Source organism: Primulina tabacum, chromosome 7 (assembly GCF_025594145.1).
Source record: "Primulina tabacum isolate GXHZ01 chromosome 7, ASM2559414v2, whole genome shotgun sequence".
In the NCBI taxonomy this organism is placed as follows: domain Eukaryota; kingdom Viridiplantae; phylum Streptophyta; class Magnoliopsida; order Lamiales; family Gesneriaceae; genus Primulina; species Primulina tabacum.
In genome coordinates, this window is record NC_134556.1 from 25,789,454 (window position 1) to 25,861,542 (window position 72,089).

The following is a 72,089-nucleotide window of genomic DNA, read 5'->3' on the forward strand; positions in this document are numbered from 1 at the left end:
ATTGATATTGTAATTCTTGATATTGTCATTGCCAGATTGAGTATTGATAGACTTCGAATTCCAGACTTGAACGTTGTCAAAACTGCTATTAAAGAAAGGTATAAGTCAATGTCGAACTGGGAGAATGACTCGAGTGTGAAATACTTGAGTTTCCCAAACCACATACTTATTGTTATTGTGTTCATTGATTGGATTGATTTGCTTGTTCTATTGATTTATAGAAAGCATGTATTAGACGATTGGTCTTGTGACAGACGGGCCTGATGGTGATGGAATCGTCACTGACCCATTGCACAGTCACCGAATAGTGATTGGTGGAGGATGCCAAAGTCTGTGACGGATAGGTCAAGACACTGGATGTTTGGTTTATATCGATGTTTGATTAGAGGTGGATTTACTTCTATTACTGAGATTCGATGTAGTATGTCAACGTCTGGAAATCGGGATCCCTAGACTAGGAATGAGTCTAGTATGAGATATAGAGTCAGGAGTTTATTAACAGATTTATATTGAATTATGTTTTGAGATTTTTATACATATTACTGATATCTGCTTCATGTTTTATATTGATGATATGATTGCATGTATCGTTGATTTATACTGGGATGTATTTCTCACCGGAGTTATCCGGCTGTTGTCGTGTTTGTATGTGTGCAGGACAACAGGTGGGGCAGGATCAGGGTCGAGGAGATGAAGAGAGATCGTGAGTAGAGTGGAGACTACGGACTTGGATTCTAGATAGGGTTTGAACACTTGATATGTAGTTGTTAAACCTTAGTTTTAAATGACTGTTTACGGTACAAGACTTGTACTTTGTTTCGATGTATATATTCGAATGAATTCCATTACGTTCCGCACTTGACACTTGTATAAAAAAAAATTAGGCCCTGTTTATTATAATTGATTTAATTATTCCCACATACGATTAAGAAATGAATTAGCGTCCGGGTCCCCACAGGTGGCAGTCGGGCTGACGATGTTAAACCAAGCGCTTTTTGGGAGGCAACCCAAATTTTTGTTTCTTTATTGCATTTCGTTTTCGGTTTTACTTTTATTCTTGTATTTTTATTGTTTGATTGTGTAATTTTTTTGGTTTAGTGTGTTCTTGTATTCCCCCAAATCTTATGAATACCTATTGTGTTTTTCAGGACTAACAATTAGAGGAGAAAACAATTTCAAAGAGTGCACCCGCGGTTCGTTATTGAGCGCGTAGGTGTTGGTTTGACAGAGATCAAACCGCACCCGCGGTAGTTTCACAGCCCCCCTGCGGTGTTTGCTTTATGAAGAATGAAAATTTCCAGTAGGCGAAGCGCACCCGCGGCCTATTTTGTAGTGCACCCGCGATAGGTTTCCAGAACCAACCCCGCACCTGCGGTAAGATAAGCACCGCACCCGCGGTCGCTGAAGGCCGAAAATAAAAAAAAATTCCAGTAGCTACACCACACCCGCGGTATGTTCTGGACAGCACCTACGGTCGATGGTTTTAAATTCTGAAACAGGAGAACATTGGACATAACCGAGTACATTTCTCCTTCACTTCACAATATTCTCTCAATAACACATTCCACACTCGATTTTTTTTCTTCCAAGAACACATTTTCCACTCCACACATACATACCTTCAATTTATTTCATCCAATATCCATCTTCATTCCACAAATTCAACACCAAACCTAGGGTGTGAAAAGGGGGCTCGAAATTTGTACACCAAGGATTGATTGGAGCTTTGATTTTGTTCTTCCAAGACAAATTTCAACACTCAAGGTGAGCAAATCCATACTACATTGGCTTTGAAATTCAAAATTATTGATGCTATTGGCTATGAAAGAAATATTAAATTTTAAGGGAGTACATTCTTGACATTGTTGATTGGAGTTGATTGGATTGGTGTGTATATTGTTGAGTGTTAGTTATTGTGATTAATAAGTTTGGGGGAGTGAAAAATCATAAAGTTTAGTGAATTGGATTGAACGGGAAATTGGTGCTTTGAAAGTGTTTGACAAAATTCCTTTAAGAGAAAAACAATCAAAGGGTGCATCTTCGTCTGCGAATTATGATGCACACAAGTTCTGGGACGAGAAGGAGGAGGAAAATTATGCTATAATTCTGAACAAGAGCATTGTGAAAGAAATGGGATTTTACCTGAGCTTCCCACGAACCGAGATCGAATTAATGTTTACTGCTAGGCATTGGGAGGAGTTTGGCAAGCCACCACAGGATGCGGTTATTTCGTTGGTACGAGAATTTTATGCTAACCTTAAGGTTAAGCATGATCACTTGAAAGTTTTGGTGCGAGGAAAGATGGTAGCTTTTGATGCTCATACCATCAACACGATGTATGATATCCCTCCAGTCATGCATGATGAATATGAAGAATATCGGACCGAGGAAGTTGATTATAATAACATTCTTCAGACTATTTGCATTGTGGGAGCGGAGTGGCGAATGAGAGACGATGTACATTTAAACCTAGCTAAATCTGATCTGAAAAATGTTGCCAAAGATTGGTATTCCTTCATTTCGGCTAGGATTAAGCCTACTGACCATACTACTATCGTCATCAAGGAAAGGGCAATCCTGACTTTTTGCATCTTAACGGGAAAGACGATTGATTTAGGTAAATTGCTTCAGAACACAATGCTAGATTATGCAAAAGGTAGCTCTCCTAGTGGACTCCTCCACCCTTCTCTTATCACAGACCTATGCCATTATGCGGGAGTGACTTGGGCAGCAAATGAAGAATTGTTGAAACCAAAAAATGTCATTGTGGTAATTCAACCACATAGGTCACTGACATCTGATCAACAAGATACACGTCAAGCTCAGAGAGAATTCAACATAATAGCTGCTGAAAGATGCGCCCATGCTCAGGCCCAACAACAACAAACACAACCGCAACCAAGAAATGTGCGAGATCGATTAACTCATTTGGAAGAAGAGATGTACCAACAACGCCAAGATATGGATGCGTTTCGGTTCATGACCGATGCATTCATGGATTATATGATGGATTTCACGTCCGTCTTGGCTCGACAATTTCCATTAGCTTCCACATTTGGTAATCCATTTCCACAACCTCCGCAATGGCCGCCTGCATATGATCCGCCAGAGTACCACCCACCACAAAAAGGAGCAGATGATGAGGATGGCAATGACCACTGACGGTCATTGCCCGAGGTATGTGTATTTCCCTAACTTTCACGATCATTTTCATCAAAGGCGATGCACATATTTAAGTTTGGGGGAGATGTTATTTATTTTAGCTTGTGTGTTTGTAGTGTCATAGTCATGAAAATTTTAGAAATGGCCAATGATGAACAAAATTTGTGTATTGAGAAGAAAGGTCATGTATTTCATTCATGTTCATCAATCAATTGGAAAAATTTAGAGAATAATCATGATATTTGGTAAGTTTGAGACTTATAATTTTTAAACAACTCTGTGATTTTCATTTGAGCCTATTTATATTGTTCATAAATATTCATTTGAAGCCTTATTGAGCCTATATGAGAAAAGAATTGTGTTCTTGAAATTTCTTGGAAGCCAAGCACTATTCTTTTGAATATATATGTATTTGGTTGATGCATTGAGACACTATTTTTCACGATGATTAGATTCTACTCTGTGTTGGTGAATTGAGATTTTGTCTAGAACTATCCAAACAACACTCGAGGCGAAATACGGACAACTTATGATTTAGGAATGATTTAGGTGATTTTTTGGATCGATTGAGCCTTTCAAGCCACCAAATAAAAATAATTTATCATTTGTCACCTCTTTGAGCTTATATGAATCCGAATGGTACATGTAAATATGTGTAAAAGACCCCCATTCGATATCTTTTCAAATATCCCACATTTACCACCCTGTTGAATATCTTAAACATTAATTTCCTACCTTATCAAGGGAGTAAGAATTCAAAGGATTTAAAAAAAAAATATAATATTGAAATTCCCTTACAAAAAAAAAGTTCATCGAAGAAGTTGGAAAAAAAAGAAAAAAAAAAGAAAAATAGAGAAATGAAATGAATAAAAAATGGAGATAAAAGAAAAAAGTGGAGTTTGCAAAAGAGATAAAAATTCAACTTACTCCCTTATTTGAATTCCAAATCTTCATTTGTAGCCATGAGTCAAGGCCTAACATTACAAGCATTGCAAATCCTATTGACCAAGTCATAGTTGTCCAATATACTAGTGGAGAGGGATTGAGAGGATCAAGCCTATAGACAACCGATAAACACTTACATTGAGTACGAATCTTGATCAACTTTACACACAGCTCATTGCATCAAATATTTATTGGGTACTCCTTTCTTGAATGAATATTGCTTTGAACCCAATTTTTACCAAAAAAGACCTCTTGATTGTGTTTGTAAAAACTGAAATCAATTGAGAATGTTTTGAAACATGAATTGAAGAGATTACAAGTTTAGAAAATTAACCGATTTCATGATTATATCCGAATGAAAAATTGATTGGATTGTTTTGACTTGTCATATAATGAATAATGAATGCATGAAGAGTTAATTAAATTATCTTGAGGCCAAGTACTTTAAAGTATTTCATGACTTGTTTGTTTGTGCTTGTTTTGTTTTGCTTGGGATTAGCAAAATCCTAAGTTTGGGGGAGTTTGATAAGTGCAATTTATTGCACTTTTATTACTTGTTTTTAACTTGGAATTTTATGATTCTTGAGTAGGTTTTATGTGATTTGTTGTTGTTTTTGTTATTGTAGTTTGGAAGCTTAGAATGAGAGTTTGGAGTATTAAAGTGTTGAATTGGAAAGTGCAAAAGATAAAAAAAATAGAGAGGCTATATCGCACCCGCGTTCATCTTTACACCGCACCCGCGGTGTCACACCGCACCAGCACTAAAATCCATACCGCACCTGCGCGTGCACACCAGAACCAACACCGCACCCGCGGTGTCCTCTTGACCGCACCCGCGCTCCTTGCAAGAAAGAATCCGGAAAATCTGTATTTTGGTGTGCTGCGCATGGAAGTCCAAGATTTTGGTATGCTGCGAATTGAAGCTTGTCGGGACTATAAAAAGACATCATTTACTTACCACCTAGGGTATTGGGAGCCAAGGAAGGAGTAGAGGCTGCTGCTAGAGGATTGAAGATCCAAGTTCATCAAGTTCTTGGGAAACCTTTTGCACAACTCCGGGGACAGAATCAGCACTTCAAACTTTTGTTCTATGTTCTTCTTTCTTTTATTTTTCAGTTGATATGTCTTGTTTTAAAACCATGTTTTGTTGGTTTGCTTGTGTTATTATGAACTAATTTTTATTTTTAGAGGAAAGATGGAACAAAACTAAAAACCATGTGTTAGATTCTATGAACTAAGCTATTTAAGTTCTTCATATTGTTCATTTGTATTGTTCTAATCTTAATGCTTTCAATTTATTGGCCATAATTTGAATGATTTATATGTTTACAATTTAACACTCGGAAGAGGAAATTATAAACAAGAAATGGAAAAATACATCAATGGTATTTATAGAGTTCGGGAGGGCCTATAATGCTATCGAAGCTCATAGAGAATCTAGTGCTTGATGTGTTATTTTTTTGTAGATTGTTGATGGGAACGTTGCAATCAATTTTTAGATAATTACAGTCTACTTAACACTCGGGAGAGGGAGTAGATAATTATAGGATTCTTGGCTAATGAATAAGAAAGATTTTTATAACATAGCTACAAGAAATTACACATGGTGGACAGTTGCGTGAAATTTGGAGCTCTAGATCTTTTATTCCATTGTTAATTGTTATAAATTGGTGTTACATTTAAATCCATTTTCAATTTAGTTATTCTTGCAAACAAATCTTTTAATTGATTATTCTAAATAAAGTCGAGACTATTTTAATCACAAGTACTAATATACATTTATATACACATATCTCGTGGGATCGACACTTGTACTCAAAAATATATTTTACTTTAACTTGACGTCGTGCGCTTGCGAGCAATCAAGAAAACACGCAATAGAAGCTTTAACTACTATCTAAACTTCTCAGTTTACTTGACCAAATATTACTTTTGGAGATGCATCTCAAGATAGAACTATGGGTAAGGGTAAGCTTATTCATGGTAACATTATCATTAAAGATATACTAATTTTTGAAAATCTCATATATAATTTGATTAGCATAATTCGATTGTGTTATCATGGCTGTACAATTGAGTTTAGTAACCATATCTTTGTTAGAGTAGGTTCCTAGCAAGTCAACTTGTGACATAAGCTTTTATTGACTCTAATATAAAAAGAACTTTATTTTAATAATATTTTTCGATTTTGTTCAAATATGGCATTATGATTTATATGTATACACATACAAGCTGCATACATAAAGTCCTTGAATATATATTAAGTACCATGAGGTCAATCTTGCAACGTAAGATCATGAAACTCAGTAATAAGAGTAACATACATTTTAAATGGGTTCCTAGTCGAATCAGCAGCCTAAAAATAGGATAAAGGTCATTTGAACTTGAAACTAGCCTTTGTGACGTAAACGTCATGTTTCATTGGCAAGAGCATGGAGATGTCTATTCTTACAAATGGGTGATCATATGATGATGCACTCAACAACCCCCCCTCAGACTATCCATGTGGTTATCATTTATTGAGTGGTAGTCTGCAGTTATGGTTGTATACTACTAGTCCTTCGACCCGGGACAATGTAAGGGCTATACATACTAGTACGCACTTTGATCTGTTTACCGACTCCATGGAGGGTCATCAGATCGTGAGGTTGAGTGTACTTACAAAATACGTAGGAGCAAATGCATTTTGATCGGGGATTCACCGTTTGCTTTTGTGTGAAGATATCCTATGTGATCTGATGAGTTAATAGTGCAACAAGTCTCTGGCTAGAGAAAGAATGTGCTTTAGGGAAAGGATTTTTCCTACTTTCCCATATCATGCCACTATTAGTACTCAAAGATAAATCACTCATTATCGAATTTATATGCAACTCTCGATGTACCAATGATTGAAGATTCGATCTGGATATATGTCATGAAGGGGCCGTAATGTACGCTAACCATGACTTAAGGTTCTTGCTAACACTATTAGCGATACCTAGGGGATCATGGGGTGATGCTACTAGACGCTCTTACCATGATCTGATGGGTGAAATCAGAAATGAGTTATGACACTCTTGATCAAGGAGTTGATAGAAGAATGAGGCTAATTAGGGTAATATTGAATAAGAATAAATGTTATTTTGAATAACATGGAGATGTGAACCCACGAGTAGATGTATCCCTGAACCATTGAGAGTTACACAAATATCGGATTATTTTTACCGCTAAGAAAGTCAAAATTCATGGAGTTGAATTTGGCGATTGTAGTTTGATGGAGATCAAACAGAATGTTTATAAAAGAGTTTATAAGTTGATATCATAAGATTAAATAAATGGAAGTTAGCTTAACTGCTAGTTGAGCAAGGAGAGTGGAATTGCCTGTTTTGGTGAAGAAGTTCACAAAACAAATAGCTACCAAATATGATAAGTGAAATTTTGATCTTCGAAATTTTTAATTATCATTATATGAACAAGAGTTGTACCCTCGGTACATCGGCGCTGTCTGATCGTCAATCGAGGTTATAATGAGTTCACAATTATTTATATATTGAATTTATAATTTTTCTAATTAAATATAGTATTAGTAGTAATGATTACTAACATGTACACAATTATCATTAATTATTCTAGAAGGGTCTAGAATGAATTAACTAATAAGTTATTTAAGGAAATTAAATTAAAGTTATTTAATATTAATTAATATGTCCATGCATAATGATATGATCAAGAATAAACTTTTAAAAATAATCCTAATTTAAGAAGAAGATCAAGAATCAACTTTTAAAAATATGATATGGGGGTCATATGGAAAGATGAGAAACAATTTTGCAAACTAGGGTTTTGCAAAAATCCTCCCTCCCCTTCTAGCAATGTTTCGGCAATCTTCAAAAAATTGGAAGAAACGGCCAATCAGAGTCTTCCGTCGCCGCTCCCCTGCCGATGCTCCGACTCTAAATTTTTGAAATTCATATGATATATTCTCAACAAAGAAATTTTTTGCGATTAGTGGTGCAATCCAAACAAGGTGCACAATTTTTTATCGTGAACCTAATTAAATGATCATAAGGAAGAAGATCGGTTCGAATGGATTTACAAGAAGAACTATCTCTACTTGAAATCTGGAATAGTTTTGAGGCAGTGTTTTATATGTAAAGGTAACAATCTAAACACCCTATGGATATTTATTGCATACGAGGCCCAAGGCGTGCTTTGAATGTCGAAACAAAATTTTTTAAAACTTCTGCTGCGTCTTGGGTCTGAGAAAACGGTGATCCAATAGCGGTATCAGAGCCAAGGTTTCTCAATCGTATGGTTTATTTAATGTTTAGTATTTTATTTCTAACATCACACGAAAAGTTTTTCAGAAAGTTGATGCACCATTAAAATTTTTATTTTGATTAGAAAAAAAAAAGAAATCGAAATGCTCGGAACTGTTACGGGCATACCGCGTGCGCAGGGTCGCGCACGGTTGTGCGAGTAGCGCGCGGCATGCGCGCAGTGTACCTGCAAGTGCCGATCTAATCGGACAACGGGCAGGCAGCGAAGGCTAGAGCCCAGGAACGTCTCGCGCACTATGCTGTGTCATGGACTTGGATTATTCACGTCTAGGGTGCAATTTTCTGATTTTGAAAATTTTGGATAAAATTGATATTTTATGAAAAAAATTTCAATTTTTCATTAAGATCTAATTTTAATTAATTAATAATTTTCTTGTAAAATAAATAATTAGAATAAGATTTTAGTTATTTATGGTAAAAATGAATTTTACTAGAACTCAATTATTATTGAATAAATTGTAAATTAAATAAATTATCTATATTTAAATTATTAACTTCTTTGAATATTGTGGTGGTTTGTAATGATGTAATGCCTGGTTACTCGTACAAATTATTAATGTGTTTATATTGTTTGTTATGCACTTACCTGATTCATTATGATTTACATGAATGATGCCGCTAGTGCTCCTTGTATTGTGCATATGGACCTATTGACACCGATTGAGATATTGATATTGAGATTGAATATGGATTTTATATTATACATGGTGTATTAAAAATGAATATCTGTCAGGTGTAAAATTATTGTTTTGTCCCTAGACTTAAAATTCTCGATTTCGACCTTTTCTCACTCTTATTGACTTGAGACTATCCCAAATAATTTTTTAAACTTAAATTTGACTTCTAATATTTTTATTTAACGTCAACTCGAGGATTTCGATTTAATTCCTTAATTTCTAAATGGTGAAGCGTATAATTCCCGAATTAATTTAAAATTAAATATTTTTGTTCCAAAATATAAACATAAACTTTTATACCTAAACAACCCACGTGAACCATGGTCGACCCCATGGACCACGATTCGAACCACTTTCCATTCTAAAACAATTTTGAAACCTAGCCTCTACTTCAAGCCACGGCTCCCCCAAACACCGAGCCACCCCCAAGCCACATAGGACTAGACCTAACCCTGACACTCCTGGACCCCACCTGAACCCTCCTGGACCAATGCCCCAGCCCCCAGCCCATGCGAACCATCCACGCGCAAGCTTTCTTTCGTCTTTGCCCTCCTTCATCGAGCCACCATGGACCATGCTGCACCAGCCCAAGCCATGACCCTGAACCAACCTCCCTAGACCCTCTTGGACCAGCCTAGACTGACCTAACCAAGCCATGCACCACTCCTTCAAAAATCGTCCAATGCGTGCATGGGAAGAGTCCTTGCACGCTTTGACTCTTCCCTACCCACTATCCATGAGTCCTAGCCATGCTAGGACTCTTCCTAACACCGAACCACGTCCAGCACGACACATTCCCAAGCCCTGGCCGAGCCCCACGGGAGCCCCTCACCTAGCCGACCCCCAACTCAAGGAAATCCTTCAAGAAAACCCCATGTTCATCCATCCTTGGCCAAGATTGTTCTGATCTACGTTCCACCTATAAACGAATCAATTTCCATCACTTAAACACATCCTATTGGCAGCATGTCCTTATATATCATAACCTTTTTCAAACAAGCGTAAAATCATCAAAAATGTTGAAAATATTTATCCTATCGTTAAACGTTTCAGGTTTAAATATTTTTCATGCAAAAATAAATAAAACAAGCATTATATGATTTAAATGATGCGTCAAAGGAATTTAGAAACGTGCCTTTGCATTTTAGAACGCTCGATTATACGATAGTTGGCCTGGGGCGCGGAGAAGGATGAACAGGCGACGACGAATTCTTGCTTTCTCCTCAAGTTTTTTGAATATTGTGTGTGTTGTGTGTATGTGATTTCGAATGAATGACCTCTCAATAAACCTAGGATTTTTTTATAGATTTTAATTTTCATGCTAATGGGCTTATGTTTTGACCTTTGAGTTTAGGAGCAATTGAGCCTACTAATCTTAGGTAAGTTAGGCCCAATAACACTTATTTAATTGAAAAATAAAAATTTATGAATATTACTTTTCAAAAATAATACTTTTGATCTTTTAAAAGTCTCTTGTTTGCCAACCATTTTTTAAAAAAATTAATCATATTAAATCATATTAATAAGCTTTGAAAATATTTATTTTATCTTGTTCTTCCTCGGTCTCTATTCTCCATCTTATTATTGAATATTCGGGCAAAAATCTACGGTTTTTATAAAATCATGCAATTAGATCCCTAACCATATAATATGCATCATGTAAGCATTTAAATTCAATTAAATAAAACAATTAAGCAATTTATTCCATTTTCATGCATATGGTTTATGTGGGTTGACTTTTGGACGTTACAACAGACAAATGAACAGAGTCACCGTCAAGAATAAGTATCTCCTACCTAGAATCGAGGACTTATTTGATCAGCTGCAAGGGGCATCGGTATTCTCGAAAATAGATCTTTGTTCAGGATATCACAGCTGAAGGTGAGGGAGGCAGATGTTCATAAGACGACTTTCAGGACGTGTTATGTGCAATACAAGTTTATGGTGATGCCCTTCAGATTGACTAACGCGCCAGCGATCTTCATGGATCTCATTAATCGCATATTTCAGTCGTATTTGGATCATTTGGTCATAGTTTTTGTAGATGATATACTGATTTACTCGAAGATCAGAGAGGAGCACAATCAGCACTTGAGAAAGGCACTGAAAACATTGAAAGACAGACTGTTATATGCCAATTTCAACAACTACGAATTCTGGCTTTACAGAGTGGCAGTCTTAGGCCATGTTATTTTCACGAATGGAGTCGAGGTTAATCCCAGCAAGGTTGAGGCAGTCAGAGATTGGCCAGTGCCTAAGAGTGTGACAGAGATCCGCAGTTTCTTGGGTCTAGCTAGGTATTACAGGAAGTTTATTTAAGGCTTTTCTTGTATGGCTGTACCGATGACTGCCTTGACAAAAAAATTTCCAAATTCATTTGTTGACCAGAGTGCCAGAGAGCTTTGATAAGCTGAAGCAAGCTTTGACTTCAGCGCAAGTTCTAGCGATGCCATCAGGACAAGGAGAATATGTGCTATGCACAGATGCTTCGAATCAGGGTTTGGGTGAAGTTTTTATGCAGCTTGACATAGCGATAACTTATGCTTTCCGACAGCTAAAGGTTCACGAGAAGAATTATCCGACTCATGACCTCGAGCTAGCCGCAGTAGTATTCGCTCTGAAGAATTGGAGACACTATCTGTATGGGGAGAAGTGTAAGATTTTCACATATCACAAGAGTTTAAAGTACTTCTTCACATAGAAAGAGCTCAATATGAGATAGAGGAGATGGTTAGAGCTGGTGAAAGACTATGAATTCAACATTAACTACCACCCAAGGAAGGCTAATGTGGTAGCAGATGCTTTGAGCAGGAAGAATACAGTGATTGCACAGTTTTCTGTATAGAGGCCATTGCAAGCAGAGATTCAGAGGTTCAAGCTTGCATTGTATGCTAGGGACGATGCTCTTAATCTTTCTACCCTTATAGTACAGTCGACGCTGAGAGACAGCATTCGAGCAGGACAATCATCTGATGAGCAGTTGCAGAAGTGGAGACTGAGGGATGAGTCCAAGGGTCTGAGATTGTATTCTGTCAAGGATGGCACAGTCCGTTATCGCGACCGACTGTGGGTTCCTAGTGTTAATTCACTGAGAGAAGACATTATGAAAGAAGCCCACAGTACCCCGTATTCCATTCATCAAGGGATAACAAAAATGTATAACTATATTCGAAATTTTCTAAACCGATGTAGGAAAAGTTCGAAAAGAGCATGATAGGTGAAGAATTTATTTTTAGGACTGCAAGTTAGATGTTCGGTACTGGAATCTTTGTCAATCAGAGAAACTATGTTTGGATCGATTGGGAGTGAAGAAGTGTTTAGAAAGGGGGTTGAATAAACAATTAATAGTTTTCACAACTTCTTCGAATAATGAATCAGTTTAGTGATAAATTGAATTCAGAAATCTTGTTTGTCAATATCAATTAGTTAACTAATGAAAGTGCGGAAATAAACTTAATGATAGATAGAATACAAACTGAAATTAGGGGACACAAGATTTGTGGATGTTCGGAGATTTCAAACCTTCCTACGTCACCCTTTCTATCTCGGAGATATGATATTTACTAAAAAACCTTAATCTATACAACGATTTGTACAAAACCACTTCAATTTTGGACTTAATAATGCCAAAACTGAAACTCTTAGTTCCAATACCGTTTATCAGTACTCAACTGATACGTAACTACTTAGCACAACTGATCTCTACAAGATCGAACTAGTGAATGTTTGTGCTTTTAAGCTTGACGTATAGCCTTGAATGCTACGAATATATATATATATATATATATATTTTAAGCATGAGCTTTTGAGAGATTTAGAACTGAAAGAGTGTGCACAGAGTTTTGCTTGATAACTTGATTGCTCGATTTCAGGATTACTCATGTCCAGCTGATCTTCTCGGCTTTTTATAGGCTTTTCTTTCAACGGTAACAATAAATCCATTTGAATATTTATATCTGTTGTATAGCCACGTCAACATTCTTCTGACAATCGTACACTGTAGCTTTCCTGAAAATGATGAGTTCCCACTATGCGTTGAAGTTTGCTCTTGTACAATTGTCGGTTGATAGCTACGTTCCTTAATTGATGATGTGTGAAGCTGATTTATCAGTTGACGAAGCCGATATGATTAATTGATTACTCTCAATTGATTGTAGTTTAACTGATCGGTTCCAACTGATCATCCAGTTGACTACAAAGTTCAGTTAGCTTAATTATGTTGCCTTAAATATGCACTAATCTTCAGTTCGAGCAACTATCAGTTTACGAATATTTAGTTCAGTTACTCTCGGTCTTCTTGATCAGTTGTTCATCCTTTTCACACTCAATTTGTCAAACTCCGAAATTAAGTTTCCAACATATTACACCAAAGAACTACTTAAAAATTTGTTATGGAATCATTTTCAACAGCTGCAACCCCCATGAGCTCATCAGCTAAGCTTTAAAAAGATGATGGAGGAACATCAATCGAGTTAATATTGTATCGAGGTTTGATAGGCTCATTATTATACTTAACTTCTAGTCAACCGGATGTCATGTTTGCAGTTTGTATGTGTGCACATTTTTAGTCTGATCCAAAACGATCATATTATTCAGCGTCTAAAAGAATCTCTAAATATCTTAAATAAACTCAAGATGTTTGTTTATGGTATGCTAAAGATATAAATTTATTTATATATTCTGAATTATGTAGGGTGTAAGCTTGACAGGAAAAGTACAAGTGGATCATGTCAGCTTCTGGGAGACCTATTGATTTCTTGGTTCCGTAAGAAGCAAACACCAATTTTCACCTCTGCTGCAGAAGCTGAATACCTACCAGCAGGGATGTGTATTGTACAACTGCTATGGATTCAACAACAACTAAAAAACTATGGAATTGTTGCCAAAGAATCACTTAACTTCTGTGATAATGCAAGTCCAATAGCCATTACTTACAATCCAGTCTTACACTCCCGGACTAAGCACATTGACAATCGTCATCATTTTATTCGAGATCATGTATTGAAAAACGATATTAGATTGGAATAATCTCAACTGAACAAGAAGCAGCAGACAACTTCACCAAACCACTACCCGAGAATAATTTTTTTATTTAAGAAATGTTTTAGGAATTATAGATTTATCCTAATTCATTAATTTAGGGGGAATACTGAATCATAGAGCCCTACTGATACACTATCTATCAGTTAGACGTTGGATATTTAGTCAGCAGTTAGGCTCGCAATCGACAGACTAATTTTTTTCAGCCTAACTGGCTCAATCATTTAATAGTGTCGTAATGCATTATTAATGTTGTTTATCATGTTATTAAGCATCTTAATGATTTTGTCTCTCACTTGATCATGACTCAAAATTTTCATTAATATCGTGAAACGTATCCAGTCTGTTACATATTCAGAATTGCACATGATACATATTTCAAATCCCTAAAACAATCAGTTTATCTCTATCCTCTTAGTATTCTTTGAGCTTATTTGTTTTCTTTCACTTTGAAAATCACCTAAATCTATTTCTAAGAACATATTTTAGATATGGCCTCTCCAGCAACTCCTTCCTATATCATGAATATGAATGCACTTGTAGTTGATTTCGAATCAATTTACTCTATGAAAGATGTTTCTCTGTCTCAAGTCTTCAAAGTTGTTGAGTCATCTGATTAAACGTCTACTACTCATTTTTCTTTAAAACCTACAATAATTTTTTTAAAAAATTCTTTCGGCTAAACATACTTACATATATAAATATATTAACTTAGCACCATTTAACATAACTCAACCAACTACTTTACTCAAAATCCAAAAAACAGTGCAAAACGTAAAATCGTCAACCAAAACCTAAAGCTATCATTTTTCAAAAAATAACATAAACATCCTAAATCCTCTCAAAATCAAATCATAAGCATAAATGTCATTAAATCTTTAAAGTACTATAAAATCATGATAATAGTGCGGAAAACAAGCATCGATCCTCGGGTTATGTGCACCATCAGTCCAGCCAGTTCAACCATCAAGTCCTCCAATATCATCAATCATTCACACCTAGTGTGTCTAATGACTCAGCAAACCTTAACCATGATAACAAGTAATACGTATACATCCACATGCAACAGTGAAAATTATTTTTAATAAAATAGCTTTTCATAAATATGCATAAACTTTAAATCATTTCCTTTCATCATATACATGTCCTTTCATCTTATACATATACGTTTCTCTTTATTGAATTCAGATCATTAATTGTGACTTTCGTAACAGCTGTCGGTCGATTGATAAATATTACGTATTACCATTATACCAGCGGCGGGGACATCAGCGACACTCTCACCCGTCAACTGAGCCTTGGCCTTACATTTCATCATATCATTTCGTGTTCTTAATTGAATTAGTCACATTCAAAACACCTTCAAAGCCTTTCATCAAATTCATCACTTATAAAAATTCATATATAGATATCATTTTTCTTTTAAACCAAGCATGCAACACTTCTTTTAACTTCATCATTTTTCATCATGAAATCCCATAACCTTTCAAAATAAACATTTTAGCATTCATTACAACATTCCTTTAAACCCTCCCAAGTAATGTTCTGCAACCACAGTCTGTCGCCCCCTCTCAACAGAAAGGTGGCACATCTGACTTTTTCTGCATCCTGCAACTCCATAAATTTGAATATCACCTCGATGGACATAATCCATCGCTTAGCTATCATTGGGTCAGTAGTCCCCGAGAACTCCTTTGGATCCATCCCCCTGAATCTCTCATACACCGCATCTGGCCTGGGCGGCCTCGCTCCAGTATCTACTTCAGCATTGTTCCCCGCAAACTGTGCGAAGAACTGAGTCATTTCTGCAAGCATCTGCTCCTGCATATCTGGTGGTGGACGAGGAGGAGTGGCCTTCTCCTCATCCCAAGACTCTCTATCCTTTTCATTTGCTCCTCATGCAATCATATGTCTAGGAGGCATACTGTTCCACAATTTACCCAACACGTTAACCAACATGTATGAACATAATATCCAAATCATCATAAGATGAACGTAAATCGAACTTAAACATGTACATGCTGAAATCAGGACTTTGATGCTTACTACATGAAAGATTTTTTTTAAAACTTTAAAACCTATAGACTTGAGGCGCTTCTCGCAGCTGACAGTAGGCATAACCCTTTACAAGAAAACCGCACTGATACCAATTGTAATGTATCGTACTTTAAAATTCTTAAAATTTGTGGAAAATGAATTTTTTTCTTAAATAAGTAATAAACTCTCGAATATGAAATTCAAATAAAATGATTTTCTAAATAATTGAAATATAAAAGAGTCCAAACTATTTTTGTGACATCAAGTCACAACCAACTAGCTTGCAAAAGTACTTTTTTAAGCGACGACATAAAGTAGTTTCATAAAAATCAGAGTAAATGAGTTCAACATGCATAGGAAAAATTCTTGAAACTTAAGCGATCCTTGGGTTAGTCATCCGCACAATTTGAGCCAACTCACTGGTCCCCGCCTATCCCCTCTTTATACTCGTCCTCCGGCCCATCCCCAACAGAGGTGGAGGGCCCATGACCGGCCCAAATATTCTCCTATAAATATCAGGTTTGAGCGTACGATTCATTCATTGACTATATTATTTTTCAGCAGCACCCTTAGCTTCTCTCTACATATTTCCTTAGTCTTCAACTTGAGCATCGGAGGGGCTACGCTGGGACACCCTCTCGGCCCCTTATAACGGTCTTCTTCGTGATTTCAGCCTCAATGCAAATTCGAAGCCTGCGTCTGGACTAGACCAACTATAACGTATCGAACTTTAAAATGCTTAAAATTTGCGAAAAATAAATTTTTTTCTTAAATAATTAGTAAACTCTCAAAAATGAAATACAAATAAAATGCTTGTCTAAATATTTGAAATATAAAAGAGTTCAAACTATTTTCGCGACATCAAATCACAACCAACTAGCTTGCAAAAGTACTTGTTTACATGACGACATAAATTAGTTTCACAAAAATAAGAATACATGATTTCAACATGCATAGAAAAAATTATTGAAACTTAAGCGGTCCTCGGGTTAGTCCTCCACAGAGTCCTAGCCAACTCACTGGTCCCCACCTCTTGCCTCCTCATACTCGTCCTCCGGCCCATCCCTAACACAGGTGGAGGGCCCATGAGCGGCCCATGTATTCTCCTATAAATATCAGGTTTAAGCGTACCATTCATTGATTGACTATATTACTTTTCAGCAGCACCCTTAGCTGCTCTCCACTTATATCCTCAATCTCCAACTTGAGCGCGGAGGGGCTACGCTGGATACTCTCCTGGCCCCCTTCTAATGGTACTCTTCGTGATTTCAGGCTCAGGACAAATTCGAAGTCTGCGTCTGGACTAGACCAACTGTAACGTACCGTACTTTAAAATGCTTAAAATTTGCGGAAAATAATTTTTTTTTCTTAAATAATTAATAAACTCTCGAAAATGAAATACACATAAAATGCTTATCTAAATATTTTAAATAAAAAGAGTCCAAACTATTTTCGTGACATCAAGTCACAACCAACTAGCTTGCAAAAGTAATTGTTTAAACGACGATATAAAGTAGTTTCATAAAAATCAGAGTAAATGAGTTCAACATGCATCGGAAAAATTCTTGAAACTTAAGCGGTCCTCGTGTTATTCCTCCGCACAGTCCGAGCCAACTCACTGGTCCCCGCCTCTCGCCTTCTCATACTCGTCCTCACCTGCATCGATCAAGTCTAGTGAGTCTAAAGACTCAACATGTATAAACTGAAAATTTCAAGTAGTAAATGATAAAGCCATATGCGTTTAAAAGTAGAACATACATATCTAAACTTTGAACATACTTACATAAAATAGCCGTGCCATCAATTCATAAACATTTTCATAAACGTGCTTGCATCATACATAGTTAAACATGCATAATCATCATCATTTTGCGTAGAGATATGTTTCCAAGCAAGTGAACCATACATATTGCGCCTCATCAGACTAATCCACAGTACTGGGCTGGCAGGGATGTCCACTGCAACATACATAAGATCCCTGGTCATGATTTATCGGGTGCATTGATCAGTGGTCATGCTTTACCGCTTCCCAATCCTGATCATAACCCGGTCATGCTTTACCGGGGTGGAGAGGTCCCCAAACACGTTCTTCGACTTCAAAACCCGTTCATAATAGTTCACAAGACAATTCGCGTATCTCAAAAACATAAAAAAAATTTCTTTGCACGTCAAACATAATAATACATAATGAATGCCTTCTTAAGACAAATATTAAATTTTTTTATTTTTTTTCAAGAAAGCTTGGCGCTCGAGAGGTAAGATCTTACCACCCACGCGCCGCCCAATTCCAAAGAATCCAGAAACTCGAAAATCCTCAAGAAGAACACATTTTTGACACTGTTTGAGGAATCACACAAGAAAAATTATAACTCAATTGTTTCTTGTCCGAAAACTACGAATTTACTGTCAAATCGAAGGTATCGAAAAGTAATACTTTTATAAGTTGAATGTTTTTTCTAGAAAACTAACCTAAAATTCGCAGGATTCGAAATGAGAGCAGATTCGGTTTTTGAGATCCAAAAACAGATTCAAAATCGTTTCAAACATTTTTCGCTCAAACTTTGCATAACATAGTGAATTTTTACGCACCATATGCATTAAAATACTTACTACGACAAGATCGATGGAGAAATAAAAGAATATACATGCCTTTGCGTTAAAACGCACGAAGATAACAAATACCGACGTGGTGGATTACGAGAGCTGACCAGGGGACGCTTGCTACACGATTTCTTGCTAGAAAAAGGACGTAAATCTCCAGCAATTTGCAGGGGAAAGGGGTTGAGATAGTGGCTGCTGAAAGATAACTCAAGAAACCTAGCCTTGTGCCTTCAATTTCAACGTGTATGTGTGTGTGTGCAAATTTGTGTGTGTAAAGCATGTAATTGTGTGTGTGAGTAATGGTTAGGGAGATATTTAGGGGATTAAAAAATGCTTAGTTAAATAATTAGTGACACAATTTTACTAATCTAATGATTTAACCCCACTCTTAGGTTTAATAAAAAATTTACAAGGTTTAAAAATCCCCACTACTCAACTTAATATTTTTGAAATGTTCTAAATCTCAAAATCACTCAATAAATTAAATTAGTCTTTAAAATGCTTAAAATTCCATAAATGATTTCAAATATCAATCTCCTTGACTTGAAATAAAATACTGCATTTTCATAAATCGCCTAAATCATCACCGGTCTCTTTTCCAGATCCCGCATCGAATATTCTCCTGAAACATAAACTCAAGAAAACATTTTTACGTGCATCAAACTAACATACAATAAATTAAAATAATGGAAATCATAAATCATGCATCGTTAAAAATCATTTTAAAATTAAATAATTAATTTAATAAATGCATGGGTTTTATGTGTACTATTTTGGGCTCTACACTGCATATAAAAACACCTCAGAAGACCTTATTTTCGAAAATAATATATAAAAACGACATAAATTAACAATTAAAAATAATCATTTAATAAAAATATTTTCCATTTACGGTCCTCGGTCTCCATTCCTCGATTGCATCTCGAATAACCCTTAAACATACAGTTTTATGCATTATAAAATAAAATCATATTTTAAACATGTAAACATGCCTACCCCATTTAATTAATGCAATTAGAATAATTTAATTAGGCATTTTCTACTTTTCCTAGATTTGCATGTAGTTGGATTACGTTACCGTATTTTTGGACCTTACATCTGGACTCCGAACTTTTCTCAGTTCCTCTTTGGACATCTACATGGAAGAACTGAATAATTTCTATGCTAGAGGAGTAGTAACTGAAGACTAGAAGATTATGATGCCTCTATGAGATGATAGTCTGTTGATCGAGCATGATTATTTTTCTGCACTATTCCAGTTGCCTACTAAAGGGCTAACTGACTTCTCTCTAGTTCCTCAGCAAGCAGTTGAGGAAATGAAGCTGAAGTTCTTTGCATCTGGCAAGAGCACCAAGACATCAGGAAAAAAAAGGAAGAGATGAAATTGGATATCAAATTTTGGCTGATGTTGTGGCTAAACCAATTCTAGCAAAGACATGTTCTTTTGATGCCTAAATCACCGAGAAGTTCTTAGTAATGACTGTTATTGCCACATGGCCCAAATTCAATTGGTCAGTTATCATTTTCCAAATTTTTAAGGCAGTGGTCATTAATGAGAATCAATCACTCGAATTTTCCATCCCTTTGAGAAGAATATTTGAAGAATCAGGATCCGTACTGAGTAACTCAGTAACTCTGCACAAGTTCAAAGCTCTCATTACACCAAACATTCTCTCTCAGACCTAAATAAAAACATCTAAATATAAATGATGTTGGGATGATAGTCATCAAGAACTAGATTTGAAAGGCTCTGGTCACTAAAAAGAAACTAGCTGATAAAAAGGGAAGCAAGGTAACAAGACCAAAACCAAAGGGGAAATTGTTGGAATATTATAAGTTTCAGAGTTTGACAATTAAACCCGCAAGAGAACTGAAGAACCAAGCTGAGAGGTTGTAACAAAAAGAAGATTTAAAACCGATGACATATAGTTCATTAAAGGAATTGGTAATTAGAACTGAAGACTTCGCTTCAACTGAACTGGAAGAATCTTTATGAACTGAAGTATCCCAAAATAAAAGACATCAGTTTGAACTGAAAATGTCAAGGTGAACTGATCTGTCGATCAGCTGAATCCTAATCAGTTAGCCACGACATCATTTGTAATGTCAGCCAACAGACTGACAGTTCGTACAAAAGCAGAACAGGTGTAACAGAGCTAAACATTCTAATACTTCGTACCTCTATCAAATAAAGTAATCAACTTGAAATAAATGACTATTCAACGGATATTTGTCATTAAAAGAATTTAATGTGACCGTTGGAATTGAAGAATTTATATAGCTGATCGATTTAGTTGAAGAGGGTTGGTGAAAACGTACTGCACAAACTATCGATGATTATCAATCAGCGGTGATACATTATTCAAGCACTTTCTCAGTCTACAATTCGCACACTTGCTCTCTTATTTTCATTGTATTAATTTGGAGCATACAGTGATATGAATCTGATCGGGCATGGAGTTCAAAGGAAGGGAAGGAGGTTCAAGGAAGCATTGCATGGACTCATGAGCAATAGAGAAGAGCTTGCAATCAAGGTTCCAAGCTTCAAAGGGTTTGTGATGCATGGAAATGAGCTTGGGGGCCATAGGATCATTGTGCAAGTGTTAAATGATGTAGAAAAGGCAGAAGCCTCCGCGCTCTAGCGGTCAAATCCTACCGCCCAAGCACCAAACTTACTGTACAAGAAGCGAATTCCAGAACACTCGATACCCGAGCGATGACATCTTACTGCCCAAGCGCGACATGTCCAGAAAACCATGCGCCCGAGCGGTAGAATCTCGCGCCCGAGCAGGCCACCTTGCGGATTTTAGATATGGAAACCCTAGATTGCGATTTTGTTGTATTTTATTATATAATCCATTGTAAACACGAATTATAGATTTAGATTATTGAGTTTATATCATATTTTATGAGTTTTCTCTCAATTTCAAAGCTTGGTTTTGTATACACCTTTGTGTGTTTATCAAATTAAACTTATCAAAGTTTAATACTTAGTGGAGTTTGTCGATTGTTCTTCACTCGGATTGTCAAATACGAGTTTTTTAAAGGTTCGTTAGAATTTTGATTGTTTATTTTCGTTATTATTTGTTGCTAAATTCTTCGTAATTTAAAGGTGAATATTACAACCTTACTTGCGTCAAAAAGTTCGGGACAACACAACCGTTTCTTTTTTAGTCGAATCGAGGGCGTGACTCCGTTTTTGAGCACGTTTGCTTTTCGTGGTCGAAGAATCGCATCATACAGTCTAATTGTTTAGAGCAAATAACTTATTTGTTGTAAGGAATTTGAAAAACTAAGAGTTTCATTTTGGAAATGTATAAGTCCAACTGAAGTGGATTATTACAATCTGTTGTACTACATCAAATTATTTTAGTGAAAATCAAATCTTTGAGATAGAAGGGGTGATGTAGGAGCATTTGAAAACTCCGAATATCCATAAAATTTGTGTGTTCTAGTTTATTATCTATTCAGTTTTTATAGTACCATACTGTTGGAACATTTCATGTTCGCAATCTTAATTTTGATGTTAACAAAACTTGTTATTGTGTTTAAAACATATTTACTCAAGTGTGAAGTTCCACCAACTGTTATGATTAGAAATCTCAATTTGGAACAAGTCGTATTTCACGTACGTTGGGCAAACTCGGATGTTATCATGGTCTAACTGATCGCTGAATTACCGAACTGATTGCACGAAAACAGCAATCAGTTGTGTTTGAGCAGTTGCGGTATTTTTGTCATATCTCTCAGCTCAGTTATCAAAATGAAGCAATTCTGTATGCGTTGGAAAGATAAGACGATGATCTACAAATCATCTTCAGAAGTCAAAGTCTGAATCGAAGCTTAAGATGCTGATAAATGACGATGAAGCTACCGGTTTTGCACAAACTGAAATCAGCTATGATGATTTCAGCACACCAGCTGAAACTGAACCAGACCAACTGAAGACTAGTTGAACCAGACCAATTGAAACAGCTGACCAACTGAAATGAACCGAACCAGCAGCTGAGCAACTGAACTGAACTGAACCAGCTGCTGACCGGTTGAGTAGACTAGACTTGACCAGTCGGAAAAATGCCCAGCAAGACGAATTTGACCGTTGCAATTTCAGAACACTACAAAAAAAAGCAAAAGACAACGGTTAAAAACCCTTGTCGTTGGTCAAATAAAACCGTTGTTAAAGCCCCTGTTGTTAAAGGGTGCGCTCAAATACAACGGTGAAAAACTGTTGTCGTAGACGTCAAAGACGACGGTGAGAAACCGTTGTCGTAGGTCTTGTAAAACCGTTGTTAAAGGCCCTGTGGTTAAATGATGCGCTCAAAGACAACGGTGAAAAACCGTTGTTGTAGACGACTAAAGACGACGGTGAAAAACCGTTGTCGTGACATTGAAAAATCATTGTTAAACTAAATTTTGCGACGGCTTTTATAATCCGTCGCTATTAGCGACTGTTTTTCATATGATATCCATCACCAATTAGCGACGGTTACAAATTTTCCGTCGCTCATTAGCGACGGTGGTTATATGCTTTCCGTCGCTAATTAACGACAGTTCTTCATATAATTTCCATCGCTATATTTTTCCGTAAAATAAAAAAAAATTACTATTATAATTTAATAAACCTACAAGAAAAACCTTACAATCTTACTAAATTAATAATATTTATAATCTTACAATTAGAATTGAAAATAGTTTTTTTTTTAAACAAGAACTGAAAATAGTTGAAGAAAGAAGAATTTTTTGTGGGAAAAAATGACTAAGGATGTGGTTATTTATAGGCAATTTGCAATTAGCAACGGATTCTGTACTTTAGCGACGGATAAAATAAAACCGTCGCTATGAGCGATGGTTCAGATAAAGCCTTCGTTATTAGCGACAGTTTATTAAATAACCGTCGCAAATTTAAAATTAGCGACGATTGTTTCGTCGCTAATTTAAAATTGGGACAGTTTTATTGAAACTGTAGCTAAATGAAGCGACGGGTTTTTTTTATTGGACCGTCGCTAATTTATATTTGCGACGGTTTTTGCTAAATATAGCGGCGGTTTTTTTAAAAATGTCGCTGATTTGAAATTAGCAACGGTTTTTCTTAAACCGTCGCTAGCTTTACCGACGGTTTCAGAAAAACCGTCGCTAATATTAACCTATATTTTAAAAAAAATTATAAACTACGACAACCTTTTTTCAAAAAACCGTTGTCGTTAACCAAATAAAACACTAAAAAACGACAACGTTTTAAAAAACCGTTGTCGTAGTTAAAAAACCATCCGAAAGACAACGGTTTACACAAATCATTGTCTTTGACCCTTTACAGAATCTTATATAGACAACTTTTTGAAAAAACGTTGTTGTAGCCTAAAAAAACCATCCGAAAGACAACAGTTTTTAAAAACCGTTGTTGTAGCCTAAAAAAAACGCTCATAGACAACGGTTGTTAAAATCGTTGTTGTAGCCCAAAAAAAAGCTCTTAGACAACGATTTTCAAAAACAGTTGTTGTAGCAAAAAAAACGCTCATAGACAACGATTTTTAAAAACCGTTGTTGTAGACACATCAAAGACAATGGTTTTTAAAAAACCTTGTCTATCAGCGGGATTTTTAGGCTACGACAACGGTTTTTGTTAAAACCGTTGTTAAAAGTTAAAACACAACGGTTTTAATTAAACCGTTGTCGTATGAGTGTTGTTGATTTGTATTTTTCTTGTAGTGGAAATAGTATATAAACTTTCCAAACGATCATATTCTTGTGTCTAACGTATATATCATTGTTGGGGCTTATAAATACAACATATTGAGGATCAAACAAGAGCTTTTAAAGAGGATTCAAAGCATGGGCAGTTAGGATGAAGAAATCGGTTAGTTGAGTGCACAAGCCCTTGTGTGAGGATACAATTGAGATGTACACTGTAAAGGATAAATTCCTCACACACAATCACTCACACATATACAAGAGAGTTGAAATTCAAAGTTTAGTTGAGTGAGTATTTCACAAAGACAATAAACTTGTGTATGTAGTCTTTGCATATGAGACATTAAACATTATGCTGATTGTGAGGTGCTGCTTACAATCTTGAGTGCTAGGAGTTCAGTTTAGGCAGTGGTTAAGTCCTAGCTGATTGGGTTTGTACAAAAAGTTGTATAAATCAAAGTCTTCTATTGAATCATTCACAAGTGGAAGAAGGGGTGACGTAAGAGCATTTGAAGTCTCCAAACATCTATAAAAAAATTCGTGTCTATTTGTTTATTGCATTTACTTATCATTTTCATTGTTTTAAAGATGCATTGTTAAAGCATTTTATGCGTTCCTAAAATAACAAAATATTGGATACCAAGTGTTTGATAAAATTCTTCAACCAAAATATTTTTACTCATTCAACTTGCAAATATTTCAAATGCTTTACAAAATATTTAATCGATTTCTACGAAGGATTATTTCGAGTATTTTCTGCTTGGTTTTTAAACCAAACTCGATTTAATTTATCGGTGTTCAATATTTCAAGAACCGAGCTATTGTAGCTCAACGATTTACCTCCTAATAGATTCTGCCACATACACTCGGTATTCAATCTATATTTCAGTCTATTTCCGCATTATTATTAGTTGCCTGATTTTTATCGATAAATAAGATTTCAGAATAAGTAAAATAAAAATCTTATTCATACTCAAAAGATTTCAAAAAGCTTGAGTGTTTATTCTAATCCCCACTTCTAAACACTCTAACAGTTTTAACCAATCTTATCAAATGGTATCAGAGCGGTTAATCTTGTCTTGAATACTCTCACACGATCAAACTGGTAATCATGTCGTCATTCAAAAATTTCCCGCGTTCTCTAGAGAAAAGTTTGACGATTGGAAGAGAAGAATGCAAGCTCATTTAGCTTCTCAAGATGATGACGTGGTATGTCATAACTGACGGACCCAAGAAGATTATGAAAGCCAACACAGCTGCTACTCTTACTGATGGAGCACCAAATCATATAGAAAAGCCACGAGATGAGTGGACTTCCGAAGATAAAAGAAAGGCTAACTTGGACAATGTTGCCAAAGACATCTTGTACAAGACTGATGCAGCAAAACTTGCAATGTAAAATCCTTAGTAAAATTAATAATATTCAAGCTCTAAATAATCGCAAGTACACGATGTCAAGTCATAATATAGTGTACGAGAGTACAAGTATCGTTCTCTAGAGACTGTATTTCGCAATTGTTATTCTCAGTTATTAAACTTTTAGCAACAATAATTCATATGATTGTTTACTACTACGATGATTTAATAAAAGCTCAACAAAATGATTCACAATTTAAATGATGAAATAAATAAGCTAAAATTATTGATTAAATATTCAACGAGAAACGAATTTGTTAAGAATCTTGGTTCACCAACGCTTCGCTAATTTACTTAATTCATTCTAAAATAATCTACGCTTTCGACGGGATTTTCTATCCAATTGAACACGCCCTCTCGAGCTATGACAAACTAAATCAACGCAGTGAAGTAATTAAATCTCTTTAATTATTTATCAAAGGTGAATTGCATGTCATTCTATGAAATCCCCTAGCTTTCGACCTACAGGGCTATGACAATCGACGTGTATCCGACTTCATATTTCTATGTAAATTATAAATCCATGGATCAGGCTACTTGTTCCTATCACGGGTTATTCTCTCGAACTTACTCGCAATATGAAATCGTTATTAAAGTTAGCTACGCTTTAACAACGCAATGAAAATAATAGCACAATCAAGATTAAATCAAAAGTCGATAAATGAATTAACTAAACTCGTTTTTGGGTTAGGATACCCTTAAATCCCAACAAATAATAAAAATTAGATACTAGAATTCGTTATCAAAATAAGCAAAACAATATTTAAACAAGAAGAATTAAACTAGAAATACTAGACGTGACGAAAACGCGAAGAACGTTTCCCAGAAATCGTTAAATCTTCAACTCCAAGCTTTCTCCAAGGCTTCTCTCTTCCCAAATTTTTGGCTGCTGAAAAGTGTTTGAGTTTTCGTCCCTATGGTTTCTTTGTGCAGCCACAAACTTTCCAAGTTGCATACAAGTCAATTAGGAAACTTTCCTTGTTTACTCGCGCTGGGGCGGTAAAGGATTACAACCCTAGCGCGAGGTCTTCTGCAGTGTTGGTCGTTTCTCATGCATCTCGCGTTGGGGCGGTCAAGAATTACTGCCCTAGAACGAGGTCTTCTGTTGATTCCGCCTCTCACGCTGGGGCAGTCAAGAAATGTGAGAACCCAAATTTAATTATTCAGTATTTGGCAAGAATTAGAAATAATTATTTTAAAGTGCTAAATTAAAATAATTAAGCCAAATAATTATACTTGTGTGTTAAAAATATGTATTAGAAAATATCGGAATTGTAGACGATATTAAAATACATATCGATGTTTAATAGCACACAGGAGTTGTAAATATTTGGACCGGGTCACATTCTAGCAATTGGGCTAAATCATTTAAATACACGTGTATATATGTATATGGAGATGTGTTTATAAGGAAGCCCATTTGCCCCAAGCCCAATCCATTTCTTCCTTTAAGTTTCTCATTTCTTCTTGTCTCTTCTCTTCCATCCATTTTTTTTCTTCTCCATCGTGAGCAGCTACTCGTCGCCTTTGGCTGCTAGGAAGTGGGTCTCCATAGCTCTCCCAAGTTAGCCCAAGAAGTCCCTCAGCTCTCCTTGCTATAATCATCATAGAGGAGCTTGTTTCTTGTTACCATGTTTCTTCCAAGTTGCTGCGTTTCCTTTCCAGCTTCTTGATTTCTATTTTTCTTGGTTCTTTAGAGTGTGAAGAGGTTGATTCTAGCTTTATTTCAGTTCAAGGGAAGCTTTTGAAGGTAATCCCTAACCCTAGGTTTTCAAAATTTTATCCATGGAAGAAGTTGGTTTCTGTTTTTCGAGTTGCAGGTTTTTGGCTTCTGATTTTCTGGTTTTTGTGTGGATTGCACTAAGAATCTTGACTTGTGGTTCAAATAGCACTTATAGCTCTATGTGTTAGCTTTCTATAGCCACTGAAAAAATGGAATTCCAATTAAAAACGGATTTGATATGATTTTTCTACAAAAATGTGTGAAAATGGAATTCTTAGTTGGAGCTGTGCAGAGTAGCTACTGCAATTCGAGTTTATGACATTTTTGTTCTCGGATTCTGGACTTGTGATTCAAATAAGAGTTGTAGAGCTATGCGTTTTCTTCGTATTGGTATAAGATTCGTTAAATTCCATTAAGAATTGAGGTCGTTATGCTCATTTTTCCGAAACTGCTCAGTACAGACTGCTGTCCGCGAATTGCGTTGGTAATGGCGTATTCTAGTAAATTCTGGGATTTATCTGCTAGGATTCTGGAAATGGTTTCTTCTAGGAAAACTTATATATTTGAGTTTTCTTTCATCTAAAATTGGCGGATATCGATTTGAGTCAATGATGAGTTAGATATGAATTTTATATTCATAAGTGTCTAAACTAAATTTGTCACAGACCTTGCATCTCATGTTTGCTGGTTTTGGGCGTTTTTCAGTGTCGAAATGATTGAATTTCATTTTGATGTCATCTGATGAAATATGGGATTTTGAGTTAGGAGTCCAGCCATGTATGATAAGTGTGTTTTGGTTAAGTTTTGGTTGAGTTATGACCTTAAAACAAAACTTAGGTACAAGTTGGAATTAGTAATTTGTTTTTGGCTAAGAGTTGAATAATTATTTGATGGAAATAAATTATTTGCCACAGGTTTTAGTATCCAGGAAGCACCGAGGAGTTCATAAACTATTGTGGTAATTTAATTTGAAGGTTAAGGTACGGATTGATCGATTCTTTACATCGTCTATAACGACGTGTAATTAAATTGATGTGATTTTATGAAAATTGTGTGTTTATGTGATCTTTGTGCAGTTTGGTTGTATTTTAGGATTATTCCTCATTTTTAAAAATAAATGTGAGTTTTTAAATATATTGGAATAATCTGTGAATTTATATGCATTGTTGAGCACGCATTCATATCGAGACATGACTCCGTTGTTTCCGAGATCTCTGTTTAATCTTGGATGAGTTATTTAGACATCAGAGCCGAGGGCATTTAAGCGTCACACCTCTGATGACTAGCGGAAGGGCCGAGCAGTTCTGCAGACTAACACCACCGATGCAGATGTGCAGGGCCGAGGGCTTATTTGACACGTAACACTCCTGGCACATGTGGCCACAGTTGTTACTATCTTTTCTTTGGATCCAGTTTGATACCTGAGATTATTGGTACCCTACATGCATTGCATTGCATTGATTTCATTACATGTCATTTATTTATGTCGTAATTTATTTGATCTTCGTACTGGGGTTTGACCCCTGTCCCTCGGGGCTGCTGTGGTTTGTTTTGTGATTCCATAGCAGGTTATACAGGTTGTTCTGATGCAGCTGGCGGAGCGTCTGCCAGTGGAGCCCAGTGAGTCGGTTTGAGTTTGGAGTCCCCAGATATTTATATTATATATTGAGTCATTTTCCGAGGAGATGCCTCGTGTATTTGTATGGTTGTATTTTGAGTGTTGGATCCTATTTGGTGTGATCGAGCCTAGCCGGCTCTGTGTGCGATTGGTATTCTGTTTGTTTTATTGGACTTTATTTTCGAGTATAAAGGTTTTGTTGTGTTGTTTTGAATTTTTTGGTAAGTCCTATTTACGGGGAGGTCATGCCGAAGTTTCTGTAGTCCCAAAATGGAAAATTTACTCGTTTTCGCTGTTTACGCTAATAAATCCTGGTTGTTTGATAATTAAAAATTAATCAGGAGCACGGGCCCTCACAGTTGGTATCAGAGCGTAACTGGGGTATGCTCGAATTAGAGTCTAGGACACTCGAGTTTAGACACATATAAATTGATTGCATATTTGATTTACTACTTTATTTGATTTGCATGCTATGATTATTTAACTTAGCTAAGATAGAGCTGGTAGTGAAGTAAGTTTGACGCTTCGTTTATTTATACCTAGTGGACTAAATTCTAATTTTCCTTGAACCTTTCAGTGCTTACTATTATTTTTCTGCTTGTGGATTAATCCTTGTGTCTTGTAGAATGGCACCGAGAGGAAGAGGCAGAAAAGGAAAAGAATTTATCCAAGAGTCCGAAGCTCAGAACATAGGAAATACAGAGGGTATTGGTAGAGGTAGACTTGGTCGCCCTAGAGGAAGGGCAAATCAAAATTTGAATATAGAGGTAGAGGTGGAGCAGGAACCACCAATTCGTCGAGAAAGGAATGTTGCAAGAAATGTGGAAGTTGATCGTGAAGTTCAGCAGCTGACCCAAAGAATGAGAGAAATGGAGTTAGTAATTGCTAAATTCCAAGATATGCGTCCTCCAAAATTCTTTGGAAATGAAGGTGGCAAAAAGGCAACAGCGTGGCTGAAGAGCATGAACTATTTGTTTAATCTGGTGGAGTACACTCCAGAGCTGAGACTCAAATTAGCTGTATACCAACTCAAGGATCGAGCACAACTGTGGTGGGAAGCCACAGAAGAAGCGATCAGAGAATCTGGTCAGATAATTTCTTGGGAGGTATTCCGTACTCATTTTATTCAAGAAAACTCGCCTCCATCTTATTATTCTGCTAAGGAAGCCAAGTTCAATCAGTTGGTTCAGGGAAATATCTCAGTGGGAGAGTATGCCTCTCTATTTTCTGCTCTACTAGCTTACGTACCTCATGTTTCTAATAGTGATTGATCGAGCAAAACTTGCACTGTGAAATCCTTAATAAAAATATGGTTTTATATGCTCAAAATTAATCGCAAGTGCACGATGTCAAGTAATAGTATAAGTTACGTGAGTACGAGTATCGTTCCACTGAAGACTGTATTTGACAATTATTATTTTTAGTTATTAAATCTTTAGCAACGAAAAATTGGTTGATTGATTATCACTACTATGATCAAATAAACGTGCAAATAAGATTATTCAAGAATTGATTAATGGAATATAATATCTAAAATGGTTGATTAAAAATTCAATGAGAAATGAATTTGTTGGGAATATCGGTTCACCTACCCCTCGTTAATTAATTAATTCGTTCGATAATGATTATATGCTTCCGACAGGATTTCATATTCAATTGAACACACTCTCTCGAGCTATGCCAAACTAATTCTACTCAATGAAGTAATTAAATGTCTTTAATTATTTATCAAGAGCGAATTTCATGTCGATCTATGAAATCCCCTAGCTTTCGACCCTTAGGACTATAACTATCGACGCGTATCCAATTTCATATATCTATGTAAATTGTAGATCCACGGATTATAATACTCGTTCATATCACAAGTTTTTCTCTCGAACTCACTTGCAATATAAAAATGTTGTTAAAGTTAGCTACGCTCTAACAACACGATAAAACAATAGTATAATCAATAATAAATCAGAAATCGATATGTGAATTAATTTAAATCAAAGTTTGGGATAGGATCCCCTTAAATCCCAACAAATATGTGAAGTTAACTACTAGAATTCATAATTAAAATAAACAAAACAATGTTTGAATGATAAAAACTAGATTAGAAATACTAGGCTCGACGAAAACGCTAGGAACGACGCCCGGAAATCTTCGAATTATCGATCCAAGCGCAAAAACCCTCTTTAAGCTCGTGGCGGCTGCTCAAATATGTTTGAATGAATGAAAAACGTCCCAAGATCCTTCCCATATCATCCTCATCCCCAGATTAAAGTAAGGAATCGGCAAAGATATTTTCCCAAAGGCGGTAGAAAATTACCGCTCGGGCGCCAGATCTTCTGTAATATTTATTGAGGAATGCGGCATTCGCGCTCGGGCGGTAGAACTACCGCCCAAGCGCTGAGTCTTATGTAAGTTGGCTCTTCGGAAGATAAATCTCGCGCCCAGGCGGTAGAAAATTACCGCCCGGGCGCCATACTTTCTGGACATCATCTTAGCTATTCACCTCTCGCGCCCGGGCGGTAATTTTCTACCACTCGAGCGCCAGCCTTTCTGCCATTTTCTTCTTGGCTTGCGCACTTTGCTCCAGATTTGGTTTTCCGGTCATTTTTCCTGCAAATTTGTCACACACAAGTGAGACATGATCAAATGCAAATGTTTACTCTAAAATAAACAAAATGTAAATGAAATGTACGCATGCACAATGCAAACACACACAAACTAATGCAATAAAACATGTAAAAACCACGTCTATCAGTGATCGTTCCAAGCTTTTGCGTTTCATGCAAGGACTGAATCGGACGATACATACGTTGGTTATGACTTGAGCACCAACTACTTATGCAGAAGCGGTAGAGAAAGAAAAGAATATTGAGGCTAGTTTGCTTTGGGGAGGATCACAACCGGTTCCATCTTTTACTTACCAAGGGTCCGGGAGTAGCATTAAGATGCCAGTGGGCATACCTCCTAATCAGCCTCCACAATCAAACCAGCCACCAAAGCATCAGAAATTCAGAGCTAAAGGAAAGCACTTTAAGAAGAAGTATTACAGCAGTTCATCTAGTTCAGGTAGTTCTAGGGGAGGAAGATCTAGTGGTTATGTTCGAGATTCTTGTGGGAGATGTGGAGGTAGGCATTCTACTACCCAATGCACAGGAGTTCAGGGAGACTGCCATACATGTGGATTACCGGGACAATATGCGAGAGTTTGTCCAAATGCGGGAAGACAACAGTATCAACCCTCGCAGTTTAGCCAGTTTCCGCGAGCCCCAGTGCCTAGACCATCTACTCCACAGCCTAACTACCAACAGCCCAGAGGATCTTCTCAGCAGTACTTTCCAGGACCTCAGCAGGCTAGGGTGCATGCGTTGACACAGGACCAGGCTCATGAGACGCTCGGAGGGGTCATTGCAGGTATATGCTTTATTTTTTATCATCCTGCACGTATATTGATAGACACTGGAGCATCTCATTCATTTCTGTCTGCTGCATTTATCGATGATCATGAAATAGCTACTACCTTGTTGATGGATACGGTGTCTGTGTCACCCCTGCTGGTGTGTATTTGATGTCTCGTGAGATAGTTCTGATCTTTGTGATTAGATTTGATGATAACCTTATGATAACTAATCTAATCAAATTGTTTATGTCTGACTTCGACTGTATATTTTGACGAATTATCGAGCCACCGTTGATTGTTTCCATGGAGTTGTCTGATTTAGACCTTATTATGGCCATAAGTGGAACTTTTATTGTAATGATTCTTAGTCACGCATTCCATTAGTGTCAGCAATGGAAATGTTTAGATTGCTATCGGCAGGGAATGAAGGATTCATGATTTATGCAGTTGATGTCACACAGGAAGAAATGTTGAAAGTTTCAGATATTCCTGTGGTAAAGGATTTTCCTGATGTATTTCCTGATTAAATTCCCGGCTTTCCGCCCCAAAGGGAAATAGATTTCAGTATTGAGTTAATGTCAGGAACGAACCCTATTTCTAGAGCACCGTATCGTTTGGCTCTAGCGGAGCTGAAAGAACTTAAGGACCAATTACGAGACTTACTGGAGAAAGGTTATATTAGACCAAGTATGTCACCTTGGGGAGCTCCAGTATTGTTTGTGTGGGGACCCGGACGCTAATCATCTTCTTAATCATCTTTGGGATTTAATTATCAATTAAGATAAACATGGTCTAAAAATTTTTCTTTTTAAAATATAAGCGCGGAACGTAATGGAATTTAACTAATATACATCTCAGTATAAAAGTACAATAATATACAACAATTATTCAAACTAGTCTAAGGTTCAACTACTAATTTCCAGTATTAAACCAAGTCTACATCCAAGTCCGGAATCACCACTCTAATCTCAATCTCTCATCATCCTCTTGACCCTGATCCTGTCCCACCTGTTGTCATGCACACATACAAACAAGAGAACAGCCGGATACTCCGGTGAGAATAAATCCCAGTATAAATAATGTATACATGCAGTTAATTGAATTAACATAAAAGCATGAATTATATCTTATCACATGTAGCATAATCAAACAACATGTATCAATACCAGTCTGTAAATAAAACATGAATCGTTCTCTACGAAACATAAATCAATACGGATCTGTAAATCAAATTCTACTCTCAATATCTAAGACTCGACTCATCTCTCATTCTAATCTAGGGATCCCGGTGAATAAGAACGTAACAAGTCTCCCACCTACTACAACCAGTCGCAGTGGCGGTACGTTCTTATTTCTGGACTTTGGTCTAGCTGTATCGAATAATCTACAATAAGAACAATGTCTGTATCTTAAGCATATCGATACACCAAACGTCCAGTGCCTTGGCGTATTTACCAAGACTAAGCCTAGTCTGACAATGTGCAATGGGTCAGTGACTATACTGTCAAAATCTAACCCCTCTGTCAGTGACTCTCACTCAATAGCTCTCTGCTTTCTATTTCTAATTCAATAGAATAACATAATCATTAAAACACAAAGGTATAAAAACAATACAATACAAGTATGTGGTTTAGGAAAACTCGAGTAAAATCTAACTCAAGTCGATCTCCCAATTAACATCGATTTATATCTTTCTCTTCTCGGTCTGATGAAGACGAAGTCTTGTATTCCAATCTGTCCATACCCAGTCTGGCAATGACAAGTCACATAAATACCATATCAGTATATAACTCAATTCAAGACTTGTTCTGATCAATACTCAATTCAATACATAATCTGATCTATATCTGAACAAGGTACAATCTAATTCATATCAACGATATCACGATACAATCGAAATCATTACTGAATCTGATCAATCTAAATAAACTGATGTTTCGACGGCATAACGATACAGTCTCGATAACCCCGTCAATCTCAACATCACATAGATACTACCAGAATTCATAATCAGTATTAATACAATTCATAATCTTAATATCGGTACACTTAAGATCAGTAATAACTCAACTCTGATATCAAATCTCAATCAATTCAACTCTGAAAATCATAACAATTGTATAACCAGTCTATTCTTTAATCTGACTTCAATTATACAATGCCTACTGTAGCAGAAACATCATATCTGATTCATATTCTATACGTTACATGCATAATGGAAAGTGGCGCACTCCTTCACATAACACGTCTCGCGCATATGCGCGACACAATCCGCGCATATGCGCGAGACCTACGGGTCTCGGCTTTAACCACTCGCGCATATGCGCGCTTCATCTCGCGCATATGCGCCAAAGTTTCTGGACGGGTCGCGCATATGCGCGCCTTATCTCGCGCATGTGCGCCGATGCTTCTGTAATTTTCGCGCATGTGCGCCGATACCTGTCGCGCATGTGCGCGGGACTCTTCTTGTACTTCATGTCAAATCTTCTTTCGGTTCTTCCGGTCTGATTCGTTTTGTTTATAGTCATCTCGATTAATAAATAAATCATTTCAGATTAATCTCCGATTACAGTAATAAAGTCTCGGGCCTTACAGTTTGTAAAGAAGGAGGACGGGACGATAAGGATGTGTATTGACTATCGTCAATTGAATAAAGCTACAGTGAAGAATAAATATCCTCTCCCACATATCGATGATTTGTTTGATCAGTTGTAGGGTACATCCATGTATTCCAAGATCGATCTTCGTTCTGGATATCATCAGCTTAGAGTTAGAGAGGAAGATGTTCCTAAAACTTCATTTCGGACACGTTATAAGCATTATGAATTCTTAGTCATGCCTTTCGGATTGACTAATGCTCCAGCAATTTCATGGATTCGATGAATCGTGTTTTTCGAGAATTTTTAGACAAATTCGTTATTGTCTTTATCAATGACATTTTGATTTTTCAAAAACAAAGAAGGAGCATCGAGAACATTTGAGACTAGTCCTCCAAACACTCAAAGTAGCACAATTATATGCTAAATTTCCTAAGTTTGAATTTTGGTTGGACAGAGTAGTATTTCTGGGTCATGTTATATCCGCTCAGGGAGTTTCAATGGATCCCAGTAAAGTCGAAGCTATTATTATATGGCCAACACCAACAAATGTTTCTGAGATTCGCAGCTTTCTGGGATTAGCAGGGTATTTTAGGCGTTTTATTGAAAGATTTTCTGTTATTGCAATGTCTATGACCCAATTAACGCAAAAAGATCGACGTTTTGTGTGGATTGCAGAATGTGAATCAAGTTTTCAAACTTTGAAGGAAAAGTTGACAACAGCTCCAGTGTTAGTTTTACTTTCAGGCTCAGGGAGATTTGTTGTGTGTACAAACGCTTCTCTGAATGGACTGGGATGTGTTTTAATGCAAAATGGGCGAGTTATTGCATATGCATCACGACAGTTGAAGCCACATGAGACTCGATATCCAGTTCATGATTTAGAATTGGCTGCCATTGTGTTTGCGTTAAAAATATGGCGTCATTATCTGTACCGTGAACAATTTGTAATTTATTCTGATCACAAGAGCCTTAAATATCTTTTCACACAGTCCGAATTGAATATGAGACAACGTAGATGGATGGAGTTGCTTAAAGACTTTGATTGTGAGATTTAGTATCAACCAGGGCGAATGAATCTAGTTGCAGATGCACTTAGCAGAAAAGCTCAAAACGCTATGCTGACATCTCTGAATATTTCTTAAGTCTACGAGCATTTGGGAACATCAGGATGGACTTATCAAACAAGTGGAGATTACTTTATAGTTTCATCTATCAAAATCGAGCCACAGATAATATCAAGTATTAAAGCATCACAGAGAACTGATCCACACATTCATATATTAAAAGAATTGGTTCAAACAAATCAGTCAGATAAGTTCAGTGTTGCCTTAGATGGTAGTTTGCGCTTTAATGGGAGACTTGTGGTTCCTAATTTGATAGAAAAGAAAGAAGCTTTATTACATGAAGCACATTGTAGTAGACATAGCATTCATCCAGGAAATCGAAAGATGTATCATACTTTGAAAGCTCATTATTGGTGGGAAGTTACGAAGAAGGAAATTTCTGATTTCGTGGCTAAATGTTTAATTTGCCAACATGTTAAAGATGAACGAATGAGACCTGGCGGTATGTTAAATAGTCTTGAAGTACCACAGTGGAATTGGGAGCACATTGCTATGGATTTCGTGACACACTTACCTCGTTCTAATCGTGGTTGAGATGCAATTTGGGTGATTGTTGATAGATTGTCTAAATCAGCCCATGTTATTCCATATGACCGTACTTGTACTTACAAGAAAATTCCAAAATTGTACATTGATCATGTGGTAAGATTGCATGGTATGCCAATAAACATAGTATCAGACCATGATCCAAGGTTTACTTCGATGTTTTGGAGTAGTTTGCAATCATCTCTGGGTTCAAAGTTGGCCATGAGCACTGCTTATCATCCTCAAACAGATGGTCAATCAGAAAGAACCATCCAGACTCTAGAGGATATGTTACGAGTAGATGTAATGGATTTCCGGGGTGGTTGGCAAGAATCACTGTCTCTGGTCGAATTCTCTTACAACAATAGTTTTCAGAAAACGATCGGTATGGCACCATTTGAAGCTTTATATGGCAGAAAGTGCAGATATCCGATTTGTTGGGAAGATGTGGGAGAACGACAAATGTCTAAACCAGAGTTTGTACAAGAAATGAAAGATAAAGTTGAATTGATCAGAAAAAGAATGAAAGCAGCCCAGGATCGTCAAGCAAGTTATGCTAATAAAAGGCGTTAGCCTTTAGAGTTCCGGGTTGGCGATTATGTTTTCTTGAAAGTATCACCGTTTCGTGGTACTATGAGATTTGGACGTAAAGGGAAGTTAGCTCCACGTTATATTGGTCCGTATGCAATTGTTGAGAGGATTGGCACTTTGGCTTATCGTTTGGACTTGTCGCAGAGTTTGTTTGCGATACACGATGTGTTTCATGTATCTATGCTGCGGAAGTACGAGCCAGATCCATCTCATGTTTTGAGTACCGAGAATGTGGAGTTAGATAATTCTCTAAGTTACGTTGAGCATCCAGTTCAAATTCTTGATCACAGAGAGAAGCAACTAAGGAACAAGACGATTCCTTTGGTTTTGGTGCAGTGGAGTAGACATGGGATAGAAGAAGCTACATGGGAGTTAGAGGCTCGAATGCGTCAAGAGTGGCCTCACTTGTTTGAAAATATGATGATTAACACCATGTACTCAGATTTTCCTATGTATTATAAGTGGTAAATGTTTTAACCACTTTGTGTATAAGTGTTGTGTGCGTTAGATTTCGAGGACGAAATCTTTTATTAGCAGGGGAGAATGTGAGAACCCAAATTTAATTATTCAGTATTTGGCAAAAATTAGAAATAATTATTTTAAAGTGCTAAATTAAAATAATTAAGCCAAATAATTATACTTGTGTGTTAAAAATATGTATTAGAAAATATCGAAATTATAGACGATATTAAAATACATATCGATGTTTAATAGCTCATAGGAGTTGTAAATATTTGGAACGGGTCACATTCTAGAAATTGGGCTAAATCATTTAAATACATGTGTATATGTGTATATGGAGATGTGTTTATAAGGAATCCCATTTGCCCCAAGCCCAATCCATTTCTTCCTTTAAGTTTCTCGTTTCTTCTTGTCTCTTCTTTTCCATCCATTTTTTTTCTTCTCCATCGTGAGCAGCTACTCGTCGCCTCTGGCTGCTAGGAAGTGGGTCTCCATAGCTCTCCCAAGTTATCCCAAGAAGTCCCTCAACTGTCCTTGCCATAATCATCATAGAGGAGCTTGTTTCTTGTTACCATGTTTCTTCCAAGTTGCTGCGTTTCCATTCCAGCTTCTTGATTTCTATTTTTCTTGGTTCTTTAGAGTGTGAAGAGGTTGATTCTAGCTTTATTTCAGTTCAAGGGAAGCTTTTGAAGGTAATCTCTAAGCCTAGGTTTTCAAAATTTTATCCATGGAAGAAGTTGGTTTCTGTTTTTCGAGTTGCAGGTTTTTGGCTTCTGATTTTCGGGTTTTTGTGTGGATTGCACTAAGAATCTTGACTTTTGGTTCAAATAGCACTTATAGCTCTATGTGTTAGCTTTCTATAGCCACTGACAAAATAGAATTCCAATTAAAAACGGATTTGATATGATTTTTCTACTAAAATGTGTCAAAATAGAATTCTAAGTTGGAGCTGTGCAGAGTAGCTACTTTAATTCGAGTTTATGACATTTCTGCTCTCGGATTCTGGAGTTGTGATTCAAATAAGAGTTGTAGAGCTATGCGTTTTCTTCGTATTGATATAAGATTTGTTACATATCATTAAGAATTGAGGTCGTTATGCTCATTTTTCCGAAACTGCTCAGTACAGACTGTTGTCCGCGAATTGCGTTGGTAGTGGCATATTCTAGTAAATTCTGGCATTTATCTGATAGGATTCTGGAAATGGTTTCTTCTAGGAAAACTTATATATTTGAGTTTTATTTCATCTCCAATTGGCGGATATCGATTTGAGTCAATGATGAGTTAGATATGTATTTTATATTCATAAGTGGCTAAACTAAATCGGTCACAGACCTTGCATCTCATGGTTGCTGGTTTTGGGCATTTTTCAGTGTCGAGATGATTGAATTTCATTTTGATGTCATCTGATGAAATATGGGATTTTGAGTTAGGAGTCCGGCCATGTATGATAAGTGTGTTTTGGTTAGGTTTTGGTTGAGTTATGACCTTAAAACCAAACTTAGGTACAAGTTGGAATAAATAATTTGTTTTTGGCTAAGAGTTGAATATTTATTTGATGAAAATAAATTATTTTCCACAGGTTTTAGTAGCCAGGAAGCACCGAGGAGTTCATAAACTATTGTGGTAATTTAATTTGAAGGTTAAGGTACGGATTGATCGATTCTTTACAGCGTCTATAACGACGTGTAATTAAATTGATGTGATTTTATGAAAACTGTGTGTTTATGTGCTCTTTGTGCTGTTTGGGTATATTTTAGGATTATTCCTCATTTTTAAAAATAAATGTGAGTTTTTAAATATATTGGAATAATCTGAGAATTTATATGCATTGTTGAGCACGCATTCATATCGAGCCATGACTCCGTTGTTTCCGAGATCTCTGTTTACTCTTGGATGAGTTATTTAGACATTAGAGCCGAGGGCGTTTAAGCGTCACACCTCTGATGACTAGCGAAAGGGCCGAGCAGTTCTGCAGACTGACACCCCTGACGCAGATGTGCAGGGCCGAGGGCGTATTTGACACGTCACACCCCTGGCACATGTGGCCACAGTTGTTAATATCGTTTCTTTGGATCTAGTTTGATACCTGAGATTATTGGTACCCTACATACATTACATTGCATTGATTGCATTACATGTCATTTATTTATGTTGTAATTTATTTGATCTTCGTACTGGGGTTTGACCCCTGTCCCTCGGGGCTGCTGTGATTTGTTTTGTGATTCCATAGCAGGTTATACAGGTGGTTCTGATGCAGCTGGCGGAGCGTCTGCCAGTGGAACCCAGTGAGTCGGTTTGAGTTTGGAGTCTCCAGATATTTATATTATATATTGAGTCATTTGCCGAGGAGATGCCTCGTGTATTTGTATGGTTGTATTTTGAGTGTTGGATCCTATTTGGTGCGATCGAGCCTTGCCGGCTCTGTGTGCGATTGGTATTATGTTTGTTTTATTGGACATTATTTTTGAGTATAAAGGTTTTGTTGTGTTGTTTTGAATTTTTTGGTATGTCCTATTTACGGGGAGGTCATGCCGAAATTTATGTAGGCCCAAAATGGAAATTTTTACTCTTTTGCACTGTTTACGCTAATAAATCCTGGTTGTTTGATAATTAAAAATTAACCAGGAGCACGAGCCCTCACAAGAAATACCGTCCTAGCGCGAGATGTTCTGCCCGGACATCCTATTTTGTCGAGCAAAACTTACACTGTAAAATCCTTAGTAAAATTTAATAATATTCAACCTCAAAATAATCGCCAGTGCATGATGTCAAGTAATAATATATTGTACGATAGTACTAGTATCGCTACTCTAGAGACTGTATTTAGCAATTGTTATTCTTAGTTATTATACATTTAGCAACGATAATTTAGATGATTTTTTACTAATACGGTTATTAAATAAAAGCTCAACAAAATGATTCACAAATTAAATGATGAAATAAATAAGATAAAATTATTGATTAAAGATTCAATGAGAAATGAATTTGTTGGGAATCTCAGTTCATCTACCCCTCACTAATTTACTTAATTCGTCTATGCTTTCGACAAGATTTCCTATCCAATTGAACACGCCCTCTAGAGTTAAGACAAACTAATTCAACGAAGTGAAGTAATTAGATCTCTTTAATTATTTATCAAAGACGAATTGCATGTCATTCTATAAAATCCCCTAGCTTTCGACCTACTGGACTATGGCTATCATTGTGTATCCGACTCCACATTTCTATGTAAATTTTAAATCCACGGATTATGCTACTCGTTCCTATCGCGGGTTATTCTCTCGAACTCACTCGCAATATGAAATCATTATTAAAATTAGCTACGCTTCAGCAAGGCAATGAAAATAGTAGCACAATCAAGAATAAATCAAAATTCGATAGATGAATTAACTAAACTCGGTTTCGGGGTAGGATCCCCTTAAATCCCAACAAATAATGAAAATTATCTACTAGAATTCATGATCAAACTAAGTAAAACAATATTTTAATGAGATGAATTAAACTAGAAATACTAGACTTAACGAAAACGCGAAGAATGTTGCCCGAAAATCTTGAAATTTGCAACTCCAAGCTTTCTCCAAACCTTTTCTCTTTTCCCAACTTTGTGGTCGCTGAAAAGTGGCTGAATTTTTGTCCCTAGGGTTTCTTTGTGCAGCCACACACCTTCCAAGTCGAATACAAGCCAATTAGGAAATTTTCCTTGTTTACTAGCGCAGAGGCGGTCAAGAATTACTGCTCGAGTGCGAGAACTTCAGCAGTTTTGGTCGTTTCTCATGCATCTCGCGCTGAGGAGGTCAAGAATTACCGCCCTAGCATAAGTTGTTCTGTTTATTCTTCAGCCTCTCGCGCTGGGGCGATCAAGAAATACCGCCCTAGCGCGAGGTGTTCTGCCTGGACATCTTATTTTTGTTGTGCTCGCGCTGGGCAGTCAAGAATTACCGCCCTAGCGCGAGATCTTCTGCCCAACTCCTTCCTTCGCTTCTGCATGTGGCGGGGCGGTCAGGCTGTCAAGAATTACCGCGCCCATTGCCAAGTGGTCTCTATTAAATTTTACTTCCAGTGGAATTTTCTCTTTTTCCATCATTTTTTCCTGAGCCTTCATACAACTCAGTGAGCGGTGATCATATGCAATAACTTAAGATGAAATGAACAAAATGCAGACTTCATGCAACCAAAATGATTCAAACTAAGACTCACACGTGTTAGAGTAGGTGCCCGTCGAGCCAAGTGTTGGCCGAGGGTTCATGTTTAAACTCTATGTATAAACAATCTTTATTTTAATAATATTTGAAATTATTGTTTTGGCACTTCTTTATCTGTATACCCATGCTAGTTGCATAGATAAAGCCTTTGAATATACAAATAGTAGAAAGAATATGAGATGCTCATATGATGAGTATCATGAAACTCATATTTGGAATACTGTATATTGTAAACAGTTCCTAGTCGATTCAGCCGCCGCTAAGAAGGATATAGGCCGCTCGAGTTCGAGACTAGTATCTGCGATGTGAGTACCATGTTTCATTGGTAGGGGACATTGTGATGTCCGAACATGCAGATAGGTGCTCCTTGTAGAATGCACTAAACAACCCTCCATAAAGGACTTTCCAAGTGGTTCTCACTTATCGAGTGGAAACGTCATAGTTTATGGTTGTACACCATTAGTCCTTATGACCCGGGACAACATTGAGACTCTATGTGCTAGCATTACACTTTGACTTGTTTAACGACTCTCATGGGGTCATCAGGTGGCAAGGTTGGGTGTTTTGTCGAAACATATAGGAGTCGATGCATTGTAGTCGGGGATTCACCGCTTACCTTTGGGTATGGATATCCTATGTGATCTCATGTGTATGTAGTATGAAATCTCTGATCAGAATATGATGGTAATTATGAAATGAGTTTCATAGATTACACCATCGATGCAACTACGACATGACACATAGTATCGATTCATTGACAACTCTCGATATACCAATGGTTGTCGAATCGGTCGGGATATATGAGATGAAAGGATCGTACTGTACGCTAACCATAATTGAATGGTTCTTGTAGACACTATCATTTGATACCTAGGGAATCATGTAAGCGATGGTGCTAGGCTTTTAACATGATTGGTTGGGTACTATCAGACTTGAGTTCTAACGTTCTTGTTATCAAGGAGTTGATAAGTAAGAATGGAGCAATTGGGGTATGCTCATATAAGGACATGTTTAGTCCGAATCACTTGGAGATGTGAACCCACTGCTAGTTGTTTCAATGAACCATTGAGGACCACACAAGTACTAGCTTTCTAGATCTCGTTGCGAAGTAAAATAGTTCAATGTGTTGAACGGCTTATAAAGGAGTTTTTAAGCGTAAGGAAAAATAGAAGTATGACTTCTATGAGGGAAATGTAACTTTTAATTTGTGGAAGTGTTCCTAAATTAAAAGTTGGCCAAATAAATAATGTATTTGAAAATTGTGATTTTCATAAACATTATTATGGACTAAATTAAATTAATTCAAGTGTTGAATTAATTAAACACTAGTAGACCCAGTAGAGTCCAAATAATTAAATTAATTCAAGTGGTTGATTAATTAAATAGCATTGGCCTAGTAGAGCCCAATTAGAAATAATTATTAAACTAGTGGGCTTGAGTAAAATCAAGTAAATGTTAAATTGTCTCAAATGTGTTTGAGGACATTTAAATAAAGTCCATGGGCCTTGTAATTGTTACAAGCCCAAGTCAAAAGCATGTTTGGGAGGTGAAGGGTAGAGGAATACTTTTTATTAAAAAATTGCATGGCATGCAAAATGTTGTCACTACTTTTTAAAACACCAAGAAAAGAAATCCCTTCACTCCTCCTACACACCATGGCCGAAACTTGCACTCAATATTCTCACAAAATTTTTGTGCTTAAATTTTTGAGGAAACAATATACTTCTCCTTGAAAAATTTTCTTATTTTTCTAGTGAAAAATAAGAAGGGTTCTAGTTAGTTGGTTGTGGGCCTAATTTTGAAGAAAGGAGGAGGCTTGTAGATCTTCTTGCCATTCAAGAGCTAAGGTGTTTACACCTTAGTTGGAGCCAAACATCAATCTCAAAAGATTGATAGGTATACTTTCTAAACACACTATGTATGACATATTTTGTGTTTTTGTATTTGTTACACCACTAATAGGTGCTCGGTTTTCTTCCCTATAAAATATGATTTTTGAAACTTCCGTTGCGCTACCGGCACCGTAACCGATCCCCTTTCAAGTGTTATCCGAGCTATGGTTACAATTTTGGTGTAGCAAATACATAATATTATATTGAGGTCGATTTCTAACCGCTTGAGATAAATTTTGCAACAAAAAATCAAGGTTTTTGAGTGGGGATTTCGGACAGCTTGTTGCTGCCCATTTCGGGTAGCAAGGGCAGCCCGAGGGGCTGCTCGAACGCCCTCTTTAAAAAAGAAAAAATTTTTGTTGGCCGGAATCCGGCAACAGAGCTCCGACGACGGCGATGACGACTAGGGTTTCCAAAAGTGTTTTGGATTATCAAAGTGTCATGGGCCTTGAAGTTGTTGGGCCATGTGATGGCTAACATATTTGTGAAATTTAAATGTGCCAAAATGTTTTTGGTGAAAAATGATTTTTTGGGCCCTTAAGTTTAAATTTACAAAAGTTGCAAATATTTTCTCATGAAATAAATAATTGAAGTTGGACTTTAATTATTTATAGTAAATGGTGATTTACAAGAAATTCGGTTATAAATAAATTAATTAGAAAGTAGACAAAGGAGTTTGTATACTTTGTTAATTTAGTTTATAATCGTGGCGGTTAGTGATTGGATCAAGATATATAATATTGGATCAATTAATTATTATGATAATTAATTGATGGTGTATGATATGTGATATTATGCATGAAGGATGATCAAAAGCACAAGCCCAATTTGCTAGGTGTATGCTAGGATATTTTGTGTTGAATGATTGTAATAATTATCAAATTTAAAGTGGGCTTGGTTTATGGCCCGTTCCCACCCCCCATGAGATGTATCCCTATTTGTCATTGATATTTATTTGTAAATATTAGTATAGTGGAAGATCAAAATTGGAAGATGGTGGTCTTGGTGATTATGAAGATCAAAGACATGTAAATATTGGAAGCATATGTAATAGTTGCATTTGCATCTCTTGCATTTACCTAGGGGATTAGACCTAGGCCCGTGTTTAGCTCACACGGGCCATTAGTATTGGGGCGATTGATCATCCTTGTTTTGTTTACTGTTTATAATATATGCATGATATATTATAAATAATGAGTATGTGCGTTATTATTATGATAATAACAAAGTTGCATGAATCCGGCAAACATACGATCAAACATGGCAAGCTTTTAAATAAAATTAATGATAAAACCTTTCAAAATTAAAAACCCTCATTTTGAATAAGATTCAAAAATAATATCAAGCCCGAAAAGGAGAATTATAAATTTGTTTATAATTTCCATGTCTTCCATCGATAATGGGTGCATGATGAACGCTACCCGTGCTCGGGGCTCAGCTCATATTATTGGGGGGGCCCTGGGTGCCGGAAAGCTGTGACATCCATTGACATGGTGATGTGAACTACGTGGAACTCCCATGATTTCGGCTCATATTATTGAGGGAACTCATGGCGACCATCCATTAAGGTTCAACAACGATGGGTAAGACTTGACACATAAAGATGAACGACGTCATATTATTGGGTCCTAATCAAACGTGAGACAAAAGTTTACGTAGAGGGCGGCATGGTTATGCAATTGGAAACTACCTTTTAGGAATTGTGATTGGCTGATATTATACGGGATCATTATTCGCTAATTGGACCTTGCGTACCTACTGAGGAAAGGAGTTTCCCGTTTTCACTAGAGGGTAGTGAAAGATGTCAAAACAATGGGAGTAAACATTTATAAAGTAAAAGTCCATACTTTATATCTTACTAAATATTTTAAAATAGTCATTAACATTTATATGTTTACTTTTCAGTACAATTTTTGACAATGTCTTCGATTCGCAATCCACTGTCAGCTGTACTCGAAAAACACGTATTTGAAAGGGGATCGGTTACGGTGATCGGAAGCGCAACGGAAGTTAAAAGTTTTGATTTTTCATGAAGAAATTTTCGGCCACCTCATGATATTGTGTAACAAATACAATAAAACACCAAAAATCATACATAGGGTGTTTTAGAATTTACCTGTCAATCTCAAGAGATTGATGAATGGCACCAACCAAGTTGTAAACAACTTGGCTCTTCAAGGATGACAAGTCTACAAGCTCTCCTTCCTTCAAAAATTAGGCCCACCACTTGCTAGGTAAATCCCCTCTTAATTTGCACTAGAAAATTAAGAGGATTTTTCAAAGAGAAGTGAGTGTTTTCAACAATTGAAGAACACAAAAAAAATGAGAGAAAAAGTTGCAAAATTTCGGGCAAGTAGTGTTGAATGAGGGAGGATGAGTTGTTTGGTAGTGCAAAAAGGTGATCCAAAAAGGTTGCATGCCATGCATTATTTTAGTCAAAAGTATTCCCCAATTCTTCACCTCCCAAGCATGGAATGTGACTTGGGCTTGTAACTATTACAAGGCCCATGGACTATTTAAATTGTCTCAAACATATTTGAGCTCAATTAGACTTTACTTGATTTTACTCAAGCCCATTAGTTAAATAATTATTTTCAATTGGGCTCTACAAGGCCCAATGTTATTTAATTAATTCAACACTTGAATTAATTTAATTATTTGGACTCTATTAGGCCCACTAGTGTTTAATTAATTCAACACTTGAATTAATTTAATTTAGTCCATAATAATGTTTATGAAAATCACAATTTTCAAATACATTATTCAATTGGCCTATTTTTAATTTAGGAACACATTCATAAATTAAAAATTACATTTCTCTCATAGAAGTCATACTTCTATTTTTCTCTACGCTTATAAACTCATTTATAAGCCGTTCAACACAATGAACTATTTTTACTTCTCAACGGGATCTAGAAAACTAGTACTTGTGTGGCCCTCAATGGTTCATTGATACAACTAGCCGTGGGTTCACATCTCCATGTTATTCGGACTAAACATGTCCTTATATGAGCATACCCCAATTGCTTCATTCTTACTTATCAACTCCTTGATAACAAGAACGTCAGAACTCAAGTCTGATAGTACCCAACCAATCATGTTAAACGCCTAGCAGCATCGCTTACATGATTCCCTAGGTATCAAATGATAGTGTCTGCAAGAACCATTCAATTATGGTTAGCGTACAGTACGGTCCCTTCAACTCATATATCCCGACCGATTCGACAACCATTGGTTTATCGAGAGTTGTCAATGAATCGATACTATGTGTCATGTCGTAGTTGCATCGATGGTGTAATATATGAAACCCCTTTCATAATTACCAACATACTCTGATCAGAGATTTCAACCTACATACACATGATAACACATAGGATATCCATTCCCGAAAGTAAGCGGTGAATCCCCGACTACAATGCATCGACTCCTATATGTTTCGACAGAACACCCAACCTTGCCACCTGATGACCCCATGAGAGTCAGTAAGCAAGTCAAAGTGTAATTCTAGCACATAGAGTCTCAATGTTGTCCCGGGTCATAAGGACTAATGGTGTACAACCATAAACTAGGACTTTTCCACTCGATAAGTGAGAACCACTTGGAAAGTCCTTTTATGGAGGGTTGTTCAGTGCACTTTACAAGGAGCACCTATCTGCATGCTCGGACATCTCAATGTCCCCTACCAATGAAACATGGTACTCACATCGCAGATACTAGTCTCGAACTCGAGCGGCCTATATCCTTCTTAGTGGCGGCTGAATCGACTAGGAACCGTTTAAAATATACAGTATTACAAATATGAGTTTCATGATACTCATCATATGAGCATCTCATATTCTTTCTACTATTTGTATATTCAAGGGCTTTATCTATGCAACTAGCATGGGTATACAGATAAAGAAGTGCCAAAATGATAAATTCAAATATTATTAAAATAAAGACTGTTTATACATAGAGTTTAATCATGAACCCTCGGCCAACACTTGGCTCGACGGGCACCTACTCTAACAATTTCCCACTTGCACTAGAGCCAACTACCCATATGCTTCAAACCCATTGATTCGCGATGCTTCTCGAACAATGGTCCAGGTAAAGGCTTAGTTAGTGGATCAACAACATTATCTACGGAGCCGACTTTGTCAATCGTGACATCTCCTGTCTCCACGATCTCTCTGAGGATGTGGTACTTTCTCAATATGAGTTTGGACTTCTGATGAGACCTCGGCTCCTTTGCTTGAGCAATGGCTCCCATGTTGTCACAAAACACCGGGACAGGAGCAACTCCATTAGGAATGACACCCAACTCTTGGACGAAATTCCTTATCCAAACTGCCTCCTTTGCTGCAGCTGATGCAGCAATATATTCTGCCTCAGTGGTGGAATCCGCAGTACTATCTTGCTTGGAACTCTTCCAAGAGACAGCAGCACCATTGAGCATGAATATGAATCCAGAGGTTGACTTCGAGTCATCGATATCGCTTTGGAAGCTAGAGTCGGTATTGCCTTCCAATTTCAGTTCTCCACCCCCATAGACCAAGAACAATTTATTGGTCCTTCTCAAATACTTGAGGATGTCTTTCACAACTTTACAATATGGAAGACCGTGGTTCGATTGATATCTAGTCACTACACTTAGTACGAAAGCCACGTCAGGACGTGTAGATATCATCCCATACATGATGCTACCAATCGCAGATGCATAAGGAATGCTTGTCATCGCCGCTATCTCTGCATTAGTCTTGGGAGACATAGACTTGGATAGGGACACGCCATGACACATTGGTATATGTCCTCTCTTGGACTCATCCATCGAGAACCGCTTCACGATGGTATCAATGTATGTGGACTGGGTGAGACCAAGCAATCTTTTTGATCTATCTCTATAGATCTGTATTCCCAATACAAAAGATGCTTCACCCAAGTCCTGCATCGAGTACTTACTCGCTAACCATATCTTAGTTGATTGCAACATTCCTACATCATTCCCAATGAGTAGAATGTCATCAACATACAACACCAGGAATGTCACAGCACTCCCACTGACCTTCTTATACACACAGGGTTCCTCAAGATTCTTAGTAAAACCAAACTCTTTGATTGTACTATCGAATCTGAGGTTCCAACTCCTAGATGCCTGCTTTAGACCATAAATAGATCTTTGAAGTGTGCATACCATATGCTCACTTCCGATAGATGTAAACCCTTCGGGTTGAGACATGTAAATCTCTTCCTTAATATCCCCATTAAGAAAGGCTGTCTTAACATCCATTTGCCATATCTCATAGTCATACCATGCAGCTATGGCTAGAAAAATCCTTATGGACTTGAACATTGCAACTAGAGAAAAGGTTTCCTCAAAGTCAACTCCTTGTCTTTGAGTATATCCTTTTGCCACCAATCGCGCTTTGAAGGTCAATACCTTCCCATCCGCCCCAAGTTTCCTCTTGTAAATCCATTTACACCCTATGGGAACAATTCCCTCAGGTGGATCCACGAGATTCCACACTTGGTTCGAATGCATGGAATTCATCTCAGATTCCATCGCTTCAAGCCACTTGGATGAATCGGCATCAGATAATGCTTCCTTGAAGGTCCTTGGATCACATCCATGGTTAGGCTCATCATGGCCCTCTTCAAAAAGCAGACCATACCTCATAGGTGGTCTCGAGACTCTCTCGGATCTTCTAGGAGCTGGTATCTCCTCTCTTGGCTCTTCGGGTGTGGGTTCTACAATTGTGGGTGTCTCTTGAACCTCTTCGAGTTCTATCATCTCGCCTTTTCTATCTAATAAAAATTCCCTTTCCAAAAAGGTTGCATTCCTAGAAACAAACACCTTTGTTTCTTGGGGATTATAGAAGTAGTATTCAACCGAATTCTTTGGATATCCCACAAAGTAACATAAAATGGATCGACTAACCAATTTATCTCCCACTACCTGCTTCACATAAGCAGGGCACCCCCATATTCTAAGATAAGAATATTTGGGTGGCTTACCCATCCATATCTCATATGGTGTCTTATCAACTGCCTTTGTATGGACATTGTTCAACAACATTGCCGTTGTTTCAAGTGCATATCCCCAAAAGGATGGCGGCTACTCCGTGAACCCCATCATAGACCGAACCATGTCCATCAAAGTCCGGTTACGACGCTCCGAAGCACCATTTAATTGTGGTGTAGCGGGCGGAGTCCACTGCGAGAGAATCCCATTCTCCCTAAGATACTCTTGGAACTCGGCACTCAAGTACTCACTACCTCGATCCGATCGAAGTGTCTTGATGCTTCGTCCCAATTGCTTCTCTACTTCACTTCTGAATTCATTGAACCTTTCAAAGGCTTCAGACTTGTATTTCATCAAATACACTTACCCATACCTCGAAAAGTCATCGGTAAAGGTGATGAAGTAGGCATGTCCATGCTTAGTGGTGATGCTAAGCGGACCGCACACATCGGTATGGATCAAATCCAATAACCCTATGGCTCGCTCCACATGGCCCTTAAAGGGAATTTCGATCATCTTTCCTTTTAGACAGGATTCACAAGTCGTGAGAGCATTAATATCAGACATATCAAACATGCCCACTCCCACTAACTTGTTCATCCTTCTTAGGGAAATATGTCCTAATCGAGCATTCCACAATTGTGCCGAATTTAGAGTATCTTGTTTTCGCTTGTTTGTTGTTGTTATTGCTTAGACATTGTTTAGTGGAATATCTTTGTATTTTAAGGTGTAGAGATCGTTTTCAAGTTTTCCAGTACCAATTAAACATTCATTCTTGTAAATATTGCAAACACCTTTGCTAAATAAACAAGAAAATCCATCTTTATCTAACATAGAAATGGAAATAATGTTTTTCACCAAGTCTTGTACAAACAAAACATCTCTTAACAACAACTTAAAATCATTGTTCAAAATTAAAGAAACATCTCCAACAGCTTTGGCAGCAACTCTTGCCCCATTGCCCATCCTCAAGAAGGTCTCACCTTCCCTGAGCCTCCTAATTCTTCCCATCACCTGCAAATCATTACAGAGATGTGAGCCACAGCCGGTATCCAATACCCAAGAAGTAGAGTTAATTGAAATGTTTACTTCGATATAGAACATACCGTTTCCAGAACATTTCTGGGCAAGATATTCCCTGCAATTGCGCCTCCAATGTCCAGGCTTCTTGCAGTGATGACAGATGTCAACAGTCTTGTCAGCCTTTACTAGTGTGGCTGCCACTACGGGACCTGGAGTCTGCTTTTTCAAGGGCACGCTCTTCTTGGTACATTGGAAAGAACGCTTCTTTCCCTTCCCAGGTGGACCGGTCTTTGTACCAGATGAAGAGCCCACAAAAAGAACAGGCTTCTCTTTCTTGATAGTGGACTCAAAGGTCACAAGCATATTCACCAACTCCTCAAGAGTCGGCTCCATCTTGTTCATGTTGAAGTTCACCACAAAAGGATCAAATGAGCTAGGCAGCGATAAGACCAACACGTCGGTGGTCAACTCCGAAGGCAAGATCAGATCCATGCCAACGAGCTTGTCCACGAGCCCAATCATCTTCAGGCCATGCTCATGGACCGAGGCCCCATCTCGCATGCGCATAGTGATCAGCTTCTTGACGGTAGCATGCCTAAGAGGCCGAGTCTGCCCACCAAAGAGCTCCTTGAGGTGCATATGAATGTCAGCAGCATTCTTTGCATCCTCAAAACGCCTCTGCAACTCATCGTTCATAGAAGCCTGCATATAACACCTAGCCTTCAAGTCATGGTCACACCAATCCTTGTAGGTCTGCAATTCCTCAGGAGTGCAGCTAGTCGGAGCCTCAGCAGGGGGCGACTCAGTCAGTGTATATGCAATCTTTTCCGAGTTTAGGACGATTTTCAGATTTCTTAGCCAAGTGAGATAGTTAGGTCCGGTTAACACATGTTTTTCGAGTATGGCAGAAAGCGGATTGCGAATTGAAGACATTGTAAAATTTTTGTACTGAAAAGTAAAACAGATAAATGTTAATGACTATTTTAAAATATTTAATAAGATATAAAGTTTGGACTTTAACTTTATAAATTTTCGCTCCCACTGTTTTGACATTTCCACTACCCTCTAGTGAAAACGGGAAACTCTTTTCCTCAGTAGGTACGTAAGGTCCAATTAGCGAATTATGATCCCGAATAATATCAGCCAATCACAATTCCTAAAAGGTAGTTTCCAATTGCATCACAATGCAATCCTTACGTAAATTTTTGTCTCACGTTTGATTAGGACCCAATAATATGACGTCGTTCATGTTTAAGTGTCAAGCCTTACTCATCAATGTTGAACCTTAATGGACGGTCGCCATGAGTGCCCTCAATAATATGAGCCGAAATCATGGGAGTTCCACGTAGTTCACATCACCATGTCAATGGACGTCACAGCTTTCCGGCGCCCAGGGCCCCCCCAATAATATGAGCCGAGCCCCGAGTACGGGTAGCGTTCATCATGCACCCATTGTCGATGGAAGACATGGAAATTATAAACAAATTTATAATTCACCTTTTTGGGCTTGATATTAATTTTGAATCTTATTCAAAATGAGGGTTTTTAATTTTGAAATGTCTCATCATTAATTTTATTTAAAAACTCGCCATGTTTGATCGTATGTTTGCCGGATTCATGCAACTTTGTTATTATCATAATAATAATGCACATACTCATTATTTATAATATATCATGCATATATTATAAACTGTAAACAAACAAGGATGATCAATCGCCCCAATACTAATGGCCCGTGTGAGCTAAACACGGGCCTAGGTCCAATCCTAGGGTAATGCAAGGGATGCAAATGCAACTATTACATTAGCTTCCAATATTTACATGTCTTCGATCTTCATAATCATCATGGCCACCATCTTCCAATCTTGATCATCCACTATACTAATATTTACAAATAAATATCCATGGCAAATAGGGATACATCTCATGGGGGTGGGAACGGACCATAAACCAAGCCCACTTTATAAATTGATAATTATTACAATCATTCAACACAAAATATCCTAGCATACACCTAGCAAATTGGGCTTGGGCTTTTGATCATCCTTCATGCATAATATCACATATCATACACCATCAATTAATTATCACAATAATTAATTGATCCAATATTATATATCTTGATCCAATTACTAACCGCCACGATTATAAACTAAATTAACAAAGTATACAAACACCTTTGTCTACTTTCAAATTAATTTATTTATAACCGAATTTCTTGTAAATCACCATTTACTATAAATATTTAAAGTCCAACTTAAAATATTTATTTCATGAGAAAATATTTGCAACTTTTGTAATTTTAAACTTAAGGGCCCATTCAAAATTCACAAATATGTTAGCCATCCAATGGCCAAACAACTCAAGGCCCATGACACTTTGATAATCCAAAACACTTTCGGAAACCCTAGTCATCATCACCGTCGCCGGAGCTCCGTCGCCGGATTCCGGCAACAAAATTTTTTTTTTTAATTTTTAATGGGGCTGCCCCAGCTGCCCGAAATGGGCAGCCCCTCGGGCAGCCCGAGCTGCCCGAAACGGGCAGCAACATGCTGCCCGAAGTTCCCCACAATAAGCCTCGGTTTTTGGTTGCAAAAATACACTCATGCGGTTAGAAATCAATCTCAACATAATATCTTGTAATTGCTACACAAAATCGTAACCATAGCTCGGATACCACTTGAAAGCGGATCGGTTACGGTGACCGGAAACGCAACGGAAGTTAAAAATTTTGATTTTTCATGAAGAAATTTTCGGCCACCTCATGATATTGTGTAGAAAATACAATAAAACGCCAAAAATCATACATAGGGTGTTTTAGAATTTACCTATCAATCTCAAGAGATTGATGAATGGCACCAACCAAGTTGTAAAAAACTTGGCTCTTCAAAGATGACAAGTCTACAAGCTCTCCTTCCTTCAAAAATTAGGCCAACCACTTGCTAGGTAAATCCCCTCTTAATTTGCACTAGAAAATTAAGAGGATTTTTCAAAGAGAAGTGAGTGTTTTCAACAATTGAAGAACACAAAAAAAAATGAGAGAAAAAGTTGCAAAATTTCGGCCAAGTAGTGTTGAATGAGGGAGGATGAGTTGTCTTGGTAGTTCAAAAAGGTGATCCAAAAAGGTTGCATGCAATGCATTATTTTAGTCAAAAGTATTCCCCAACTCTTCACCTCCCAAGCATGCAATGTGACTTGGGCTTGTAACTATTACAAGGCCCATGGACTATTTAAATTGTCTCAAACATATTTGAGCCGAATTAGATTTTACTTGATTTTACTCAAGCCCACTAGTTAAATAATTATTTCCAATTGTGCTCTACAAGGCCCAATGTTATTTATTTAATTCAACACTTGAATTAATTTAATTATTTGGACTCTACTAGGCCCACTAGTGTTAAATTAATTCAACACTTGAATTAATTTAATTTAGTCCATAATAATGTTTATGAAAATCACAATTTCCAAATACATTATTCACTTGGCCTATTTTTAATTTAGGAACACATTCATAAATTAAAAATTACATTTCTCTCATAGAAGTCATACTTCTATTTTTCTCTACGCTTATAAACTCATTTATAAGCCGTTCAACACATTGAACTAATTTTACTTCTCAACGGGATCTAGAAAGCTAGTACTTGTGTGGCCCTCAATGGTTCATTGATACAACTAGCCGTGGGTTCACATATCCATGTGATTCGGACTAAACATGTCCTTATATGAGCATACCCCAATTGCTCCATTCTTACTTATCAACTCCTTGATAACAAGAACGTCAGAACTCAAGTCTGATAGTACCCAACCAATCATGTTAAACGCCTAGCAGCATCGCTTACATGATTCCCTAGGTATCAAATGATAGTGCCTGCAAGAACCATTCAATTATAGTTAACGTACAGTACGGTCCCTTCAACTCATATATCCCGACCGATTCGACAACCATTGGTTTATCGAGAGTTGTCAATGAATCGATACTATGTGTCATGTCGTAGTTGCATCGATGGTGTAATCTATGAAACCCCTTTCATAATTACCACCATACTCTGATCAGAGATTTCAACCTACATACACATGATAACACATAGGATATCCATACCCGAAGGTAAGCGGTGAATCCCCGACTACAATGCATCGACAAAACACCCAACCTTGCCACCTGATGACCCCATGAGAGTCCGTAAACAAGTCAAAGTGTAATTATAGCACATAGAGTCTCAATGTTGTCCCGGGTCATAAGGACTAATGGTGTACAACCATAAACTAGGACTTTTCCACTCGATAAGTGAGAACCACTTGGAAAGTCCTTTTATGGAGGGTTGTTCAGTGCACTCTACAAGGAGCACCTATCTGCATGCTCGGACATCACAATGTCCCCTACCAATGAAACATGGTACTCACATCGCAGATACTAGTCTCGAACTCGAGCGGCCTATATCCTTCTTAGTTGCGGCTGAATCGACTAGGAACCGTTTAGAATATACAGTATTACAAATATGAGTTTCATGATACTCATCATATGAACATCTCGTATTCTTTCTACTATTTGTATATTCAAGGGCTTTATCTATGCAACTAGCATGGGTATACAGATAAAGAAGTGCCAAAACGATAAATTCAAATATTATTAAAATAAAGACTGTTTATACATAGAGTTTAATCATGAACCCTCGGCCAACACTTGGCTCGACGGGCGCTTACTCTGACACTATTAACCGGACCTAATTACCTCACTTGGCTAAGAAACCTGAAAATCGTCTTGAATTCGGAAAAGATTGCATATACACTGACTGAGTCGCCCCCTGTTGAGGCTCCGACTGACTGCACTCCTGAGGAATTGCAGACTTACCATGACTTGAAAGCCAGGTGTTATATGCAGGCTTCTATGAACGATGAGCTGCAGAGGCGTTTTGAGGATGCAAAGAGTGCTGCTGACATTCATTTGCATCTCAAGGAGCTCTTTGGTGAGCAGACGCGGCCTCTTAGGCAAGCTCGGTGGCATGGATCTGGTGTTGCCTTCGAAGTTGATCACCGACGTGTTGCTTTTGTCACTGTCTAGCTCATTTGATCCTTTTGTTGTGATTTTCAATATGAACAAGATGGAGCCGACCCTTGAGGAGTTGGTGAACATGCTTGTGACCATTGAGTCCACCATCAAGAAAGAGAAGCCGGTTCTTTATGTGGGTTCTTCATCTGGTACGAAGACCGATCCACGTGGGAAGGGAAAGAAGTGTTCTTTCCAACGTCCCAAGAAGAACGTGCCCTTGAAGAGGCAGACTCCGATTCCCGCTGTGGCAGCCATACCAGTGAAGGCTGACAAGATTATTGATATTTTTCATCACTGCAAGAAGCCTGGACATTGGAGGCGTAATTGTAGGGAATGTCTTGCTCAGAAGATTTCTGGAAATGGTATGTTCTATATTGAAGTAAACATTTCAATTAACTCTATTTCTTGGGTATTGGATACCGGATGTGGATCACATCTCTTTAATGATTTGCAGGTGATGGGAAGAAGTAGAAGGCTTAGGGAAGGTGAGACCTTCTTGAGGATGGGCAATGGAGCAAGAGTTGCTGCCAAGGCTATTGGAGATGTTTACTTGCTTTTGAACAATGATTTTAAGTTAATTTTAAGAGATGTTTTGTTTGTACCAGATTTGGTGAAAAACATTATTTCCATTTCTATGCTTGATAAAGATGGATTTTCTTGTTTATTTAGCAAAGGTGTTTGCAACATTTACAAGAATGAATGTTTAATTGGTACTGGAGAACTTGAAAACGATCTCTACACCTTAAAATACAAAGATATTCCACTAAACAATGTCCAAGCAATAACAACAACAAACAAGCGAAAACAAGATACTCTAAATTCGGCACAATTGTGGAATGCTCGATTAGGACATATTTCCCTAAGAAGGATGAACAAGTTAGTAGGAGTGGGCATGTTTGATATGTCTGATATTAATGCTCTCACGACTTGTGAATCCTGTCTAAAAGGAAAGATGACCAAAATTCCCTTTAAGGGCCATGTGGAGCGAGCCACAGGGTTATTGGATTTGATCCATACCGATGTGTGCGGTCCGCTTAGCATCACCACTAAGCATGGACATGCCTACTTCATCACCTTTACCGATAACTTTTCGAGGTACGGGTATGTGTATTTGATGAAATACAAGTCTGAAGCCTTTGAAACGTTCAAATAATTCAGAAGTGAAGTAGAGAAACAGTTGGGACGAAGCATCAAGACACTTCGATCGGATCGAGGTGGTGAGTACTTGAGTGCCGAGTTCCAAGAGTATCTTAGGGAGAATGGGATTCTCTCGCAGTGGACTCCGCCTGCTACACCACAGTTGAATGGTGTTTCGGAGCGTTGTAACCGGACTTTGATGGACATGGTTTGGTCTATGATGGGGTTCACGGAGTTGCCGCCATCCTTTTAAGGATATGCGCTTGAGACAGCGGCACTGTTGTTGAAAAATGTCCATTCAAAGGCAGTTGATAAGACACCATATGAGATATGGATGGGTAAGCCACCCAAATTTTCTTATCTTAGAATATGGGGATGCCCTACTTATTTGAAGCAGGTAGTGGGAGATAAATTGGATAGTCGATCTATTTTATGTTACTTTGTGGGATATCCAAAGAATTCGGTTGGATACTACTTCTATCATCCCCAAGAAACAAAAGTGTTTGTTTCTAGGAATGCAACCTTTTTGGAAAAGGAATTTCTATTGGATAGAAAAGGGGAGATGATAGAACTCGAAGAGGTTCGAGAGACACCCACAATTATAGAACCCACACCCGAAGAGCCAAGAGAGGAGATACAAGCTCCTAGAAGATCCGAGAGAGTCTCGATACCACCTATGAGGTATGGTCTGCTTTTTGAAGAGGGCCATGATGAGCCTAACCATGGATGTGATCCAAGGACCTTCAAGGAAGCGTTATCTGATGCCGATTTATCCAAGTGGCTTGAAGCAATGGAATCTGAGATGAATTCCATGCATTCGAACCAAGTGTGGAATATCGTGGATCCACCCGAGGGAATTGTTCCCATAGGGTGTAAATGGATTTACAAGAGGAAACTTGGGGCGGATGGGAAGGTATTGACCTTCAAGGCGCGATTGGTAGCAAAAGGATATACTCAAAGACAAGGAGTTGACTTTGAGGAAACCTTTTCTCCAGTTGCAATGTTCAAGTCCATAAGGATATTGCTAGCCATAGCTGCATGGTATGACTTTGAGATATGGCAGATGGATGTCAAGACAGTCTTTCTTAATGGGGATATTAAGGAAGATATTTACATGTCTCAATCTTAAGGGTTTATGTAGAACCCGTATATCAGTAGACGTATAAGCCATGCATAATTCTAGATTTTTAAATTTAATTGACTTCATTGCATGATTATTTTAAATGCATTTATTTGAAGTTAATTATTCATTATTTCAGTTCAGTAGTTTGATTTTTAGCATTTCAGTTATTTCAGTGAGGCCGGACTGGAGTTGGAGTTTTGAGATAGAATTTAAGATTTGAGAAATATTTCCAGAAGTTAATTTAGCTAGCAAGTAAGTTCATTTAAGTTAAAAAGAAGTTTAAGGAATTATTTAAGTTAGTTGAGGATTTTAATTTAATTATTGGAGGTGATTAAGAAATGAGCTCATTTAAGTTACTTAATTAAGGGGTTAGTTCACTAAATTAATTAAAGGATTAGTAAGGCTTTTAAGGGTTATTAAATTACTAGATAATCAATTTTCCCCCTACCATTTATCATGCATTTTCGGCCACACCCCTAGAAGAACAAACTAGGACTTGCCAACTCACCTTTGACCCATTCTTGGTTGATTAGCATGCTAATTCTTTTAGCTATTTTTCCACCTTAATTAATTAATACTAGACCATTATCCTAACCCTTGTTTGGCATGATAAAATCGGCCACTATAGTCTAGAATCACCCAAGAGATCATTTGAAAGCAATTCAAAATTCAAAATTCAAATGCATGAAGACTTGGTCTTGATATGATCCTTATATCTTGCACCATCCTCCTCACCCCTCTTAACCACTCCATCACACTCCCTCCCCACCGAAATCAGACTCATTTTCAGTAGAAAAAACGTGAATAACAGCTAGGGAGAAAGGGAGAAAAAAATCGAGAACTAGAAAGAACAAGAGAAGCGCTCCACCTCCTCCGTGCCGCGTCGTCGTCGTTTCGTTCGTTTTCTTTCGAAACGAAACCAGGCATGTCTAGATTTCTTTCAAACCTCAATCAAGTCATATTATCATTTATTTTTCAGTACATGATCATGTTTATTCAAGCAAAAATCGAGATCCATGTCAAAACATTTTGAAACCACACATGCAGAATTTTCGAATTCCTTGGCAAGCTTCACGGTTTCTTTTGGTTTGTGAGTTTCAGGTATTGGATCGACTCCAGGCTCCCAAGGCGGCTTATATACATGTAGTAGGATGCATTAGGACCATGTTGCTCCATTCAAACCAGCCCCATGCTTGCTGGAAATTCAGAATGACAGCAAGTTTCCCATAGGCGCAGATTGGTGTTCGAAAATTCAGTTTCTTGTCATGGAGGAAGGATCTGATCTTGGCTGCCCCAAGGGCTCTTAGCCATGGTTGGATCACTCCCCTAGCATGTCTAAGACGTGACTAAGTTGCCTTTTTGGTGGCTTGGTCCATGGTTCATCGGTTTTTAATTAAAAACATTACAACAGCCCCTTTCCCCGTTCGGCCCCTTCCATTTTTCAGCATATGGTTTCGTTTCTTTTGTTGCTTGGTGTGGATCTTGGTTGGCATATGGCCCTTAGCCACGGTTCATATCATGCTCCTAGATGTCTAGATCGTGCCATGGTCAATCAAATGGCCATTGGAATGACACGAGACATCGATCATAGCATAAACACTACACACGCATGCACGTTGCTCTCGGTTGGACCCTTCGGTTGAGATTTGGTGTGATGCGGATTGTGGCTGGCCTAGGGCCCTTAGCCATGGTTCAAATCATTCCTTGGGATGTTGGTAAGAGTCTCTGGTCGGTGGTTCACGCCCCTAATGGCCTTTAGTCTCGAAACCAACGCAAGTCTTGTAGTTGCGCAGCTGCTGGAAATTACAGCAAGTTTCTGTGTCGGTTCAGAGGCTCGTTCGAGTTCTTGGTTGGCTTTTAGCCCATGGCCTTGGACTGGACAGTGCCTCATTGAGATAGGAAGGTCATGTTTTTGACCGTTCGTCATTTGGATCATTTTTGAGGTCGTACGAAAATTTACGGTGCAATGTGCCAAGTTGACTCTCGAAAGAGCGTTTCGTGTTTTGGCCTCCATTCCACCTAGATTTCGATCCTATCATTTTAGGAACATTATTTTATGATTTTTCAGCGTATTTTAATCATGACTATACGTCGGTTCAGTGTCGGTTCAAGTTGGCTCGGAGTCATGATTAAATGCGAAGTCACTAGGCGTCATAGTCGCATCTTTTGAACGTAAATTGCGTAGTTGGTCAAGTTTAAGCTATTGCATATTTTTCATGGCACAGTTAGGTTGCAGCGAGCCTGGGAACGATCCAATCCAATCCAGTTGGTAAAATTACAGGAATTTTCATTATGCCAGTTAATTATTTTACGTGCATTAAATAGAAAATGATTATTTTTGAGATTTATGCGATATGGCTTGTGGTTCATTCACTATGTGGGAGTGTTATTTTATACGGTCGCCAGTGACCGATCAGTTCAGTATGGTACCACCCGGTCGCCAGTGACCGGCCAGCTCAGTTCAGTTTCAGCCTCCCCGGTAGCCAGTTACCGATTCAGTTCAGCTTAGTGCAGTGGCCACAGGCGTAAAACATAATCTCAACAGAAAATTTTACCAATTATTTCAGTACAGGCTCCAAGGAGCAAATATTTTTACAGTGATTTCCAGTTCAGTTATGCACGTATTATAATTGCTCAGTACAGATTATTTTTCAGTATGCCTCAGGACAGGATATGTTAACTCATGCATATTTTAATTCAGATTTTTACTCGTTACCTACGATATATGCATGTTGAGTCTTTAGGCTCACTAGACTTGATTGTTGTAGGTACTGATGAGGCCAGGCCGAGGGCGGGGACCAGTGAGCCAGCTTGGGTCGGCAGTAGTGGCACCCGAGGACCTCAGTGCAGCAGTTGTTATTTTATTCCGCAAACATTTTATCAGTCGTTGGATATTTTTTTAAATTGTGATTTTTGGCAAAACTTTAATTTTCTTCCGCTGCAATATTTTGAAATATTGAACTTGATTCCCCAGTGATTTTATGAATGAGGCCATTTAAGTTCTTTTAAAAAATAAAATTTTTAATTTTCCGCAAATTTCAAGAAAGGAGTTTTAGGTCCTTCACAGTTGGTATCAGAGCGGTGGTTCTGTATAGGGTTTCACTACTACTGACCGCGAGAAGCTCACGAAGCCACGCCTTTGGTCTGTAAGTTTTTCAGTTCAGCATTTTGTTCAGCATTTTAGTTAAAGCATGAATTATTTTGTCAGCATGCTTCCAGATTTTCAGTACTTCAGTGTCCATTTAAAATAAATTATGGAATTATGCATGTTAGTTACGTATGGGTTATGTTGGAACAGTATGCCCCCTAGACGCATTTTAGAGCGCAACAGAGAGGTGGAGCCTCGCCGAGAGGACAGAGAGGAGCATAGACCGGAGGGAGACCTACCACCTCCTCCACCGCCCCCACCGGACATGAGTGCCCAGATGTTAGCTGGGATGGCACAGTTCTTCGCGCAGTTTGCGGGGGGCAATGCCGCAGCCGTAGCCGCAGCCGCAGCCGCAGCCAGGCCGACAGGGCCCGAGGCTGTGTATGAGCGATTCATGAAGATGCGCCCGAAGGAATTCTCTGGGGCATCTGACCCCATGGTTGCCGAGGGATGGATCAAATCCCTCGAGGTTATCTTCGATTTTATGGAGCTGGGGGACGCAGACCGAGTCCGATGTGCCACCTACTTGTTCACTGGAGACGCCCGCTTATGGTGGGAAGGAGCTTCGGTAGCCCTGCATTGGCTACACTTTCTTGGACCCGCTTTACGGAGGTTTTCTACTCCAAGTATTTTGCTGAGGAGGTTCGCACCAGGCTGACCACCGAGTTCATGAGCCTGAGGCAGGGGGATATGTCGGTTACGGAGTTTATCCGTAAGTTCGAGAGGGGCTGTCACTTTGTGCCCCTGATAGCGAATGATGCCAGAGCCAAGCTGATGCACTTCCTGGTGGGTTTACGGCCGATCTTGCGCCGGGATGTTAGGGTATCTGACCCTGCTACTTATGAGGTTGCCGTCTCCAAGGCCTTAGCCGCAGAGCAGGATCTGCGGGATATCGAGAGGGATCGTCAGGGCAAGCGCCCAGTCCAGGCACCGCACCGCCCTCCTCCTCATCAGCATCAGCAGCAGAATAAGAGGCCTTTTCATGGACCGCCCAGGAACCGAGGCCAGCAGCAGCAGCAGCGGGGACGCCCAGCCCCGAGGACTCAGGAGCACCCAGTTTGTCCCAGGTGCTCACGTCGCCATCCTGGATCATGTATGGCTGGCTCAGGAAAGTGTTTTAAGTGTGGCAGTCCAGACCACATGTTGCTGCAGTGCCCTCAGAGGAATCTGCCTACCCAAGGCAGAGTTTTTGCTCTCCATGCCGCGGAAACCAACCCGGAGACTATGTTGTTGACAGGTACCTTTAAACTTTAAGTTATTCTTCGAATTTCAGCATTTTGGGAATCGGGATTTAGGTTTTGAACTTAGAACTGTTATAGGATTGCATGCTCTACTCAGATTTATTTCGGGGAAATTAAGCTAGAGGAACCTTGACCTTTGCATGTCTATAAGTTTAGATCTTGTAGTGGGATTCAACTTAGAGCTCCGCTCTTTCAGGGAGAATTTTTATATCTGGTTCCGCTACCAAGGCCTTGATAGATTCAGGGGCCACTCACTCGTTTATTTCGGAGATCTTTGCAAACTTTCTCAAGATCCAGACCATTGGGCTAGATACAGCCTTTTCAGTAGTGTTGCCGTCAGGCGAGGAGATGGCAGCTACCAATGTTATCCGAGATATAGACCTTGAGCTGCACGGTAATCTTGTTTATGCGGATCTGATTGTGCTACCGATGCCGGAATTTGACATCATCCTAGGGATGGACTGGCTATTGAGGAACAGAGTGTTGATAGACTTCCAGCGGAGATCCGTTCTTGTCCGACCGCCTGGGATGGAGCAGTTCTTATTTGAGCCGGACAGGTACTTTCCTTTACCGCGCATTATTCCTTATGTTCAGGCTAGGAAGCTCATGCATAGAGGGTGTCGGGCATTTCTAGCGACCTTTTTATCTGTTCCCGAGGAACCCAGCCAGTCAGTCTCAGATGTTCCGGTTGTCAGAGATTTCTTAGACGTTTTTCCCGAAGACGTCTCTGGTATGCCACCAGAGAGAGAGGTGGAGTTTTCCATTGAGCTTATGCCAGGTACGGCTCCGATATCCAAAGCGCCGTACCGTCTAGCACCGACAGAGATGGCAGAGCTTAAGAAGCAGATCCAGGAACTTCTCGACAAGGAGTTCATTCGCCCGAGCTTTTCTCCATGGGGCGCGCCAGTCTTATTTGTGAAAAAGAAGGATGGCACGATGAGGCTTTGCATTGACTACCGGGAGTTGAACAGGGTTACAGTGAAGAATAAATACCCACTGCCGAGGATTGAGGATCTGTTTGACCAGTTGCAGGGAGCTTCGATTTTCTCCAAGATAGATCTGCGTTCGGGTTATCACCAGTTGAGGGTGAGAGGTGCTGATGTTTCGAAGACAGATTTCAGGACTCGTTATGGTCACTACGAGTTCCTTGTGATACCGTTAAGTCTGACGAATGCGCCAGCGATCTTCATGGATCTAATGAATCGCGTATTTCAGCCGTACCTCGACCAGTTTGTGATAGTGTTCATAGATGACATTCTCGTCTACTCCAAGAGTCGGGAGGAGCACAGCAGGCATCTGACCATAGTGTTGCAGACATTGCAGAAACATAAACTATTTGCAAAGTTCAGTAAGTGCGAATTCTGGTTAGAGAAGGTGGCGTTCTTGGGCCACATTGTTTCTAGCAGTGGCATTGAGGTAGACCCGGCGAAAGTTGTAGCAGTCAGAGATTGGGTTGTGCCTCAGAATGCATCAGAGATCCGCAGTTTTCTTGGGCTAGCAAGATATTACAGGAAATTCATCCAGGGATTCTCCTCTATCGCCGTTCCACTCACAGCACTGACAAAGAAAAATGTGAAGTTTGTGTGGAGCGAGGAGTGTCAGAAGAGCTTCGATACTTTGAAGCAAGCTCTTATTTCAGCACCAGTTTTGGCCATGCCATCAGGGCCCGGCGAGTTTGTCCTTTATACCGATGCTTCGAAGCTTGGTTTAGGTGCAGTTTTGATGCAGCATGGGAGAGTGATAGCGTATGCTTCTCGACAGCTGAAAATCCACGAGAAGAATTACCCTACCCATGATCTGGAGTTAGCGGCCGTAGTTTTTGCTTTGAAGATTTGGAGGCACTATCTGTATGGAGAGAAGTGTCAGATCTTTACCGACCATAAGAGCCTCAAGTATTTCTTTACGCAAAAGGAGCTGAACATGCGTCAGAGGCGTTGGTTGGAGCTTGTGAAAGACTACGATTGTGACATTAGCTACCACCCGGGTAAAGCTAATGTAGTTGCGGATGCTTTGAGCAGGAAAGTCGCAGTGATGGCTCATTTGACGATTCAGAAACCTCTTCAGATTGAGATGCAGAGGTTTGATCTTGAGACTTACCCTCGAGGTAGAGTTCCTCGTTTATCTACCTTGACTATCCAGTCCTCTCTTATTGACCGTATTCACAGCGGTCAGGCAGCAGATGAGCAGTTGGCACAGTGGAAGAAGAGAGATGAAGCCAAGGGCAGTGTTTTGTATACAGTCAGCGACGGTGTTGTGAGATACCGAGATAGGATATGGGTTCCTAGCAGTGATTCTATCCGAGCAGACATCTTATCAGAGGCCCATACGTCCCCATACTCCATTCACCCTGGGAGTACGAAGATGTACAAAGATCTGCAGCTATTGTATTGGTGGCCAGGGATGAAGAAGGACATCAGGCGTTTTGTATCCGAGTGCCTGACTTGCCAGTTAGTGAAGGCCGAGCATCAAAGACCAGCAGGTTTGCTCAAGCCTCTTCCTATTCCCGAGTGGAAGTGGGAGAACATTACCATGGACTTTGTGACCGGATTGCCGAGGTCAGCCAGAGGATCGAATGCCATTTGGGTGATTGTAGATCGTCTTACCAAATCAGCGCACTTCTTGCCTATTAAGACGACTTTCACCATGGTTCAGTATGCAGAGCTGTATATCCGAGAGATAGTCCGACTCCACGGTATTCCAGTTTCTATCGTATCCGACAGAGATCCCAGATTCACTTCCTCGTTTTGGAAGAGTTTGCATTCGACTTTGGGTACGAAGTTGCTGTTTAGCACAGCTTTCCATCCGCAGACAGATGGACAGTCGGAGCGAGTTATTCAGATCTTAGAGGATCTTCTCCGTGCTTGCGTCATTGATTTCTCTGGGAGTTGGGAGTCGAACTTACCATTGGTAGAGTTCACCTATAACAACAGTTTCCAATCGTCTATAGGTATGGCTCCGTATGAAGCGCTGTATGGCCGCAAGTGTAGATCTCCTGTTCATTGGGATGAAGTAGGAGAGAGAGCAGAGTTGGGTCCAGAGATTGTTCAGCAGGCAGCAGATGTAGTAGTCAAGATCCGTGATAGAATGAGGACTGCTCAGAGCCGACAGAAGAGTTATGCCGATCAGCGGAGGAGAGACTTAGAGTTTGCAGTGGACGATCATGTCTTCGTGAAAGTGGCACCTATGAAGGGTGTCATGAGATTTGGAAAGAAAGGGAAGCTCAGTCCGAGATTCATTGGACCGTTTGAGATCCTCGACAGAGTTGGGACGCTAGCGTATCGTGTGGCTCTTCCGCCGAATCTGGCCGGAGTACACAATGTCTTTCACGTCTCCATGCTGAGGAAGTATATGGCAAATCCTTCGCATGTGCTGAATTTCGAGCCGTTGCAGCTTACTCCGAACTTATCTTATGAGGAGAGACCCGTGCAGATCCTAGACAGACAGGAGAAGAAACTTCGGAACAAGTTGGTTAAGCGAGTCAAAGTCAAATGGCTCAACCATTCAGAGAAGGAAGCTACGTGGGAGTCTGAGCCGGAGATGAGAAGTCGATACCCTGAGTTATTCGGTGAGTTCTAATTTCGAGGACGAAATTTATTAATGGGGGAAGGATTGTAGAACCCGTATATCAGTAGACGTATAAGCCATGCATAATTCTAGATTTTTAAATTTAATTGACTTCATTGCATGATTATTTTAAATGCATTTATTTGAAGTTAATTATTCATTATTTCAGTTCAGTAGTTTGATTTTTAGCATTTCAGTTATTTCAGTGAGGCCGGACTGGAGTTGGAGTTTTGAGATAGAATTTAAGATTTGAGAAATATTTCCAGAAGTTAATTTAGCTAGCAAGTAAGTTCATTTAAGTTAAAAAGAAGTTTAAGGAATTATTTAAGTTAGTTGAGGATTTTAATTTAATTATTGGAGGTGATTAGGAAATGAGCTCATTTAAGTTACTTAATTAAGGGGTTAGTTCACTAAATTAATTAAAGGATTAGTAAGGCTTTTAAGGGTTATTAAATTACTAGATAATCAATTTTCCCCCTACCATTTATCATGCATTTTCGGCCACACCCCTAGAAGAACAAACTAGGACTTGCCAACTCACCTTTGACCCATTCTTGGTTGATTAGGATGCTAATTCTTTTAGCTATTTTTCCACCTTAATTAATTAATACTAGACCATTATCCTAACCCTTGTTTGGCATGATAAAATCGGCCACTATAGTCTAGAATCACCCAAGAGATCATTTGAAAGCAATTCAAAATTCAAAATTCAAATGCATGAAGACTTGGTCTTGATATGATCCTTATATCTTGCACCATCCTCCTCACCCCTCTTAACCACTCCATCACACTCCCTCCCCACCAAAATCAGACCCATTTTCAGTAGAAAAAACGTGAATAACAGCTAGGGAGAAAGGGAGAAAAAAATCGAGAACTAGAAAGAACAAGAGAAGCGCTCCACCTCCTCCGTGCCGCGTCGTCGTCGTTTCGTTCGTTTTCTTTCGAAACGAAACCAGGCATGTCTAGATTTCTTTCAAACCTCAATCAAGTCATATTATCATTTATTTTTCAGTACATGATCATGTTTATTCAAGCAAAAATCGAGATCCATGTCAAAACATTTTGAAACCACACATGCAGAATTTTCGAATTCCTTGGCAAGCTTCACGGTTTCTTTTGGTTTGTGAGTTTCAGGTATTGGATCGACTCCAGGCTCCCAAGGCGGCTTATATACATGTAGTAGGATGCATTAGGACCATGTTGGTCCATTCAAACCAGCCACATGCTTGCTGGAAATTCAGAATGACAGCAAGTTTCCCATAGGCGCAGATTGGTGTTCGAAAATTCAGTTTCTTGTCATGGAGGAAGGATCTGATCTTGGCTGCCCCAAGGGCTCTTAGCCATGGTTGGATCACTCCCCTAGCATGTCTAAGACGTGACTAAGTTGCCCTTTTGGTGGCTTGGTCCATGGTTCATTGGTTTTTAATTAAAAACATTACAACAGCCCCTTTCCCTGTTCGGCCCCTTCCATTTTTCAGCATATGGTTTCGTTTCTTTTGTTGCTTGGTGTGGATCTTGGTTGGCCTATGGCCCTTAGCCACGGTTCATATCATGCTCCTAGATGTCTAGATCGTGCCATGGTCAATCAAATGGCCATTGGAATGACACGAGACATCGATCATAGCATAAACACTACACACGCATGCACGTTGCTCTCGGTTGGACCCTTCGGTTGAGATTTGGTGTGATGCGGATTGTGGCTGGCCTAGGGCCCTTAGCCATGATTCAAATCATTCCTTGGGATGTTGGTAAGAGTCTCTGGTCGGTGTTTCACGCCCCTAATGGCCTTTAGTCTCGAAACCAACGCAAGTCTTGTAGTTGCGCAGCTGCTGGAAATTACAGCAAGTTGCTGTGTCGGTTCAGAGGCTCGTTCGAGTTCTTGGTTGGCTTTTAGCCCATGGCCTTGGACTGGACAGTGCCTCATTGAGTTAGGAAGGTCATGTTTTTGACCGTTTGTCATTTGGATCATTTTTGTGGTCGTACGAGAATTTACGGTGCAATGTGCCAAGTTGACTCTCGAAAGAGCGTTTCGTGTTTTGGCCTCCATTCCACCTAGATTTCGACCCTATCATTTTAGGAACATTATTTTATGATTTTTCAGCGTATTTTAATCATGACTATACGTCGGTTCAGTGTCGGTTCAAGTTGGCTCGGAGTCATGATTAAATGCGAAGTCACTAGGCGTCATAGTCGCATCTTTTGAACGTAAATTGCGTAGTTGGTCAAGTTTAAGCTATTGCATATTTTTCATGGCACAGTTAGGTTGCAGCGAGCCTGGGAACGATCCAATCCAATCCAGTTGGTAAAATTACAGGAATTTTCATTATGCCAGTTAATTATTTTACGTGCATTAAATAGAAAATGATTATTTTTGAGATTTATGCGATATGGCTTGTGGTTCATTCACTATGTGGGAGTGTTATTTTATACGGTCGCCAGTGACCGATCAGTTCAGTATGGTACCACCCGGTCGCCAGTGACCGGCCAGCTCAGTTCAGTTTCAGCCTCCCCGGTAGCCAGTTATCGATCAGTTCAGCTTAGTGCAGTGGCCACAGGCGTAAAACATAATCTCAACAGAAAATTTTACCAGTTATTTCAGTACAGGCTCCAAGGAGCAAATATTTTTACAGTGATTTCCAGTTCAGTTATGCACGTATTATAATTGCTCAGTACAGATTATTTTTCAGTATGCCTCAGGACAGGATATGTTAACTCATGCATATTTTAATTCAGATTTTTACTCGTTAACTGCGATATATGCATGCTGAGTCTTTAGGCTCACTAGACTTGATTGTTGTAGGTACTGATGAGGCCAGGGCCGAGGGCGGGGACCAGTGAGCCAGCTTGGGTCGGCAGTAGTGGCACCCGAGGACATCAGTGCAGCAGTTGTTATTTTATTCCGCAAACAATTTTTATCAGTCGTTGGAAAAATTTTAAATCGTTGTTGTTGGCAAAACTTTAATTTTCTTCCGCTGCAATATTTTGAAATATTGAACTTGATTCCCCAGTGATTTTATGAATGAGGCCATTTAAGTTCTTTTAAAAAAGAAAATTTTTAATTTTCCGCAAATTTCAAGAAAGGAGTTTTAGGTCCTTCACAGTTTACATCTGTCGGAAGTGAGCATATGGTATGCAAACTTCAAAGATCTATTTATGGTCTAAAGCAGGCATCTAGGAGTTGGAACCTTAGATTCGACAGTACAATCAAAGAGTTTGATTTTACTAAGAATCCTGAGGAACCCGGCGTGTATAAGAAGGTCAGTGGGAGTGCTGTGACATTCCAGGTACTTTATGTTGATGACATTCTACTCATTGGGAATGATGTAGGAATGTTGCAATCAACTAAGATATGGTTAGCGAGTAAGTTCTCGATGCAGAACTTGGGTGAAGCATCTTTTGTATTGGGAATACAGATCTATAGAGATAGATCAAGAAGATTGCTTGGTCTCACCCAGTCCACATACATTGATACCATCGTGAAGAGGTTCTCGATGGATGAGTCCAAGAGAGGACATCTACCAATGTTTCATGGTGTGTCCCTATCCAAATCTATGTCTCCCAAGACTGATGCAGAGATAGAGGTGATGAAACGCATTCCGTATGCATCTGCGATTGGTAGCATCATGTATGGGATGATATCTACACGTCCTGACGTGGCTTTGGCACTAAGTGTAATGAGTAGATATCAATCGAACCCTGGTCTTCCACATTGGAAAGCTGTGAAAGACATCCTCAAGTATTTGAGAAGGACCAATAAATTGTTCTTGGTCTATGGGGGTGGAGAACTTAAATTGGAAGGCTATACCGACTCTAGCTTCCAAAGCGATATCGATGACTCGAAGTCAACCTCTGGATTCATATTCATGCTCAATGGTGCTGCTGTCTCTTGGAAGAGTTCCAAGCAAGACAGTACAGCGTATTCCACCACTGAGGCAGAATACATTGCTGCATCAGCTGCAGCAAAGGAGGCTGTTTGGATGAGGAATTTTGTCCAAGAGTTGGGCGTCATTCCTAATGGAGTTGCTTCTGTCCCGGTGTTTTGTGACAACACGGGAGCCATTGCTCAAGCAAAGGAGCCAAGGTCTCATCAGAAGTCCAAACATGTATTGAGAAAGTACCACATCCTCCGAGAGATTGTGGAAAGAGGAGATGTATCGATTGACAAAGTCGGCTCCGCAGATAATGTTGCTGATCCGCTTACTAAGCCTTTACCTGGACCATTATTCGAGAAGCATCGCGAATCGATGGTTTTGAACCATATGGGTAGTTGGCTCTAGTGCAAGTGGGAGATTGTTAGAGTAGGTGCCCGTCGAGCCAAGTGTTGGCCGAGGGTTCATGTTTAAACTCTATGTATAAACAATCTTTATTTTAATAATATTTGAAATTATTGTTTTGGCACTTCTTTATTTGTATACCCATGCTAGTTGCATAGATAAAGCCCTTGAATATACAAATAGTAGAAAGAATATGAGATGCTCATATGATGAGTATCATGAAACTCATATTTAGAATACTTTATATTCTAAACAGTTCATAGTCGATTCAGCCGCCGCTAAGAAGGATATAGGCCGCTCGAGTTCGAGACTAGTATCTTCGATGTGAGTACCATGTTTCATTGGTAGGGGACATTGTGATGTCCGAACATGTAGATAGGTGCTCCTTATAGAGCGCACTGAACAACCCTCCATAAAGGACTTTCCAAGTGGTTCTCACTTATCGAGTGGAAACGTCTTTGTTTATGGTTGTACACCATTAGTCCTTATGACCCAGGACAACATTGAGACTCTATGTGCTAGCATTACACTTTGACTTGTTTACCGACTCTCATGGGGTCATCTGGTGGCAAGGTTGGGTGTTTTGTCAAAACATACAGGAGTCGATGCATTGTAGTCAGGGATTCACCGCTTACCTTCCGGTATGGATATCCTATGTGATCTCATGTGTATGAAGTATGAAATCTCTGATCAGAGTATGGTGGTAATTATGAAAGGAGTTTCATAGATTACACCATCGATGCAACTACGACATGACACATAGTATCGATTCATTGACAACTCTCGATATACCAATGGTTGTCGAATCGGTCGGGATATATGAGATGAAGGGACCGTACTGTACGCTAACCATAATTGAATGGTTCTTGCAGGCACTACCATTTGATACCTAGGGAATCATGTAAGCGATGCTGCTAGGCGTTTAACATGATTCGTTGGGTACTATCAGACTTGAGTTCTGACATTCTTGTTTTCAAGTAGTTGATAAGTAAGAATGGAGCAATTGGGGTATGCTCATATAAGGACATGTTTAGTCCGAATCACATGGAGATGTGAACCCACGGCTAGTTGTATCAATGAACCATTGAGGGCCACACAAGTACTAGCTTTCTAGATCCCGTTGAGAAGTAAAATAGTTCAATGTGTTGAACAGCTTATAAAGTAGTTTATAAGCGTAAGGAAAAATAGAAGTATGACTTCTATGAGGGAAATGTAACTTTTAATTTGTGGAAGTGTTCCTAAATTAAAAGTTGGCCAAATAAATAATGTATTTGAAAATTGTGATTTTCATAAACATTATTATGGACTAAATTAAATTAATTCAAGTGTTGAATTAATTAAACACTAGTAGACCCAGTAGAGTCCAAATAATTAAATTAATTCAAGTGGTTGATTAATTAAATAGCATTGGCCTAGTAGAGCCCAATTAGAAATAATTATTAAACTAGTGGGCTTGAGTAAAATCAAGTAAATGTTAAATTGTCTCAAATGTGTTTGAGGACATTTAAATAAAGTCCA

At 38.5% G+C, this 72,089-nt stretch overlaps 1 protein-coding gene and 2 long non-coding RNA genes across 5 annotated transcripts; all 3 read left to right on the forward strand.

Moving 5' to 3' along the window:
- The first annotated feature begins 27,377 nt into the window (after nucleotides 1-27,377).
- LOC142551197 (uncharacterized) lies at nucleotides 27,378-30,437 on the forward strand. 3 transcript variants are annotated; one of them, XR_012821531.1, is made up of 3 exons: nucleotides 27,378-27,635; nucleotides 28,523-28,588; nucleotides 28,938-30,437. It is a non-coding gene; the product is annotated as an uncharacterized LOC142551197 (long non-coding RNA). The 3 variants fall into 3 exon arrangements; XR_012821533.1 differs by having other exon boundaries at nucleotides 29,174-30,437; XR_012821532.1 differs by having other exon boundaries at nucleotides 29,177-30,437.
- A 7,062-nt stretch (nucleotides 30,438-37,499) lies between these two features.
- On the forward strand, nucleotides 37,500-37,925 carry LOC142550630 (uncharacterized). The gene has a single exon (XM_075659707.1). The coding sequence runs from the start codon at nucleotides 37,500-37,502 to the stop codon at nucleotides 37,923-37,925; it is 426 nt and encodes a 141-aa protein (XP_075515822.1).
- A 428-nt stretch (nucleotides 37,926-38,353) lies between these two features.
- LOC142551196 (uncharacterized) lies at nucleotides 38,354-40,464 on the forward strand. The gene is made up of 3 exons (XR_012821530.1): nucleotides 38,354-38,611; nucleotides 39,499-39,564; nucleotides 40,153-40,464. It is a non-coding gene; the product is annotated as an uncharacterized LOC142551196 (long non-coding RNA).
- The last annotated feature ends 31,625 nt before the right edge of the window (nucleotides 40,465-72,089 follow it).

What these genes read in the sequence shown, in the direction of transcription:
- LOC142550630 (XM_075659707.1), top strand. Translation starts at nt 37,500, where the DNA reads ATGAGATTTGGACGTAAAGGGAAGTTAGCTCCACGTTATATTGGTCCG.